This window comes from Talpa europaea (genome assembly GCF_964194135.1).
Source record: "Talpa europaea genome assembly, chromosome: X".
NCBI lineage: Eukaryota > Metazoa > Chordata > Mammalia > Eulipotyphla > Talpidae > Talpa > Talpa europaea.
Window position 1 is genome coordinate 39,543,046 of NC_140081.1, and position 72,089 is coordinate 39,615,134.

Here is a 72,089-nt window from a genome sequence, read left to right on the forward strand (position 1 = left end):
TACATTTTACTGGCTTCCATGGATATCACCATTTCAGTCCTGAGCCACAGACTCTCAAACAGAAATTACCAGGAGAACTTCATCATTCATAAATCACTTTCTTTGGCAAATCCATACTCTCTTTGTCTAACAGTAAGTGTAAATGGATATAGCCTCACCAGGATCCTCTTAACTCTGGAAGATACTGAATACACTAGTGTTAATACAGTAGCTGCTCAAAAACAATAAAGTAGACCTCTGGCAAAATAAGGGGATTGCAATTGTATGGGGAATATAAAAATAAAATTTATTTAAAAAAAGTTTTTCTTTCTAATAGAATAACACTTCATAAATTTATAGCTTGGTAGGGAGGTATTTGTGACAACTTTAGGGAAGTTGAAAATAAGCGATATAAGAAAACTGAACAAACCAGTAGGTATAAGAAAGTTACACCTTCAGTGGGCTCTTTCTTTGATTTATTTTATTCTCATCAGTTTGGGTCTTGGGGACCATGAATCTAAAATTCCAAATATTAAGAATCATTTTATGTCCCTGGTATACTGTATTTTTTCACTCGTTTTACATGAATATTTGGAACTGATAACAACCGCACAAATTATCTTTATTGTAGATCATGTAGACCAAAGTAGTGCAATGACATAAAATTTTTTTAAAGATTTATTTATTTATTTATTTTATTTAAATAATAAATTTTATTTTTATATTCCCCCATACAATTGCAAACCCCCCATTCTGACCCGAATCCCTCCCCTCCCGCGCCCCACCCCCCCAAAAGTGTCTCTGGTCCATAGTTTTTTGTTGATTTTGATTTTCACTTTCTTATATTCATTTTCCTGGTCCCTTATTTAAGTTTTCTAGATTCCTGCTATGAGTGAGACCATCCGGTATTTTTCTTTTTCTTTTTGGCTTATTTCGCTGAGCATGATCCCTTCCAACGCCATCCATGTTGCTGCAAATTGCATGTGTTTATCTTTTTTGAATGCTGAGTAATATTCCATGGTATATATGTACCACATCTTCTTGATCCAGTCATCTATTTTTGGGCATTTGGGCTGTTTCCAAAGCTTAGCTATAGTAAATAGTGCTGCTATAAACATAGGGGTGCAGGTGTTCTTTGGAATTGATGTTTCTGTGTCCTTTGGGTAAATACCTAGGATGGAATTGCTGGATCATATGGAAGCTATATGTTTAGTAGGTCCAGAAATCTCCACACAGCTCTCCACAGTGGTTGGACCACTTTGCACTCCCACCAACAGTGCAGAAGAGTTCCTTTTTCTCCACACCCTCGCCAACATTTGTTGTTGCTAGTTTTTTTAATATGTGCCATTCTCACTGGTTTAAGATGGTATCTCATGGTAGTTTTGATTTGCATTTCCCTGATTACAAGTGATTTTGAACATTTTTTCATATGTCTGTTGGCCATTTGCATTTCCTCTTCAGAGAAGTTCCTCTTCTGCCCATTTTTTGACTGGATTATTTTCTTTGTTGTTGCTGAGTCTCATCAGCTCTTTGCAGATTTTTGTGATCAGTCCTTTATCATTAGTGTTGTGTGCAAAAATGTTCTCGCAGTCGGTGGGGTTTCTCTTTGTTTTTGTTATTGTCTCTTTTGCTGTGCAGAAGCTCTTTAATTTGATGTAGTCCCAGCTGTTTATCTTTGCCTTCACTATCACTGCTTTGGGTGATGTGTCTGTAAAGATATCTTTGATGTGCAAGCCCCGTAGTGATTTGCCTATATTTCCTTCTATGTATTTTATGGTTTCAGGTCTTATGTCTAGTTCTTTAATCCATTTTGAGTTGATTTTTATGTATGGTGTGAGGTAGTGGTCAAACTTCATTCTTTTCCATGTAGTGACCCAGTTTTCCCAGCACCATTTATTGAACAAAATTTCTTTGCTCCAATGCATAGTCTTTGCTCCTTTGTCAAAGATTAGTTGACCATAAATCTGTGGGTTTATTTCTGGATTTTCTATTCGATTCCATTGGTCTGTATGTCTGTTCTTGTTCCAATGTCATGCAGTTTTGATGATTATGGCTTTGTAGTATAGTTTGAAGTCTGGGAGTCTGATGCCTCCATTCCCTTCTTTTTTTTTTTTCAGGAGAGCTTTGGCTATTCGGGGTTTTTTGTGATTCCATATGAATTTCATCAATAATTGTTCTATTTCTTTGAAGAATGACATTGAAATTTTGATTGGAATAGCATTGAATCTGTAGATTGCTTTTGGTAAGATGGCCATTTTAATATTGTTTATTCTTCCAATCCATGAGCAGGGGATGTCTTTCCATTTCTTTGTGTCTTCTTCTATTTCTTTTAACAGTGTTTTATAGTTTTCTTTGTATAGGTCTTTTACCTCTTTTGTTACATTAATTCCCAAATATTTGATTTTTTTTGTTTTGATAATAAAAGGGATGGGTTTTTTTATTTCTTCTTATTCAGATTTATTGTTTGTGTATAGGAAGGCTACTGACTTTTGCGTGTTGATTTTGTATCCTGCCACTTTACTGAATTGATTGATGAGTTGAATTAGTTTTTCTGTGGATTTTTTGGGGTTCTCTATGTATATTATCATATCATCTGCAAATAGTGATAGTTTGACTTCTTCTTTTCCTATTAGGATTCCTTGTATGTCTTTCTCTTGTCTTATTGCTCTGGCTAGGACTTCCAGTATTATATTGAAAAGCAGTGGTGAGAGTGGACATCCTTGTCTTGTTCCAGATCTTAATGGAAATGCTTTCAGCTTTTCACCATTGAGGATGATACTGGCTGTTGGCTTGTCATAGATGGCCTTTATGAGGTTGAGGTATGTTCCTTGTATCCCAAGAATTTCAAGGGATTTTATCATGAATGCGTGTTGCACTTTGTCGAAAGCTTTCTCAGCATCTATTGATATCATCATATGGTTTTTATATTTCTTTTTGTTGATGTGTTGGATAACGTTGATTGATTTTCGGATGTTAAACCATCCTTGTGTCCCTGGAATGCATCCAACTTGGTCGTGGTGAATTATCTTATGGATACATTGTTGGATTCTGATAGCTAAAATTTTATTGAGGATTTTTGCATCAGTGTTCATTAGGGAGATTGGCCTGTAGTTTTCTTTTTTGTGTTGTCCTTATTCGGTTTTGGTATTAGTGTAATGTTGGCTTCATAGAACGTGTTTGGTATTGTCCCTTCCTTCTCAATTTTTTGGAAGAGTTTGTGAAGGATAGGCACTAATTAGTCTCTGAATCTTTGGTAGAATTCATTTGTAAATCCATCAGGTCCTGGGCTTTTGTTTTTGGGGAGGTTTTTGATTACCATTTCAATTTCGCTGCTTGTAATTGGTCTGTTTAGGTGTTCTATTTCTTCTTGATCTAGCTTTGGGTGATTGTAGAGTTGTAGGAATTTGTCCATCTCCTCTAGATTGTTGAACTTGTTTCCATATAACTGTTCATAGTAGTTACTGATTATTCTTTTGATTTCTGCTGTGTCCATTGTGATTTATCCTCTTTCATTTATGATCCTGTTTATTTGTGCTTTCTCCCTTTTTTCCTTTGTGAGCCTGGCTCTGGGTTTCTCTATTTAATTTATGTTTTCAAAGAACCAGTTCTTGGTTTCATTGATCTTTTGGATTGTTTTTTTAGTTTCAATTTCATTTATTATTTCTGCTTTGATTTTTATTATTTCTTATCTTCTACTGGTTTTGGGTTTTTTTTTTTTGTTGTTCTTTTTCTAGATCTTTGAGCTTCGAGATTAGGTTGTTTCTTTGATTTCTATCTTGTTTTTTGATGTGAGCTTCTTTTGCTATATATTTTCCTCTTATTACTGCTTTTGCTGCATCCCATACATTTAGGATATTGGTGTCCTCCTTGTCATTCAATTCAAAGAATTTTTTAATTTCTTCTTTGATCTCCTCGTTAGTCCAGTCGTCTTCCAGTAGTGTGGTTTTTAATCTCCATGAAGTAGGATAGTTCCTTGCCTTCTTTTTATGGTTTATTTCTAGTTTGATGCCTTCCTGGTCAGAAAAGATGGTTGGTATGATTTCAATCTTGGTGTATCTTTTGATGTTTGTCTTGTGCCCCAGTATGTGATCGATCCTGGATAACGATCTGTGTGCACTTGAGAAAAATGTATACTCCGTTTTTTTTGGGGGGGGTTTAGTGTTCTATAGATGTCTGTTAAGCCCAAATGCTCTAGGTCCTTATTTAGAGCTTTAGTTTCTTTACTTATTTTTTGTCTTGTTGATCTATCCATTGTTGATAGTGGTGTGTTGAAGTCTCCCACTACGTATGTGTTTTCTCTGATGTCTGTTTTCAGAGAGGACAACAGTTGTCTGATATATTTTGGTGCTCCTTCGTTTGGTGAGTATATGTTAATGAGTGTTATTTCTTCTTGAAGTATTGTCCCCTTGATCATAATGTAGTGACCTTTGGGGTCTCTTTTTATTTTTTTGAGTTTGAAGTCTGTTTTATCTGATATAAGTATAGCTGTTCCTGCTTTCCTTTTTGGTCCATTTGCTTGTAGGATTGTTTTCCATTCTTTAACTTTGAGCATATTTTTATCTTTGGTAGCTAAATGTGTTTCCTGGAGACAGCAAAAGGTTGGGTTTTGTTTCTTATTCCAGCCTGCAACTCTGTGTCTTTTTATTGAAGAGTTTAGTCCATTTACATTTAGAGTTAATATTGATATGTTAGCATCTGTATTTGCCATTGTGTTTGTCTTTCCTTTGATTTTATTTATTTATTCTTTTAATAACTTTTTTTTGGTCTTCTTTCGTTGTTATTCGTCCCTCTGAGGTTCTGGCTTTAGGATTCCTTGTAGTATTTATTGGAGTGGGGGTTTAGTCGTAATGAAATTCCGGAGTTTCTGTTTGTCTGGGAAGATCCTTATTCTTTCTTCATAGAGGAATGAGAGCTTTGCAGGATAGAGTATTCTTGGTTGGCATCTGTTTTCTTGGAGTCTGTTGACTATGTCCCTCCACTCTCTCCTTGCCCGTAGTGTTTCTTCAGAGAAGTCTGATGTCAGCCTTATTGGTTTTCCTTTGAATGTTATCTGTTTCTTCCCTCTTGTCAGCTTCATTATTTTTTCCTTGTCCTGGATTCTTGGGAACTTTACTATTATGTGTCTTGCTGTATTTTTCCTTTCGTCATGGAAGTTTAGTGTTCTTTTTGCTTCTTGTATATCAATTTTCAGCTCCTTCTTCGCATTTGGGAAGTTCTCTTCAATTATCTCCTGGAATATTTTCTCTGTTCCTACATCTCTCTCCTCTCCTTCTGGTATTCCTATAACTCTTATATTTCCTTTCCTCATGGAGTGAGATAGTTCCCGAAGTCTTTCTTCATTCTTTTTCCTTTGTACTTCTCTTTCCTTTTCAGTTTTGGTTCTTTTTATTTCTGTGTCTTCAAGAGTACTTATTCGTTCTTCCATTTCATCTATTCTGCTTTCATTGCTTTTCCCAGAATTCTTTAGTTCCTCCATTAATTCTTTGATCTCCTGCATTTATTTTACTCCCCTCTTTAGGGACTCAATTTCATTCTTCTGACCATTGTTTTCTCTCTTTAGGGACTCAATTTCCTTCTTCTGATCATTGTTTTCCTTTATGACTTCTATCACTTTTTTAATCATGGCAATTTTAAATTCTCTTTCTGGAAGGCTCAGAAGTTCTTCCAATTTGCTGTCGTTGCAATCTGGGGGCTGGTTTTCTTTTTGTGGTGTGCTTCTTTCCTGAGGAGTTGTTAGGTTGCGTGTGGTTCTTCTGCTCCCTACTGTCTGTTTTCTAATTTGTCGTATCCATTGGGACACTGTGTTGCTCGGACTGGCTGGCATCTTGGGTGAACTTCTCCGCTCCCCTCTGGCTCCCCCAGGAGCCATCTCTGACTTCTGGGGGAGCTTTCTGCTGGTTTTAGGCAGTCTTTACTGAAGAAATGTCCCTGTTCTAAAATGGAGAAGCGGGATGCAGTCCCTGCGCCTCCGGTCTCAGGCACACTCTTCTGCGCGCCCGGTCTGCCCCGGACGTGTGTGCCTGCTCCCTCTGTGGGCTCAGACTGCTGGTCGGAAGGGGCCTGGCGTGGGCTAACTTCCCAGCTGTCCACTGGGTCCTCCAGAAGCCTTCTGCCCTTTTCAAGTCTTTTCTTAAGATGTTTCCCTGTTCTATGGGGTGTTAGTCACTTTTTTTTTCTGGTCGCTAGGTGGCGCCAGAGATCTCTCCTATTGTCCTTGGGGGGCTGTTTTTCGACCCCCCCCCCCGTGGGACAGGGAGCAGAGCGAGAATGGTAGGGTAAAGCTCAACGGCTTTGGGGTGCTGTGTCTGCCTTGTGCCCCACCGTCGTGGAGAACCCACGCCCCGAATTTCGTGCCCCGGGTCTCAGTTCCAAAGCCCTCAGTTCCAGGATGCGGGCTGTAGCCCAGTTCAGTTGCGTGGGATTGTCGCCTTTTGCACCCGCTCCCATGCCTGGGCGCCTGGTTCCTGCTCACTCAGTGAGGGACTTTCACCTCAGCGAGGAGGGCCTCTGCGTGTCTCCCCGCAAGCCTAGGTCGCAGGCGCGGGGGACCTGGGCAGCAGCGATCCCGATCCGCATTTGCTTTACAAGCACGCCAAGTGCGCCGCTTTTCCGTGCAAGCTTACCGGTAGCCCGGGCTGTGTGCGGGTCTCCCGGGGTCTTTGTTCTTCTCTAATGGCGCCCAGAGCCATTCGCTCACCGCCACGGTGAATCCTGCAGGGTTCTCCACAGCTTCCATTCACAGGGTGTGGTGGCTGCAATAGTTCCTTTCCACTCACAGTCCCGCTTGCTGCGTAGTTTGTTCTTGTTGGTCGTTTTGGTTTGTTTTTTTCCTCCTCTCTGCCAGTCGGAGAGTGCCGACTCTGTGGGTGGGGGAGGGGACCAGGGTTCTGTGCTTTCCTCCCTTCTGGTCCTCTTTTATGGCAACTTTCTTCTTCGGGTAGTTTGCTGGAGTCACCCGTTTATCTTTCGTGTCCCAGTTCTCACTGGGACCTGCCGCTTTTCCTCCCTATTAACTTTTTTTTAATGGGAGATCTTACTCGCAGAGTCTCCTCGCCGCCATGTTGCTCCGCCCCCCCGATTTATTTATTTATTTATTTATACAAGCACTGGGTACAGTCACAAGCATGGGAGGGTGAGAAAATTCACCAGAGCTGGAGCAGAGAGCAGAACAGGAAGACTGATGAAGTACACTGCTGAGGAGAGCAGCGGGAGGCAGGAGAGGTCTGCGTGCCATGTGGGATCCTCGCCCGGTGGCCAGGGATCGAACCGGTGCTGTAGAGGCTGCAGGCAGCTTCACAACCCAGCCCTCAACCACTGTGCCACCAGGGAAGCCCTGATTTAAACTTTGACCACAACTTTCAGTAACTTATTGAGAATCTAATCAAAAAGGATGGTTGTTGAAGTCAGATATTAGTATAAGATGTAGTTGCTAATCTAAGTCTATATCACAAGACCAAGATTTAATTGTATTTTCAGGTTTCTCAGAGATGGAATCTTAAAGTATTTAGGAATTGTATGATCAGCATTACTTAGCAATCTACTTGATATCTACCTGTCATCCCATGAAGGCAAATGACCTTGCAATTAAAAAACACATCCGTTTTGTCCCTAGGATAAATCCCACTTGGTCATGGTGCATAATCCTTTTAATACATTGTTCAACTTGGTTTTCTAAAATTTTATTGAGGATTTTTGCATCTGTGTTCATTACGGAGATTTGTCTATAGTTTTCTTTTTTGTGTGTTGTCATTAGTTTTGATATTAATGTAATGTTTGCCTCCTAAAATTTATTTGTAGTATTCCACCTTTCTCAATTTTTTGTAAGAGTTTTGTAGGACAGGCATTATTTCACCTTTGAATGATTGGTAGAACTTGTTTATGAAACCATCTGGTCCTGGGTTTTTTTCTTGGAGGGAGGAGGGTTTTCATTACTGTTTCAGTTGCTCTGTTTAAAATTGGTTTAAGTTTTGTATTTCTTCTTTGTTCAGCTTTGGGTGACTTATAGTTCTAAGAGTTTGCCCTTCTAGAAAAAGAAAAATATTGGATGATATCGCTTATTAGAGGACTATAGGGAAACTGAACAGCTTTGAAGACAATTTCTAAAAAAGATTTATTTATTTATGCATACAAAAACGTGTACAAGCCAGAGGTGTGGGAGATGAAAGGATTCACCAGAGACAGAGTGGGGAACAGAACAGGCAGACTGACTGAAATACACTGCTGAAGGGAGCAGTGGGTGAGACAGGAAAGGTCTCTGGCACCATGAAGGTAGCTCCCTAGCTGGCTGCAGATAGCTTCACAGTGCTGTGTTTAACCTCTTGTGCCACCAGCGAGGCCCTTATCAGGTACTTTTGTCTCCCAGGGCAATTATTATTATCAGTTCTTTTTATGTGACTGTGTCTTTCTGCCATCTATAATTTCTTTGTTGCCATTGATGATTACCCCAACACTGTATCATTTCCCCAAAGAAAACATTTCAAAGCTCCATGAAGGGTAGATTGCCTGGGAGACTGGTAGCTGGTCTATGAGATCTTGCCCGCTTTAATCTTCTTTCCTTGACACTTAAACTTCCCCCTGAACTTACTTCTTTGGCAGAAGACCCACATTTACACAGCTGTTTGGAATGTAAAATTGTGCAACCATTAGGGAAAGCATTGGAAATTTACTAAAAATGGAAATGCCGTATTTTGTGCAACCATTCCAAACTGGGAAGGTTCTCTGCTGATTTGGGCAAATTGAAGAAGAATCTTGGAGCCTTTATTATGTCCAACACACCTTTGATGCTGAAACAGGGAATCATATACACAGGCAGGCAGGCAGAAAGAGAAAGAACAATCTGAACGACTGAAAGGCAGAATAGCAACTGAATTTCCTAGCCCTCTTCTCACTGTTCTGTTCCCATAGTCATGCAATTAATGCATTGTTATGAATGTAAGCCCTATCTGTTTGCTGGCTGTCCAAAAGGTGGAAAACATAACATTTCCATGTTATGGTCTGTTTGTTGTAGAGAAAGTGAAAATAGTCTGATTAACTCATTTTCCTTATGTCATGTTACTGACAATCCCATTCTCTTGCATAGATCTAAAGAATATGAATCACACAAAAATCCATTTGTTCCAGAATATTCATTGCATGATTATTTAAATAGCTATGGAATGGAAACATTAAATATCAATCAACAGCTGATTGGATCAAGAAGACATGGTATATGTACATCATAGAGTATTACACAGCCATAAGGATGAAGTGCAAAAATGTTCAACAAAATGGAGAGAATTTTAGAGAATTACATTTACAAAAATAAGAAAAAAATGATAAAAACAAATCCTTAATATTTGTATAGTGGACATCCATAAACTTCCTACAGGCCTGAAGATTAGGAGTGATTGGGGGAATTAAAAGGACAAGGATATATAAAGGATGGTAGTGGGGAGAAAAATTAAAGTATTAATAAAAGCATGACTAGTGGAATAAAGGTATGAAGAAATGTAAGGAGGGAAAGAGAGAACCCAGGTAAGAACTCATTGTAGTAGCCTATGCATGACCTAACTAGCATGAATCAGGTGAGACAGTGAGATGAAGAGAAATGGCCAGGCATTTTCTAAGAAATAAAAATATATCTGTTCCTTAACAATATCTCCATGTCTTGATGAATAGTTCCACATTCTGTGGTGATGCTAATCTGCGCTAATCTTACCAAAGGTCCTTTAGCTACATATTTAGTTTTCTTATCCGAAAGAGTTTTTGATTCTTCTTAGTATGAATTTACTGGGATTTTTTTTTTTGACTACGTTCTGGTTCCCCTGACATTAAAAATTATATAATTTCTAACTTTGCTGAGAAGATATTTACAAAATATATGTATATATTTGAAGTGTGCAGCATGATGATTAGGCATACATATACACTGTGGGATTATTATCATGATCAAGGTAATTAAAGTACCTATTACTTCCACTGTTAACACTTAAGTGTGTGTATTGAGAATGCTTAAGATCTACTCTCAGCAACTTACATTTTTCCAAAACTTTTTTTTTAAATTTAGTCAATATGTTGTCCAACCGTTCTTAGTCTTATATTTAAAATTTGTATTATTTAATTTAATAGATCCTCCATTCTTAGTCTTATATTTAAAATTTGTATTATTTAATTACATCACTCTATATGGTTCCACTATGAACATGGCCACCACCATTCTAGTCTTTTTCTTTTAATTTTATTTTTTTAAGTTTTATATATTTTTTGCATAATTTTTCATTTTTGCACAATGTATGCTGTTTTTCATCTTGGTTATATTCCCCATAGAATTCCTACCTCTCTTATTTTTACCCTAACCCCTCCTCCCTGACCCCCCAGTGTGTTTCTGGTTTATAGTTGCTTGTTGATTTTGATTTTTACTTTATTATAGTCTTTTTCCTGGTCTCTTATTTAGGTTTTCTAAATTCCTGCTATATTTTTCTATTTATTTCTGACTTATTTTGTGAGCATGATATCTTCCAGCTCCATCCATGTTGCTGCAAATTGCATGAGTTTATCTTTTTGATTGCTGAGTAATATTCCATTGTGTATATGTACCACACCTTCTTGATCCATTCATCTATTTTTGGGCATTTGGGTTGTTTGCATAGATTAGCTATTACAAATAGTGCTGCTATAAACATAGGGGTGCAGGTGCCTTTTTGAATTAATGATTTGTGTCCTCTGGGTAAATACCTAGGAGTGGAATTGCTGGATCATATGGAAGCTCCATCTTTAGCAGGTTGAGGAATCTCCACACAGCTTTCCGTAGTGGTTGGACCAGTTGCACTCCCACCAACAGTGCAGGAGAGTTCCATTTTCTCCACATTCTCACTAACATTTGTTGTGACTAGTTTTTTTTTTTTTTAATATGTGCCATTCTCAATGGTGTAAGATTGTAGTTTTCATTTGCATTTCCCTGATTACAAGTGATGCTGAACACTTTTTCATATGCCTGTTGGCTATTTGAATTTCCTCTTTGGAGAAGTTTCTTTTTAGTTATTCTGCCCATTTTTTGACTGGATTATTTACTTTGTTTTTGTTGAGTCTCTTCAGCTCTTTGTAGATTTTTGTGTTCAGTCCTTTATCATTAGTGTTATGTGCAAAAATTTTCATCCAGTCGGTAGGGTGTCTCTTTGTTTTTGTTACTGTCTCTTTTGTTGTACAGAAGCTCTTTAATTTGATGTTGTCCGAATTGTTTATCTTTGCCTCAACTATCACTGCTTTGGGTGATAAGTCTTTAAAGATGTTGCAGAGGTGTATGTCACGTAGTATTTCACCTGTATTTTCTTCTATATATTTTATGATTTCAGGTCTTATGTCTAGTTCTTTAATCCATTTTGAGTTGGTTTTTGTGCATGGTGTGAGGTAGTAGTGAAGCTTCATTCTTTTGCATGTAGCACCCCAGTTTTCCCAGCACCATTTATTGAACAAACATTCTTTTCTCCATTGCATATTCTTTGCTCCTTTGTCAAAGACTAGTTGACTGTAAATCTGTGGGTGTATTTCTGGATTTTCTGTTTGGTTCCATTAGTCCATGTGCCTGTTCTTGTTCCAATACCATGCAGTTTTAATTATTATGGCTTTATAATATTGTTTGAAATCTGGGCGTGTGATGCCTCCATTTCCTTCTTTTATTTTTTCAGGAGTGCTTCGGCTATTCAGGGTTTTTGATGGCCCCATATGAATTTCATCAATATTTGTTATATTTCTTTGAAGAATGTCATTGAAATTTTTATTGGAATAGCATTGAATCTCTAAACTGCTTTAGGTAGGATGGCCATTTTGATAATGTTAATTCTTCCATTCCAAGAGCAGGGGATGTCTCTCCATTTCTTTGTGTCTTCCTTTATTTCTTTTAACAGTGCTTTATAGTTTTCTTTGTAAAAGTCCTTTACCTCTTTTGCTAGGTTTATTCCCAAGTATTTGATTTTTTTAGTTTCAATAATAAAAGGGGTGGTTTTCTTGATTTCTTCTTCTTCAGATTTATTGTTTGTGTATAGGAAGGCCACTGATTTTGTATCCTGCTATTTTACTAAACTGATTGATTAGTTTAATTAGGTTTTCTGTGGAGTTTTGGGGTTTTCTATGTATATTGCCATATCATCTGTGAATAGTGATTGACTTTTTCCTTCCCTATTTGGATTCCTTGTATGTCTGTTTCTTGTCTTACTGCTCTGGCTAGGACTTCCAGTATTATATTAAAAAACATTGCTGCGACTGGACATCCATGTCTTGTTCCAGATCTTAACAGAAATGCTTTCAGCTATTCACCATTGAGAATAATATTGGCTATGGGCTTGTCATATATGGATGGCCTTTATGATGTTGAGGTATGTTCTTTGTATCCCAAGAATTTCAAGGGCTATTATCACAAATGGGTGTTGTACTTTTTTGAAAGCTTTCTCAGCATCTATTGATATTATCATGTGTTTTTTTATATTTCCTTTTGTTGATGTGTTGGATTACATTGATTGATTTTCGGATATTGAACCATCCTTGTATCCCAGGAATAAATCCTATTTGGTCGTGGTGAAATATCTTATGGATACATTGTATTCTGATAGCTAAGATTTTATGGAGGATTTTTTGCATCAGAGTTCGTTAGAGAGATTGCCCTGTAGTTTTCTTTTCTTGTGTTTTCCTTGTTCAGTTTTGTTGTTAGTGTAATGTTGGCTTCATAGAACATGTTTGGTATTATCCTTTCCTTCTCATTTTTTTGAAAGAGTTTATGAAGGCTAGGCACTGATTTGTTACTGAATGTTTGGTAGTATTCATTTGTAAATCCATCTGTTCCTGGGCTTTTGTTTTTGGGGAGGGTTTTAATTACCATTTCAATTTCACTGCTTGTAATTGGTCTGTTTAGGTGTTCTATTTATTCTTTATGTTTTTCCTTTGGGTGATTGTAGAGTTGTAGGAATTTGTCCATCTCTTCTAAATTGTTAAGTTTGTTTGCATATAACTGTTCATAGTATTTTCTGATTATTCTTTTGTTTTTTGTTGTGTCTGTTGTGATTTCTCTTTCATCTGTGATCCTATTTGTGCTTTCTCCCGTTTTTTTTTTCTTTTTGAGCCTGGCTAGGGGTTTGTCTATTTTATTTATTTTTTTGAAGAACCCACTTTTGAATTCATTGATTTTTTTGCATTTTTTTTTTTTAGTTTCTGTTTCATTTATTTCTGCTTTGATTTTTATTATATCCGTTCTTCTACTGTTTTTGGGGTTTTATTGTTCTTTTTCTAGTTCTTTGAGATGTGTGATTAGGTTGATGCTTTGTGTTCTTTCTTGTTTCTTGATGTGAACCAGTATTGTTATATATTTTGCTCTTTTTATTGCTTTTGTTGCATCCCATACATTTAGGAAATTGTTGCCCTACTTGTCATTCAACTCAAAGTATATTTTAATTTCTTCTTTGATCTCCTGATTATTCCAGTGGTCTTTCAGTATTGCAGGATTCAATCTCCATGTGGTAGGAGTGTTCCTTGCCTTCTTTTTATGGTTTATTTATATTTTGATGCCTTCATGGTTAGAGAAGATGATTGGTAGAATTTCAATCTTGGTGTATCTGTTGATTTGTGTCTTTTGTCCCAGTATGTGAATGATCCATGTGTGCTTGAGAAAATTGTCTATTCATATTTTTTGGGTGTTAGTGTTCTATAGATGTCTGTTAAGCCCATGAGCTTATTTAGAGCTTTAGTGTCCTTACTTATTTTTTGTCTCATTTATCTATCCTTTTTTTAGATTTTTTATTTATTTATACAAGCACTGGGTATAGGCAGAAGCATGGGAGGGTGAGAGAATTCACCAGAGCCAGAGAGGAGATCAGAACAGGCAGATTGACAAAGTACAGCACTGAGGGGAGCAGTGGGCGTGACAGGAGAGGTCTGCGTGCCTTGTGGGACACTTGCTGGTGGCTGGGGATCGAACCGGCACTGCAGAGGCTGTGGGCAGCTTCACAGCCCAGCACTCAACTGCTGCGCCACCGGGGAGGCTCATTGTTGATAGTGGTGTGTTGAAGTCTCCCACTACATATGTGTTTTCACTGATGTCTGTTTTCAGAGATGATAATAGTTGTCTGATATATTTTGGTTCTCCTGCAGTTGGTGAGTATATGGTAATGAGTGTTATGTCTTCTTTACATGTAGTGACTGGGTCTCTTTTTAACTTTTTGAGTTTGAAACCTCTTTTATCTGATATAAGTATAGCTGTTTTTGCCTTCTTTTTGGTCCATTTGCTTGTAGGATTGTTTTCCATCCTTTTACTTTCAGTTTATTTTTATCCTTTGTAGTTAAATGCGTTTCCTTGAGATAGCAAAAGTTTGGGTTTTGTTTCTGTGATTCTGTGTCTTTTTATTGAAGTGTTTAGTCCGTTTATATTTAGAGTTAATATTGATATGTTAGCATCTGTATTTGCCATTTTGTTTGCTTTTCTCTGGTTTTATTTACTTATTTTTAATTAATTCTTTTAGTCTTGTTTTGTTCTTACTCATTCCTCTGTTGGTTCCAGATCTAGGACTCCTGGTAGTATTTTTTTGGAGTGGGGGTTTAGTCGTAATGAAATTCCAGAATTTCTTTTTGTCTGGGAAGGTCCTCATTCTTTCTTCATAGAGGAAGGAAAGCTTTTCGGGATAGAGTATTCTTGGTTGGCATTTGTTGTCTTGGAGTTGGTTGACTATGTCCCTCCACTCTCTCTTTGCCCATAGTGTTTCTTCAGAAAAGTCTGATGTCAGCCTGATTGGTTTTCCTTTGTGTGTTATCTGTTCTTCCCTCTTGTCAGCTTCATTATTTTTTTCCTTGTCTTGGATTCTTGGCAGCTTTACTATTATGTGTCTTGCTGTATTTTTTCCTTTCATCATGGAAGTTGGTGTTCTTCTTGCTTCTTGTATGTCTATTTTCAGCTCCTTCTTCATGCTTGGGAAGTTCCCTTCAATTATTTCCTTGAATATTTTTTCTATTTCTATGTCTCCTTCCTCTCCTTCTGGGAATCCTATAATTCTTATATTTCCTTTCATAGTGGAGTCAGATAGTTCCCAAAGTCTTTCTTCTTTATTTTTCCTTCATACTTCTCTTTCCTTTTCTGTTTTGGTTCTTTTTATTTCTGTGTCTTCCAGAGTGCTTATTTGTTCTTCAAATTCATCTATTCTGCTTTCACTGCTTTCCCCAGAGTTCTTTAGCCCCTCCATTTATCCTTTGATCTCTTGTTTTCTTTCACTTCCCTCTTTAAGGACTCAATTTCATTCTCCTGTTTGTTGATTATTTTTCTCATATCAATTTCAACTTCTTACAGTTTTTTAATCATGGTGATTTAAATTCTCTATCGGGGAGGTTCAGAACTTCTTCTGAGACACTGTTGTTGCAATCTTGTGGGTGATTTTCTTTTTGTGGTTTGTCTTTTCCCTGAGGACTTGCTTGGTTGCTTGTATTTTTTCTTCTCCCTGCTGTTTGTTTTCTGATTTGTTCTATGTGTTGGGGCACTATTTCACTGGTACTGGCCAGCATCTTTTTGGTGTGCTCTTTCTGGAATGTCAGAAATTGGTGGTCCAATCGAGTCAAAAGCTTATGCCAGAAGTCCAGTAGGGCAGTGTTACTATGACTATATTAGTGGTTGCTGTCACAGAAAATCTCCTTCTGTATTTGTTTAATTCCAGAGGTGGGTCTGTGGTCCCACAGACTGCCTTTGTCATGGCTGGATCACCCACTGGGCCCAAATCACTGGATCCCCCTCTAGGCTCTGGCAACCAGAGGGACCTGGCTTGATGGGGCTTTTCATCTCACCTCTGGCTGTGGAGGCAGCCCTTTCCCAATTCCCATTCTGTTTGCTTTTATGAAAAAAGCCCTTTTTTGTTTAGAATTCACATATAAGTTATAGCATGTAATATTTCCCATTTTCTCTCTGACTTCTCTTAGCAAAATTCAAGTGAATTGAGGTCCTTATGACAATATTTCCTTCTTTTTTCAAAGCTGGCTGTCTATTTATATATACATACATATATATGGCCAAGATATGGAACCTATATAAACTTTTTTATGTATTAATTTGACTAAGGATATCTCATTTATTTCCATATCTTGGCTGTTGTGAATAAACCTGCAATGCAAATGCATATGAGAAATAATTGGAGACACTGATTTCATTCCTTTCCAAGAAGGAAATTGCTCTATTATATGGTAATCCAATTTTTAATTTTGAGGAACCATGTACTGTTTCCCATATTGGCTATGCCATTTACATTTCTAAGAACACTGTTTAAGTGTTTCCCTTTCTTCATATCTTATTCAATATTGCCTATTGATTTTATTTTATAATAGTTATCCAATGTGAGATGATGTCACATTGTGGTTTTGATTTGCATTTCCCTGATGATCAGTGATTTTGAGTCTATTTTTATTTATCTTTTGGCCATTTATAGGTCTTCTATGGAGAAAAATATCTAAGTTCTTTCCCCATTATTAATTAAATTATGGGATTTTCTTGGTATTGAGATTTAGGAGTTCTTTGTTTAAATTTATTTATTTATATATTCTACATCATTGTTCATTTTTAAACAATGTTTGCTCCCCCCTCCCCAGGTGTAGTTCCGATAAAATTTCCTTCACCAATTTACCCATGCATCATCACCAAAGTCCCCTCTGCTCCTCCCTCCCTCCCTCTAATCCCTCTCCCTCCTCCTCCCCCACAGAATGTCTCTTTATATGCTTTTGGTATTATCCCCAAATCAGATATATGGTTGGGGACTATTGTCCCCATTATGTAAGTTACTTTTCAATATATTGATTGTTTTTTTCTTCTGTGTATAATTCATTAGTTTGGTGTTATCCCACTTATGCATTTAAGTTTTTGTTGTCTACACTTTCAGTTTCTATTATATTGATATTATAATGATTTTAAGTGATCAAGAAATTTGTGTAATTGAATTGGAGTGACAATTTGAAATAAAACAGATCATTTCTTTATAAGGACATGATAAATAGATACAAGAAGCAAAGGTATATTAAGGTTTAGATATGCCAAGAGACCAAACCTCAAATTAACACGTGGCTCTAAAAATACATCTCTGGATCAATATAAATACAGAAAATGGATTAAGCCAATTTGAGATACTTCATACTCCATGTCTGTGGAGTATATGAAACTTTCTCCAGACTTTGGTATCTGCTGTTGAGCTCTGAGAAAATTCTACATCCCAAACATCATTGCTCTCCCATGGCATCTGAAGTCTTATCTTAATGTTTCATAACCGTCTCCCTTTAACTGACAATTAAATTGTATGTTCAATACAGACCAATGGAATCAAATAGAAAATCCAGAAATAAACCCACAGATTTATGATCAACTAATCTTTGACAAAGGAGCAAAGAAAGTTTGTTCAATAAATGGTGCTGGGAAAACTGGGTCGCTACATGCAAAAGAATGAAGCTTGACCACTACCTCACACCATACATAAAAATCAACTCAAAATGGATTAAAGAACTAGACATAAGACCTGAAACCATAAAATACATAGAAGGAAATATAGGCGAAACACTACGTGATATGCACATCAAAGACATCTTTACAGACACATCACCCAAAGCAGTGATAGTGAAGGCAAAGATAAACAGCTGGGACTACATCAAATTAAAGAGTTTCTGCACAGCAAAAGAGACAATAACAAAAACAAAGAGAAACCCCACCAACTGGGAGAACATTTTTGCACACAACACTAATGATAAAGGACTGATCACAAAAATCTACAAGGAGCTGATGAGATGCAACAAAAACAAAAATAACCCAGTCAAAAAATGGGCAGAAGAGCTAAAAGAAACTTCTCTGAGGAGGAAATGCAAATGGCCAACAGGCATATGAAAAATTGTTCAACATCACTTGTAATCAGTGAAATGCAAATCAAAACTACCATGAGATACCATCTTATACCAGTGAGAATGGCACATATCAAAAAAAACTAGCAACAACAAATGTTGGCGAGGTTGTGGAGAAAAAGGAACTCTCCTGCACTGCTGGTGGGAGTGCAAACTAGTACAACCACTATGGAAAAAGCTGTGTAGAGATATCTTGACCTACTAAACATAGAGCTTCCATATGATCCAGCAATTCCACTCCTAGATATTTACCCATTTACAGAAACAGTAATTTCAAAGGGCACCTGCACCCTTATGATTATACTAGCACTATTTACAATAGCTAAGCTTTGGAAACAACCCAAATGCCCACAAATATATGACTTGATCAAGAAAATGTGGTACATATACACAATGGAATATTACTCAGCAATCAAAAAAGATAAACACATGCAGTTTGTAGCAACATGGATGGAGCTAGAAGGGATCATGCTCAGTGAAATGAGTCAGAAAGAAAAAGAAAATTACCGGATGATAGCACTCATAGCAGGAATTTAGAAAACCTAAATAACAGACCAGGAAAAAGGGCCTCCCCAGTGGCACAGCAGTTGAGCACTGGGTTGCGAAGCTGCCCGCAGCCTCTGCAGTGCCGGTTCGATCCCCTGCTGCTCCCTGGCCACTGGAGGAGGGTCCCACATGGTGCGCAGACCTCTCCCGCTGCTCCCCTCAGCAGTGTACTTTGGTCCATCTGCCTGCTCTGCTTCCCGCTCTGTTTCTGGTGAATTCTCTCACCCTCCTGCTCTTCTGACTGTACCCAGAGCTTGTAAATGAATAAATCTTAAAAAAAAAAGAGACCAGGAAAAAGACTAATCAATACAAAGTACTAATCAAAATCAATAAGCAACTATAAACCAGAGACACACTACGGGGTGGGGATTAGGGAGGGGTGGGGAGAGGAAGAACTAGTGTCAAAATAAGGGGGGGTGCAATTGTATGGGGAATCTAACCAAAATGAAAATGCATACATTGTACAAAGATGAAAAATGATGTATTTTTTGAAATAAAATATTAATAAAACTTATTAAATATTTGACTACTTATAGCTTATAGGTCTAACAGGAAACCCGCCTACATCACTGCCTCCTGAGATGAAATACACCTTTAACTGTACTTACATTACCTATTTTCATTACTAGTCTTGGGACAATACAGACTAAATTTCATACTATTGTCTCTATAATCATAGAATGCCTACTACAATTCTGTTTGAATGTGTTTTATGGGTTCCTTACCTCTGAGTTTTATTTTATTATTTTTTTAAAGATTTATTTTATTTATACAAGAACCAGGGTACAGGCCAGATGTGTGGGAGGCTGAGGATTCACCAGAGACAGAGCAGGGAACAGAACAGGCAGACCGATGAAATAAACTGCTAAAGGGAGCAGTGTGCGAGAATAGAGAGGTCTGCTTGCCATGTGGGTTGCTCCGAGGCCCGCGGGGATCGAACCGGCACTGCAGAGGCTGCAGACAGTTCCACAGCGCTGCACTCAACTGCCTGCGCCACCAGGGAGACCCCCTCTGAGTTTTAGATACCAACTACCCATGTAGTTAAAGTCTTCAACATTGGTTATGATGCCTACACATTGCGGGGCAGACTGTATTGTGAGCTCCCGGAGACTTTTCCTATTTTTGTATTGCAAGTGCCTCCAAGCTTTGTACTGAAATGTATATCAAAAGAGCATTCAATTCAAAGAGGAATAACTCAAATATGTAGCCAGTCACATGACTATACAAAAGCCATGCTGCATGTTCACACTGAGGATCTTTTTTTTTTTTTTAAAGATTTATTTATTTATTCAAAAACTGGGATACAGGACAGATGTGCAGGAGGGTGAGAGGATTCACCAGAGACAGAGCGGGGAGCAGAACAGGCAGACTGACAAAATACACTGCTGAGGGGAGCAGCGGGCGAGACAGGAGAGGTCTGCCATGCCATGTGGTACCCTCGCCGGCCGGCCGGCTTGGATAGAACCGGCATGGCAGAGGCTGCGGACAGCTTCATAGTGTGAGCTCAACCATCTGTGCCACCAGGGGAGGCCCAGGATCCTTTTGTTTTAAAGATCTTGGTTGATTTAGACACCAGGGCTCCTGTTCCTTCCCCTCCCTTCCTCTCTCTTCCTCTTTCTCCCTCTCACTCTTCTTCCACTCCCTCACTGTGGTCCAGCTTGATGCGTAACTTCCAGGTCTTCTAAATCATATGTATTCCTGGTGCTCCTGACACAACATCTTGAATCTTAAGGCTGTGAACAGGACTCCATTTATGCCTGTGCAACTAATCAAGGGGATTGCCATTTACTTAAACTTTTTTACTAACCATCTATCTCGGTGGGTAGTACCATCTGAGAAGGAACACTGCTTATTGGGGGAGGTCTGTTGGGCTGTTATGTGCTCCTCATATTACCTTCTCTGTTGTCTGTGTTATCCAACCCAAAAGTTCACAACCACTAAATAACCCAATAAATTCTCAGAGCAGCTGAGACATCAGCTGGCATCAAAACAACAACAATAAAAATTAGAAAGTGAGATTAAAAACTCTATATATTCTGCAGAGCTTTGGGAAGATGGTGCAGGAAGCTGGAGACATGGAAGATGGGAAGTTTTCCTACTCAGATTTCTACATGGTGGTTGCACCTGGCGACAGGCAGCTGCTGGTGCCAAAAGCACTAGGTAGGTTCTGCGTAATGAGGCCCTTCCAGGGTACTACAGCAACATGTGCTGAAATCACATCATCTGACTGTTAGGAGTGTGGATTCAAGTGCAGAGAGTTTTTCTGATTCAGATGATAGTTGTCTTTGGAAATGAAAGGGACAGAATTGTTTTAATGCTCTTCCCAATCAGAGTTTTTTTCAGTTTGAGCAAAACACCTAGAAACTACATGCTGCTGGAAGAAAAATGGTTAACAACATATGGGGTGCTTTGCTGCAGGAATAAAGTCAAGATGCAGTGGCACAGAACTTGGACTCTTGAGAATGGAGTGCACTATTGATAAAAGACGGTCTGAGACCTATAATTATTTGCTTGCTAAGAAATTTACGAGGGAATGTGAAAAAATACAAATAAATTAGATACAGAACTAGAACTATACATGCTGGCCAAAAAAAAAAGAAAAAAAAAACAGAATCAAATGAAGAAGAAAATGAGCAAAGTCATCTCAAGACAAAACAAAATGATTTGTAAAAGACAGACTAGGAAACAGACTAGAAATAAATTACAAAGATGGTATGAGATCTCAAAGAACGATTCTCAAGAGAAAGTATTTTATGAAATTTCTTTCAGGTTACAGGAAACAAAGAAAGATCTGATAGCCCAAATAGTGGGGACAATTGAAAACAAAAAGGCAATTAAACTTCTGATGGAAACTGCTGACGTTGAACCAAATGGTGTCCTTTTATAATGAATGGTAGTCAAAGAAGAACACCAGGTGGAGTGTTTCTGAATCTCCAGAAAATCACTCCTACTATCTGTGAAGAACACATTAAGCACATTTTCTACATTGAAAATCAAAAGAAATGTGAAAATAAAAAAGCTACTAGGAAGAGAAGAACACAGTATTGGAGTTAAAAAAAAATATTCAAAGTCTAAATTTTCTAGAAGATGATGATTACATCACAAGGAACTTTTGCAAGTGACATAAATGATTTCCTGGCCTCTCTTGATGAATCACAGAAATAACATGTAGAAACAAGGTTAGATGAAGAGGAAGCCATTGAAGCTAATCATTCTCATGATTTGTACATTATTATTCATTTTGAGGAATAAACCTTTCTAAAATAACATTGTAATTAACCCTTTCTACTGAGATGATTTTCTTGTAATTTACACTATTAAACATGAAAATCTGGAGAGAAAGAACTGTCTTCTTGTTTTAAATAAAAATGAATATACTGGGGAAAAACTAAATTTAATTCAAAAATAGTCTAAAGATTTTATGCAGCAGGAGGGAGAGAGGAGGACTGATTAGCTATTGCATGTTAGCTTCTTGACTGGGCTCTGAAATGTTATTGATGGCTACCAATATGTGTCAACTGGCAGGCGTCTCTATAGACTAAAAACCATATCTTTCCTAAATATTCTTCTGAGATATATAGTCATCTTTGAGATACCACAGATCCTGAGTCACTTGGACTTGACTAAAAAGGCATGTCTCAGCAAAATTTTCCTATAGCCAAGGACAAATATCCTTGTTAGTTTTATATCTGTTATTTGGCGTTGTGTACATTCTTCAATTAGGATGATCACAAACAAGTATGAAGGTATAGCCTATCTCCTGATGCCCCAATTTGGCATAATCTAATGAGTTCATTATTTTCATGATCATACTTATAAAATAGTGAAATTTGAATTTTAATCTAATTCATGGTTCTTCCTTATTTTTCTTTAATTTTTGGATGTACATGTGTCAATTCTTTTTTTATTTTTATATTAACCATACAATTGCACCCCCTTTATTTTGACCCCAATCACTCCTTTCCCCACTCCCTATAGGGTGTCTCAGGTTTATAGTTGTTTGTTGATTTTGATTTTTTCTTTCTTATAGTTATTCTTTTTCCTGGTTCCTTATTAGGTTTTCTAGATTCCTGCAATGAGTGAGACCATCTGGTATTTTCCTTGTACTTTCTGGCTTATTTCGCTGAGCATGATCCCTTCCAGTTCCATCAATGTTGCTGCAAACTGTATGAGTTTATCTTTTTTGATTGCTGAGTAATATTCCATTGTGTATATGTACTGCATCTTCTTGATCCAGTCATCTATTTTTCGGCATTTAGGTTGTTTCCAAAGCTTAGCAATTGTAAATAGTGCTGCTATAAACATAGGGGTGCAGCACCCTTTGGAATTAATGTTTCTGTGTCCTTTGGGTAAATACCTAGGAGAGGAATTGCTGGATCATATGGAAGATCTGTCTTTAGTAGATTGAGGAATCTCCATACAGCTTTCCATAGTGATTGGACCAGTTTGCCCTCCCACCAGCAGTGCAGGAGAGTTCTTTTTCTCCACATCCTCGCCAACATTTGTCATTGCTAGTTTTTTTTTAATATGTGCCATTCTCACTGGTGTAAGATGATATCTCTTTGTGGTTTTGATTTGCATTTCCCTGATTACAGGTGATGTTGAACATTTTTTCATATGCTTGTTGGCCATTTGCATTTCCTCTTTGGAGAAGTTTGTTTTCAGCTGTTCCGCCCATTTTTTTACTGGATTATTTTCTTTGTTTTTGTTGAACTCATGAGCTCTTTGTGGATTTTTGTGATCAGTCCTTCATCATTAGTGTTGTGTGCAAAAATGTTCTCCCAGTTGATGGGGTTTCTCTTTGTTTTTGTTATTGTCTCTTTTGCTGTGCAGAAGCTCTTTAATTTGATGTAGTCCCAGCTGTTTATCTTTGCCTTCACTATCACTGCTTTGGGTGATGTGTCTGTAAAGATGTCTTTGAGGTGCATGTCATGTATGTTTCACCTATATTTCCCTCTATTTTTATGGTTTCAGTCTTATGTCTAGTTCTTTAATCCATTTTGAGTTGGTTTTGTGCATGTTGTGAGGTAGTAGTCAAGTTTCATTCTCTTGCATGTAGTGACCAAGTTTTCCCAGCGCCATTTATTGAACCATATTTCTTTGCTCCAGTGCATATTCTTTGCTCTTTTGTCAAATATTAGTTGACCATAAATCTATGGGTTTATTTCTGGGTTTTCTATTTGGTCTCACTGGTCTGTGTGTCTGTTCTTGTTCCAGTACCATGCAGTTTTGATTATTATGGCTTTGTAGTATAGTTTGAAATCTGACAGAGTGATGCCGCCATTCCCTTCTTTTTTATATAATTTTTTTAATTTTTATATTCCCCATACAATTGCGACCCCCTTATTTTGACCCCAATCCCTCCCCTCACTGCCCCCCAGCTCCCTTTGAGTGTCTCTGGTTCATAGTTGTTTGTTGATTTTGATTTTTACTTTCTTATAGTTATCCATTTTCCTGGTCCCTTATTTAAGTTTTCTAGATTCCTGCTATGAGTGAGACCACACGGTATTTTTCTTTTTCTTTCTGGCTTATATTGCTGAGCATGATCCTTTCCAGCTTCAAGCTTCTTGCTGCAAATTGCATGTGTTTATCTTTTTTGAATGCTAAGTAATATTCCATGGTGTATATGTACCACATCTTCTTGATCCAGTCATCTATTTTTGGGCATTTGGGTTGTTTCCAAAGCTTAGCTATTGTAAATAGTGCTGCTATAAACATAGGCGTGCAGGTGCTCTTTGGAATTGATGTTTCTGTGTCCTTTGGATAAATACCTAGGAGTGGAACTGTTGGATCATAGGGCAGCTCTATGTTTAGTAGGTCAAGAAATCTCCACACAGCTCTCCATAGTGGTTGGACCAGTTTGCACTCCCACCAACAGCCAACAGTGCAGGGAGTCCCAAATAGACAAAACACTCCTTTAAAAAAAAAAAAGGAGAAAATGGGCGGAGCAACATGGCTGCGAGGAGATGCTGCAAGTAAGATCTCCCATTAAAAAAAGTTAATAGGGAGGAAAAGCGGCAGGTCCCAGTGAGAACTGGGACAAGGAAGATAAACGGGTGACTCCAGCAAACTGCCCGAAGAAGAAAGTGGCCATAAAAGAGGACTAGAAGGGAGGGAAGCGCAGAACCATGCTCCCCTCCCCCGCCCACAGAGGCGGCACTCTCCGACCAGCAGAGAGGAGGAAAACAACAAACTAAAAGGACCAACAAGAACAAACTACGCAGCAAGCGGGACTGTGAGTGGAAAGGAACTATTTCAGCCACCACACCCCGTGAACGGGAGCGCTCCAGGCGCCATTAAAGAGAGACCCCGCCCCCCAGGAGGAGGCCAGCACCAGCACACAGCCCCAGGCCACCCGGTAAGCTTGCACGGAAAAGCGGCACGCTGGAAAACCAGACGCGGATCAAGATCGGGATTGCGCGGAAAAGCTGCGCAGACCAGAATCGGGATCGCACGGAAAAGCAGTGCGGTTGAAAAGCAAGCGCAGGTCCCCGCGCCTGCGACCTAGGCTTGCGGGGAGACGCGCGGAGGCCCTCAGTGAGTGAGCAGGAACCAGGCGCCCAGGTAAGGGAGCCGGATTCAAAAGGCGCCATTCCCGCGCCACTGAACTGGGCTATAGCCCGCGTCCTGGAACTGAGAGCTTTGGAACTGAGACCCGGGGCACGAAATTAGGGGCGTGGGTTCCCCACGACGGTGGGGCACAAGGCAGACACAGCACCCCAAAGCCATTGAGGTTTACCCTACCATTCCCGCTCTGTTCCCAGTCCCACGGGGTGGAAAATCAGCTCCCCAAGGGCTCTAGGAGAGATCTCTGGCGCCACCTAGCGACTTGAAGCAGCAGAGGCTCCTGGAGGAGCCAGTGGCTGGGGAGTTAGACCACGCCAGGCCCCTTCCGACCAGTAGTCTGAGCCCACAGGGGGAGCGAGCACCCACAGCTGGGGCAGACCAGGCGCGCAGAAGAGTGTGCCTGAGACCGGACGCGCAGGGAGTGTGTCCCACATCACCATTTTAGAACAGGGACATTTCTTCAGTAAAGACTACATTTCTTCAGTAAAGAAGGCTTCCTCAGGAGCCAGAGGTGAGCGGGGGAAGTCCACCCACGCCAGACCCCATCTGGCCTGCAGTCCAAGCCCAGAGGGGGAGCAGGAACCCACCGCCGGGCAGACCAGGCGCACAGGGGAGTGTGTCCTCACATCGGCATTTTAGAACAGGGACCTTTTCCAGTAAAGACTGCTTGAAACTGACATATGGCTCCAGGAGGAACCAGAGGGGAGCAGAGAAGCTCGCCCAAGATGCCGGCCAGTCCCAACAACACACTGTCCCAACGCATACTGCAAATTAGAAAACAGACAGTAGGGAGGAGAAGAACCACACGCAACCTAGCAACTCCCCAGGGAAAAAGCACACCACAAAAAGAAAACCAGCCCCCAGATTGCAACGACAGTAACTTGGAAGAACTTCTGAGCCTTCCAGAAAGAGAATTTAAAATTGCCGTGATTAAAAAACTGACAGAAGTCATAAAGGAAAACAATGATAAGGGAAAAATAATCAACGATCAGAAGAATGCAATCGAGTCCCTAGAGAGGGAAAACAATGGTCAGAAGAATGAAATTGAGTCCCTAAAGAGGGAAGTAAAAGAAATGCAAGAGATCAAAGAATTAATGGAAGAACTAAAGAATTCTGGGAAAAGCAATGAAAGCAGAATAGATGAAATGGAAGAATGAATAAGTAATCTTGAAGACACAGAAATAAAAAGAACCAAAACAGAAAAGGAAAGAGAAGTACAAAGGAAAAAGAATGAAGAAAGACTTTGGGAACTATCTCACTCCATGAGGAAAGGAAATATAAGAGTGATAGGAATACCAGAAGGAGAGGAGAGAGATGTAGGAACAGAGAAAATATTCAAAGAGATAATTGAAGAGAACTTCCCAAATGTGAAGAAGGAGCTGAAAATTGATATACAAGAAGCAAGAAGAACACCAAACTTCCACGAAGAAAGGAAAAATACAGCAAGACACATAATAGTAAAGCTCCCAAGAATCCAGGACAAGGAAAAAATAATGAAGCTGGCAAGAGGGAAGAAACAGATAACATTCAAAGGAAAGCCAATCAGGCTGACATCAGACTTCTCCGAAGAAACACTACGGGCAAGGAGAGAGTGGAGGGACATAGTCAACAGACTCCAAGAAAACAGATGCCAACCAAGAATACTCTATCCCGCAAAGCTCTCCTTCCTCTTTGAAGAAAGAATATGGACCTTCCCAGACAAACAGAAACTCCGGAATTTCATTACAACTAAACCCCCACTCCAAAAAATACTACAAGGAGTCCTAAAGCCAGAACCTCAGAGGGACGAATAACAATGAAAGAAGGCCAAAAAAAAAGTTATTAAAAGAATAAATAAATAAAATCAAAGGAAAGAAAATCACAATGGCAAATACAGATGCTAACATATCAATATTAACTCTAAATGTAAATGGACTAAACTCTTCAATAAAAAGACACAGAGTTGCAGCCTGGATTAAGAAACAAAACCCAACCTTTTGCTGTCTCCAGGAAACACATTTAGCTACAAAAGATAAAAATAGGCTTAAAGTTAAAGGATGGAAAACAATCCTACAAGCAAATGGACCAAAAAAGAAAGCAGGAACAGCTATACTTATATCAGATAAAATAGACTTCAAACTCAAAAAAATAAAAAGAGACCCCAGTGGTCACTACATTATGATCAAGGGGACAATACTTCAAGAAGAAATAACACTCATTAACATATACTCACCAAACGAAGGAGCACCAAAATATATCAGACAACTGTTGTCCTCTCTGAAAACAGACATCAGAGAAAACACATACGTAGTGGGAGACTTCAACACACCACTATCAACAATGGATAGATCAACAAGACAAAAAATAAGTAAAGAAACTAAAGCTCTAAATAAGGACCTAGAGCATTTGGGCTTAACAGACATCTATAGAACACTAAACCCAAAAAAAACGGAGTACACATTTTTCTCAAGCGCACATGGATCATTCTCCAGGATCGATCACATACTGGGGCACAAGACAAAAATCAACAGATACACCAAGATTGAAATCATACCAACCATTTTTTCTGACCATGAAGGCATCAAATTAGAAATAAACCATAAAAAGAAGGCAAGGAACTATTCTACCTCATGGAGATTAAAAACCAAACTACTGGAAGACCACTGGACTAATGAGGAGATCAAAGAAGAAATTAAAAAATTCTTTGAATTGAATGACAAGGAGGACACTAATATCATAAATGTATGGGATGCAGCAAAAGCAGCAATAAGAGGAAAATATATAGGAATAGAAGCTCACATCAAAAAACAAGAAAGAACTCAAAGAAACAACCTAATCTCGAAGCTCAGAGATCTAGAAAAAGAACAACAAAAAACCCCAAAACCAGTAGAAGAAAAGAAATAATAAAAACCAAAGCAGAAATAAATGAAATTGAAACTAAAAAAACAATCCAAAAGATCAATGAAACCAAGAGCTGGTTCTTTGAAAAAATCAATAAAATAGACAAACCCCTAGCCAGGCTCACAAAGGAAAAAAGGGAGAAAGCACAAATAAACAGGATCATAAATGAAAGAGGAGAAATCACAACGGACACAGCAGAAATCAAAAGAATAATCAGTAACTACTATGAACAGTTATATGGAAACAAGTTCAACAATCTAGAGGAGATGGACAAATTCCTGCAACTCTACAATCACCCAAAGCTAGATCAAGAAGAAATAGAACACCTAAACAGACCAATTACAAGCAGCAAAATTGAAATGGTAATCAAAAACCTTCCCAAAAACAAAAGCCCAGGACCTGATGGATTTACAAATGAATTCTACCAAAGATTCAGAGACTAATTAGTGCCTATCCTTCACAAACTCTTCCAAAAAATTGAGAAGGAAGGGACAATACCAAACACGTTCTATGAAGCCAACATTACACTAATACCAAAACCGAATAAGGACAACACAAAAAAGGAAAACTACAGGCCAATCTCCCTAATGAACACTGATGCAAAAATCCTCAATAAAATTTTAGCTATCAGAATCCAACAATGTATCCATAAGATAATTCACCACGACCAAGTAGGATTCATTCCAGGGACACAAGGATGGTTTAACATCAGAAAATCAATCAACGTTATCCAACACATCAACAAAAAGAAATATAAAAACCATATGATAATATCAATAGATGCTGAGAAAGCTTTCGACAAAGTGCAACACCCATTCATGATAAAAGCCCTTGGAATTCTTGGGATACAAGGAACATACCTCAACATCATAAAGGCCATCTATGACAAGCCAACAGCCAATATCATCCTCAATGGTGAAAAGCTGAAAGCAATTCCATTTAGATCTGGAACAAGACAAGGATGTCCACTCTCACCACTGCTTTTCAATATAATACTGGAAGTCCTAGCCAGAGCAATAAGACAAGAGAAAGACATCCAAGGAATTCAAATAGGAAAAGAAGAAGTCAAACTATCACTATTTGCAGATGATATGATAATATACATAGAGAACCCCAAAAACTCCACAGAAAAACTAATTCAACTTATCAATCAATTCAGTAAAGTGGCAGGATACAAAATCAACACGCAAAAGTCAGTAGCCTTCCTATACACAAACAATAAATCTGAAGAAGAAGAAATAAAAAAAAAAGCATCCCTTTTATTATCGAAACAAAAAAATCAAATATTTGGGAATAAATCTAACAAAAGAGGTAAAGGACCTATACAAAGAAAATTATAAAACACTGTTAAAAGAAATAGAAGAAGACACAAAGAAATGGAAAGACATCCCCTGCTCATGGATTGGAAGAATAAACATTAAAATGGCCATCCTACCAAAAGCAATATACCGATTTAATGCTATTCCAATCAAAATTTCAATGTCATTCTTCAAAGAAATAGAACAATTATTGATGAAATTCATATGGAATCACCAAAAACCCCGAATAGCCAAAGCTCTCCTGAAAAAAAAAAGAAGGAAATGGAGGCATCACACTCCCAGACTTCAAACTATACTACAAAGCCATAATCATCAAAACTGCATGGTATTGGAACAAGAACAGACACACAGACCAATGGAATCAAATAGAAAATCCAGAAATAAACCCACAGATTTATGGTCAACTAATCTTTGACAAAGGAGCAAAGACTATGCATTGGAGCAAAGAAAGTTTGTTCAATAAATGGTGCTGGGAAAACTGGGTCGCTACATGCAAAAGAATGAAGCTTGACCACTACCTCACACCATACAGAAAAATCAACTCAAAATGGATTAAAGAACTTGACATAAGACCTGAAACCATAAAATATATAGAAGGAAATATAGGCGAAACACTACGTGATTTGCACATCAAAGACATCTTTACAGACACATCACCCAAAGCAGTGATAGTGAAGGCAAAGATAAACAGCTGGGACTACATCAAATTAAAGAGCTTCTGCACAGCAAAAGAGACAATAACAAAAACAAAGAGAAACCCCACCGACTGCGAGAACATTTTTGCACACAACACTAATGATAAAGGTCTGATCACAAAAATCTGCAAAGAGCTGATGAGACTCAACAACAACAAAGAAAATTATCCAGTCAAAAAATGGGCAGAATAGCTAAAAAGAAACTTCTCTGAAGAGGAAATGCAAATGGCCAACAGGCATATGAAAAAATGTTCAACATCACTTGTCATCAGGGAAATGCAAATCAAAACTACCATGAGATACCATCTTAAACCAGTGAGAATGGCACATATTAAAAAAAAAGTAGCAACAACAAATGTTGGCGAGGGTGTGGAGAAAAAGGAACTCTTCTGCACTGTTGGTGGGAGTGCAAACTGGTCCAACCACTGTGGAGAGCTGTGTGGAGATTTCTGGACCTACTAAACATAGAGCTTCCATATGATCCAGCAATTCCACTCCTAGGTATTTACCCAAAGGACACAGAAACATCAATTCCTAAGAACACCTGCACCCCTATGTTTATAGCAGCACTGTTTACAATAGCTAAGCTTTGGAAACAACCCAAATGCCCAAAAATAGATGACTGGATCAAGAAGATGTGGTACATATATACCATGGAATATTACTCAGCATTCAAAAAAGATAAACACATGCAATTTGCAGCAACATGGATGGCGCTGGAAGGGATCATGCTCAGCGAAATAAGCCAGAAAGAAAAAGAAAAACACCGGATGGTCTCACTCATAGCAGGAATCTAGAAAACTTAAATAAGGGACCAGGAAAATGAATAACTATAAGAAATTGAAAATCAAAATCAACAAAAAAATATGAACCAGAGACACTTTTAGGGGGGCTGGGGCGGGAGGGGAGGGATTGGGGTCAGAATGGGGGGGCTGCAATTGTATGGGGAATATAAAAATAAAATTTATTATTTATAAAAAAAAATAAATAAAACCCAGATCATCTGCTCCAGAAAAAAAAAAAAATGGGAACGATCTTTTTTTTTTTTTTTTTAAAGGAGTGTTTTGGCTATTTGTGGTTTTTGGTGGCTCCATATGAATATCATCAATATTTTTTCTATTTCTTTGAAGAATGACATTGAAATTTTCATTGGAATAGCATTGAATCTGTAGATTGCTTTTGGTAGGATGGCCATTTTGATAATGATAATTCTTCTGATCCATGAGCAGGGGATGTCTTTCCATTTCTTTGTGTCTATTTCTATTTCTTTTAACAGTGTTTTGTAGTTTCCTGTGTATAGGTCCTTTACTTCTTTTGTTAGGTTTATTCCCCGGTATTTGATTTATTTTTTGTTTCAATAATGAAAGAGATGGTTTTCTTGATTTCTCATCTTCAGATTTATTGTTTGTGTATAGGAAAGCTACTGATTTTTGTGTGTTGATTTTTTATCCTGCCACTTTACTAAACTGATTGATTAGTTGAATTAGTTTTTCTATGAAGTTTTTGGGGTTTTCTATGTATATTATCATATTGTCCACAAATAGTGATAGTTTGACTTCTTCCTTGCATATTTGGATTCCTTGTATGTCTTTCTCTTGTCTTATTGCTCTGGCTAGGAATTCCAGTATTATGTTGACAAGCAGTAGTGAGAGTGGACATCCTTGTCTTGTTCCAGATCTTAATGGGAATGCCTTAAACTTTTCACCATTGAGAATGATGTTGGCTGTGGGCTTGTCATATATGGCCTTTATCATGTTGAGGTATGTTCCTTGTATCCTGAGAATTTCAAGGGCCTTTATCATAAATGGGTGTTATAATTTGTCAAATGCTTTCTCAGCATCTATGGATATTATTATATGGTTTTAATAATTTTTTTGTTGTTGATGTGTTAGATTACATTGATTTTGAACCAACCTTGTGTCCCTGGAATAAATCCTACTTGGTCATGGTGACTTATCTTATGGATGCATTGTTGTATTCTGTTGGCAAGGATTTTGTTGAGGATTTTTGCATGAGTATTCATTAGGGAGATTGGCCTGTAATTTTCTTTTTTTGTGCTGTCTTTGTTGGCCTTTGGTATTAGTGTAATGTTGGCTTTATAGAATGTATTTGTTAGTATTCGTTTTTTTTCAATTTTTTGAAACAATTTGTTAGGATAGGCACTAATTCACTGCTGAATGTTTGGTGGAATTCATTTGTGAAGCCGTCTGGGCCTGGGTTTTGTTTTTGGGGAGTGCTTTGATTAGTGCTTCAATTTCACTGCTTGTAATTGGTCTTTTTAGTTGTTCTATTTCTTCTTTGTCCAACTTTGGATGATTATTTCATTCTAGGAATTTGTCCATCTCTTGTATGTTGTTGAATTTGTTTGCGTATAAGTGTTCATAGTAATCTCTGATTATTCTTTTGATTTCTACTGAGTCTGTTGTGATTTCTCCTATTTCATTCATAATCCTATTTATATGTGTTTTCTCCCATTTTTTTTTCTTTGCGAGCCTTGCTAGAGGTTTGTCTATTTTGTTTATTTTTTCAAAGAACCAACTTTTGGTTTCACTGATCTTTTGGGTTCTTTTGTTAATTTCTAGTTCATTTATTTCTGCTTTGATTTTTATTATTTCCTTTATTCTGCATGCTTTAGGGATTTTTTGTTCTTTGTCTAGTTATTTGAGATGTGAGATTAGGTTGTTTCTTTGAGTCCTTTTTTGTTTGTTGATGTGAACCTATATTGCTATATATATTTCCTCCTATTACTGCTCTTGCTGCATCCCATACATTCTGGAAAGTGTTGTCCTCCTTGTCATTTAACTCAAAGTATTTTTATTTTTTTAAATAATAAATTTTATTTTTATATTCCCCATACAATTGCACCCCCCCATTCTGACTCTAATCCCTCCCCTCCGGCCCCCCATGCCCCAAAAAGTGTCTCTGTTTCATAGTTTTTTGTTGATTTTGATTTTCACTTTCTTATAGTTATTCATTTTCCTGGTCCCTTATTTAAGTTTTCTAGATTCCTGCTATGAGTGAGACCATCCAGTATTTTTCTTTTTCTTTCTGGCTTATAAGTATGGCAGTTCCTGCCTTCTTTTTTGGTCCAATTTCTTGTAGGATTGTTTTACAACCTTTTATTTTCAGTCTATGTTCATCTTTTGTGGTTAAATGTGTTTCCTGGAGACATCAGATGGTTGGATATTGTTTTTTAATCCAGCCTGATACTCTGTGTCTTTTCATTGATGAGCTTAATTTGTTTACAGTTAGAGTTAATATTGATATGTTGGCATCTGTGTTTGCCATTTTGTCTTTTTTTGTGATTTTATTCCTTGCTTTAGTCTGTTCTTCTTGTTCATTCCTCTATTGATTTTGGCTTTAGGACTTCTTGTAGGATGTTTTGGTGTGGGGATTTAGTTGTAATGAATTTCTGAAGTTTCTGTTTGTCTGAGAAGGTCCATATTTTTTTTTAGAAGAAGGAGAACTTTGCAGGGTAAATTATTCTTGGTTGGCATTTGCTGTCTTGAAGTTTGCTGAATATGTTATTCCATTCTCTTGGTGCCCATAATGTTTCTTCGGAGAATTCAGAAGTTAACCTGATTGCTTTTCCCTTATAAGTTATCTGTTTCTTCCCCTTGCCAATTTCTTTATTTTTTTCCTTGTCTTGGACTCTTGCATGTTTTACTATTAGGTGTCTTGCAGAAATTTTCTTTTCATTGTGGTAACTGGGATTTATTCTCGCTTCTGGTATATCTATATTCATCTCCTTTTTCATTCTTGGGAAGTTTTCCTCAATTATCTCCTTGAATAATTTCTCAGTTCCTTTGTCTCTCTCCTCACCTTCTGGAATGCCTATAACTCTTACATTTCCTCTCTTCATGGAGTCTGATGGTTATCTAAGAGTCTCCTCATACTGCTTCATTTGCACTTCTCTCTCCTTTTCTCTTTGGCTCTTTTTATTTCTGTATCTTTGATAGTACTGATCCGTTCTTCCATTTCATTGATTCTGTTTTCATTGCTTCATTTCTTTTCTTTCCTTTCTTAAGGTCTCAATTTCATTCCTCAGTTCAGTGATTATTTGTCTCAAATCGTTTTTTTTTTCCTTTTTGCTTTCTTTCTGCTTTTTAATCATGATGATTATTAATTATCTATCTTACAGGCCAAGAAATTCTTCCATGTCATCATTGAGCTCTGGTTACTGTATTTTTTTTTGTGTTGTGTCCTCCTGCAGGCTTGCTTGGTTATTCATATTTTTTCTGCTCCCTGTTGTTTGCTTTCTAATTAGTTCTATGCTTTGGGATGTTGTGCCACTGGTATTGGCGGGCCTCTCTTTGGAGTGCTCCTTTAAGGGTGTCAGAAACTGTTTACCAGACTGAGACCAGCATTGTTATGCAAAAATTCCACCAGGGTGTTGATGCTGTGTTGCTGGGCACCATCCCTTACAGTTCCCCCCCCCCCCCTGCATTTTCTCCGTTCCAACAGGGAATCAGCTAGTTGGTGATTTAGTTCTGGTCACGAGGTGGCGCCAGTGACCCGTACTTGTTGACCCTGGCTTTTCCCAGTGGTTCTCTGAGAAAGCTGGGGGGGGGGGTTAAAGGGAGCACCTCAACACAGGGGCTCTTATTCAAGTTGGGTGCTGTGTCTGCCCCGTGTTCACGCTGTGCTGTGCTGTGCCCACAGTTGTATGAATCCCATGCCCTGAATTCTGCACTCTAGGTCTCAGTTCCAGGGCTCTCAGATCCCAAACTCTGGCTGTCACCCTGTGCAGTGCCCCTGCCCCCTGCTTTGGCGTGTCCTATGCCCCATATCCTGTGCCTGGTTCTCAGTTCCAGGATGGGGTCTTGCTCCACGCCTTATTTCCCTCCTTACTCCTGTTTGCGTTGCCCAACCTCTCTCAGAATATCAGGGTTTTTTGGGATCCTTGGTTTCCAACTATAGGGTGTTGGTGATTTTTTTTCCATTTGCTAGGTGGCGCCAGAGATCTTTCCAGAACTGTATTTTTTTTTCCCCTTGCATCAGGGGGAACAGAGTGGGAGTGGCGTGGAGCGCCTGAATGGTGTGGGGGTGCTGTGCCTGCCCTGTGCCCCACCATCGTGGGGATCCCACACCCTGAATTTCGTGCCCCGGGTCTCAGTTCCAAAGCCCTCAGATCCAGGACATGGGCTGCAGTCCAGTTCAGTGTCTGCAGAAATGGCGCCTTTTGCACCCTGCTCCCATGTCTGGGCGCCTGGTTTCAGATTACTCAGCGAGGGACATTCACCTCAATGAGGGCTCTGGGGCATCTCCCTGCAAGCCTAGTTCTCAGGCGCGGGGACCTGGACAGCCGTGATCTGAGTATATTTTTTAAGCATGCTGCTTTACTCCACAAGCTTACTGGCTGGCCTTGGGCTATTTGTAGGTCTCCTTGGAGTCTTTGTTTTTCTCTAATGGCACCTGGAGCCATTTGTTCACCTCTGTGGCGATTCCTGCACGGTTCTCCACAGTTCCATTTCATGGGTGTTGTGCCTGAAATAGTTCCTTTCCACTCACAGTTCCGCTTGATGTGTAGTTTGTTTTTGTTGGTTGTTTTAGGTTTTGTTTTTTTTCCCTCCTTTCTGTTGGTCGGAGAGTGCTGACTTTGTGGGTGGGGGAGGGTAGCAGGGTTCTCCATGATTCTTCTTTAAGTGGAACACATATTCCCTATATCTTTCCATATGTTAATCTCTATGGATATATTTTGTTTTATGTTTTGTGTTTCTCTGATAGGTATTGTCAAAATTGATTTATAAAAGCGCTTCTTTTAGATTAATTAAGTATTCCTGAAACTCAGTAATATAGAACACCCAAATGTTTTACAATCTCATATGAGCTGTTATTTCTAAGAGTTCTAATTAAAGGATGTGATTAAACACACTAAAAGAGTGGATACAACAAAATGGTATGTAAGAAAAATACAATGTTGAATTGTGTAAGCTTTTTGTAGATCTTTGCTATCCGTCCCTTATCAGTTGTATGGTGTGAAAATATATTCTCCCATTCAATAGGGTATCACTCTGTTTTGGCTATAGAATATATGTAGTTTGATGTAGTCCCAGCTGTTTGTTTTTTCTCTCATTTTCTTTGCTTCTGGGAATGTGTCTTCAAAGATGTTTCTGAGGTTTATGTCATGAAGTGTTTTGCCTATGTTTTCTTCTATATATTTTATAATTTCAAATTTTTATATATATTATTTTTTATTTTATCATTATCATTTAAAAAAAAAATTTAACAATATTTTCCCCCTATCCCCTCAGATTGAATCCCCATAGAATTTCCTTCCCCAAGTCACCCATGCACCATCACCACAGTCCCCTGTGCTCTGCCCTTCCTCCCTCTGATCCCTCTCCATCGTCTTCCCCTGCAGTATGTCTCTCTGGTTTATAATAGTCTGTTTTTGCTTTGTTGTGTTTTGTTCTGTTATTATTATTTTTTTACACTGATGTCTTATTTGGTTCCTCTATATTCCTGTTATTAGTGAAACCATCCAATATTTTTCTTTTTCCTTCTGGCTTATTTCACTGAGCATTATTCCCTCTAGCTCCTCCCCTGCTCATGGATTGGAAGAATCAACATTATTAAAATGGCCATCCTCCCCAAAACAATATACAGATTCAATGCTATTATAAAAATCCCAATGACATTCTTCAAAGAAATAGAACAAATACTGTTGAAATTCATATCAAATCTCAAGTCTTATATTCAAGTTTTTTATTTATTTTGAGTTTGTTTTTATGTATGATGTGGTATAGTAGTCTAGTTTCATTCTTTTGCATGTAGTAGTCCAGTTTTCCCAGAACCATTTATTGAAGAGACTACCTTTGTTCCAGTGAATATTCTTCCATCTTTTGTCGTACATTATTTGATCATATATGTGTCATTTTATTTCTGGGTTTTCAATTTTTTTAGGATTTCTGAAATTTTTTATTTAATTTTTAAATAAGTGTTCACTTTTAAACAATATTTTCTCCCCCCTCCCCATGTAGTCCCCATACAATTTCCTTCACCAATGCACTATGCCTCAAACCTAAGTCCCCTGTGCTCTGATCTCCCTCCCTCTGATCCCGCTCCTTCCTCCTCACCAGCAGGATGTCTCTGATTTATAATTGTCTGCTTTCATTTTGCTGTGTTTTATATTGCTATTATTTTTACATTGATATTATATATAGTTCCCCAATATTCCTCTTATAAGTGAAACCATCCAATATTTTTCTTTTTCCTTCTAACTTATTTCACTGAGCATAATTCCTTCTAGCTCCATCCATGTTGCTGCAAATGGCATGAGTTTATTTTTTTATTGTGGTGTAATATCCCATTGTGTATATATACCACATCTTCTTGATCTAGTCATTTATTTTTGGGCATTTGGTTTGTTTCTAGGTTTTATCTATTATAAATAGTGCTGCAATAACTTAGGGGTACAGGTGTTCTTTTGAATCAATGTTTTTGTGTCCTTTGCGTAGATACCTAGGAGTGGAATTGTTGGGTCATATGGTAGCTCCATATTTAGTAGACTGAGGAAACTCCAGACAGATTTACAAAGTGGTTGGGCTAGTTTGCACTCCGAACAGTAATGTAGGTGTGTTCCTTTTACACCACATCCTCACCAACAATTGTTGTTGCTAGTTTTTTTAATATGTGCCATTCTAACTGGTGTAAGGTAGTATCTTGAAGTGGTTTTGATATGAATTTCATGATTATAAGGGATATTGAACATTTTTCCGTATGCCTGTTGGCAATTTGCATTTCCTCTTTGGAGAAGTGTCTTTTAAGTTCTGCTCATTCCTTGACTGGATTGTTTTCTTTGCTTTTGTTGAGTAGTGTGAGTTCTTTGTAAATCTTTGTGGTCAGTCCCTTATCAGTTGTATGCAGTACAATTTTTTTTTTCCCAATCAGTGGGGTATCTCTTTGTTTTTGTTAGTGTCTCTTTTGCTGTACAGAACTTTTGGTTTGAGGTAATCCCAGGTGTTTATTTTCCCCTTGACTTTCTTTGCTTTGGGTGAAGAGTCTTTAAAGATGTTACTGAGATGTATGTTTTCAGATGTATGGTTTCATGTCATGTCCAGTTCTTTCATCCATTTTGAGTTGATTTTTGTACATGGTATATGGTAGTAGTTAAACTTCATTCTTTTGCATGTAGCAACCCAGTTTTCCCAGCACCATTTATTGAACAAACTTTCTTTGCTCTATTGCATAGTCTTTGCTCCTTTGTCAAAGATTAGTTGACTGTAAATCTGTGGGTTTATTTCTGGATTTTCTATTCAGTTCCATTGGTCCATGTGTCTGTTCTTGTTACAATGCCATGCAGTTTTGATTATCATTGCTTTGTAGTTTAGTTTGAAACCTGGGATTTTGATACCTCCATTCCCTTCTTTTTTTTTTTTCAGGAGAGCTTTGGCTATTCAAGGTTTTTGGTGGCTCCATATGAATTTCCTCAATATTTTTTTCTATTTTTTTGAAGAATGTCACTGAAATTGTCATTGGAATAGCATTGAATCTGTAAGTTGCTTTCAGTAGGATGGCCATTTTAATAATGTTAATTCTTCCAATCCATGAGCAGGGGATGTCTCTCCATTTCTTTGTGTTTTCTATTTCTTTAAACAGTATTTTATAGTTTTATTTGTAGAGGTCCTTTACCTCTTTTGTTAGGTTTATCCCCAAGTATTTGATTTTTTTTTGCTTCAATTATAAAAGGGATGGTTTTCTTGATTTCTTCTTCTTCAGATTGATTGTGTATAGAAAGGTTACTGATTTTTGTGTGTTGATTTTATATCCTGCTACTTTACTAAACTGGTTGATTATACTGAGTAATTTTTTCTGTGGTGTTTTTAGGGTTCTCTATGTAGAGTATCATATTGTTGGCAAATCATGATTATTTTACTTCTTCTTTCCCTATTTGGATTCCTTGTATGTCTTTCTCTTGTCTTATTGCTCTGACTAGGACCTCCAGTATTATATTGAAGAGCAGTGGTGAGAGAGGACATCTCTGTCTTGTTCCTGATCTTAAAGGAAAGGCCTTGAGCTTTTCACCACTGAGAATAATATTGGCTGTGGATATGTCATATATGGCTTTTATCACGTTAAGGTATGTTTCTTCTATACCAAGAATTTCAAGGGCCTTCATAATAAAGGGGTGTTGGACTTTGTCGTATGCTTTCTCAGCATCTATTGATATGATCATATGGTTTTTATTTTTCTTTTTGGTAATTTGTTGGATTTCACTGATCGATTTTCATATTTTCATATGTTGAACTATCCTTGTACCCCTAGAATAAATCCTACTTGATTGTGGTGTATTATCCCTTTGATATATTGTTGGATTCTGTTGGCAATTATTTTGTTGAGGACTTTTGCATCAGTGCTCATTAGGGAGATTGGCATATAATTTTCTTTTTTTTGCGTTGTGTTTGGTTTTGCTATTAGTGTAATGTTGGCTTCAAAGAACATACTCGGTAGTTTTCCTTTTTCAATTTTTTGAAAGAGTTTGTGTAAGACAGTTTAGTGCCAGGAAGGCACAGAGCTGGTTCTCTATGATCAAAGCAGAGCAGGGTAAAGGAGAGTCCTGGAGCCCTTGGTGGATTTCTCAGGCTTTTATTGAGCTTTTACTTGTAGTGCAGCAACCAGGTAGAAGGCAGGCAGGTTTGCCAGGGGGACAGGATGCAAATCTTCTCTCTTTGCTGGGCTCTCTGGCCTTCTCTCTCCAGTTCTCTCTCCACTTCTGCCTCTGTTTCTCTTGTCAAATATGTCAATACTGCAGTCATGGCCCACAGAAGTAAACAATACAACTGAATATAACAGTGTAACAAAATGCAGATGGCACCATCAGGCGGGGCAATCCTAACTGTGGGAGGGCAGAAAAACCTGAAAATCATTTACACTACAGATAGGCATTAATTCATTGCTGAATGTTTGTTAAAATTCATTTGTGAAGCAGTCTGGGCCTAGGCTTTTATTTTTGGGCAGTGTTTAGATTACTGCCTCAACTTCACTGCTTGTAATTGGTCTGCTCAGGTGTCCTATTTCTTCTTTATCTAGCTTTGGATGATTATACCATTCTATGAATTTGTCCATCTCTTCTAGATTGTTGAGTTTGCTATAGATGTTATAGTAATCTCTAATTATTCTGTTGATTTCTACTGAGTCTGTTGTGATTCTTCTTTCATTTATAATCTTATTTATATGGATTTTCTCCCATTTTTTCTCTGAAAGCCTGGCTAGAAGTTTGTCTATTTTAATTCTTCAAGGAACCAATTTTTGGTTTCATTGATCTTTTGCGTTTTTTTTTTAATTTCTATTTCATTTATTTCTGCTTTGAATTCTATTAATACTTTTCTTGTACTGGTTTTAGGTTTTTTGTTGTTGTTGTTCTTCTTCTTCTATCTTTGAGATGTGAGATTAAGTTGTTTCTTTGAGTTCTTTCTTGTTTCTTGATGTGAGTCTCTTGTGCTACACAGTTTCCTATTATTACTGCTTTTGCTGTATCCCATACATTCTGGAAATTGGTGTCATCATTGTTGTTAAACTCAATGTGTTTTTTAATTTCTTCTTTGATCTCCTCATTAGTGCAATGGGCTTCCAGAAGTGTGGATTTCAATCTCCATGAAGTGGAAGGGTTCCTTGTTTTCACTTAATGATTTATTTCCAGTTGGTGCCCTTATGATCAGAGAAGATAGTTGGAAAGATTTTGATCTTAATGTATCTGTTGATGTTTGTTTTGTAGCCCAGTAAGTGATCAATTCTGGAGAAAGATCTGTGTGCACTTGATAAAAATGTGTACTCAGATTTTTTGGTGCAGTGTCCTAGAGATGTCTGTTAAGTACATGAGTTCTGTCTCTATTTATGGCTCTACTGTTTTTGCTATTTTTGTCTCATTGATCTGTCCATTGGTGAGAGTGGGATGTTGAAATCTTTCACTATATTTGTATTTTCTTTAATGTCTGTTTTCAGAGCTGAAAATAATTGTCTAATATATTTTGGCACTCCTTCATTTGATGAGTATATGTTGATGAATGTTATATCTTCTTGATGTATTGTCCCCTTGATCATAATGTAGTGTCCATCCATGTCTCTTTCTGACTTTTTAATTTGAAGTCTATTTCATCTGATATAAGGATAGTTGTTCCTGTTTTCTTTTTGGTCCGTTTGTTTCTAGGATTGTTTTCCAACCTTTTACTTTCAGTCTCTGTTTATCTTTTGTAGTTAAATGTGTTTCCTGGAAACAGCAGTAGGTTGGAATTTTTTTTTTTTGATCTAGCCTGTTACTCTGCGTCTTTTTATTGATAAGTTTAGTTCATTTACATTTAGAGTTAATATTGATATGTTGGCATCTGTGTTTGCCATTTCGATTGTCTTTTTCTGTGATTTATTCCTTGCTTCATTCTGTTCTTCTTTAATTTTTTTTTTATTTTACATAATTCTTACATCATTTTTCATTTTTGCACAATGTATGCATTTTCATTTTGGTTAGATTCCCCATACAATTGCACCATGCCTTATTTTGACTCTACTCCCCTCCTCTCCACCCGTAGTATGTCTCTGGTTTATAGTTGCCTGTTGATTTTGATTTTTACTTTGTATTAATTAGTCTTTTTCATGGTCCCTTGTTTAGGCTTTTTAAATTCCTGCTATGAGTGAGACCATCTGGTATTTTTCCTTTTCTTTCTGACTTATTTCTCTGAGAATGATCCCTTCTAGCTCCATCCATGTTGCTGCAAACTGCATGTGTTTATCTTTTTTGATTGCTGAGTAATATTCTGTTGTGTATATGTACCACATCTTCTTGATCCAGTCATCTATTTTGGGGCATTTGGGTTGTTTCCATAGCTTAGCTATTGTAAACAGTGTTGTTATAAACATAGGGTTGCGGGTGCCCTTTGGAATTAATGTTTCTGTGTCCTTTGGGTAAATACCTAGGATGGAATTGCTGGGTCATATGGAAGCTCTATGTTTAGTAGGTCAAGAAATCTCCACACAGCTTTTCATAGTGGTTGGACCAGTTTGCACTCCCACCAGCAATGCAAGAGTTCCTTTTTCTACACAACTTCGCCAACATTTGTTGTTGTTAGTTTTTTTTAATATGTGCCATTCTCACTGGTGTAAGATGGTATCTCATTGTAGTTTTGATTTCTATTTCCCTGATTACAAGTGATGTTGAACATTTTTTCATATGCCTGTTGGCCATTTGCATTTCCTCTTCAGAGAAATTTCTTTTTTTGGCTTTTTTCCCCATTTAAAATAAAAGATTTATTTGTTTATTTATACAAGCACTGGGTACAGTTAGAAGCGTGGGAGGGTGAGAAAATTCACCAGAGCCAGAGCAGGGAACATAACAGGCAGACAGATGAAATACACTGCTGAGCAGAGCAGCGGGCATGGCAGGAGAGGTCTGCTGCGCCATGTGGGACCTTTGCTGGTGGCCAGGGATCAAACAGCAGCTGCAGAGATTGTGGGCAGCTTTGCAGCCCAGAACTCAACCGCTGCACCACCAGGGGAGGCCCTCTGCCCATTTTTTGACTGGATTATTTTCTTTGTTTTTGTTGAGTCTCATCAGCTCTTTGTAGATTTTTGTGATCAGTCCTTTATTAGTGTGGTGTGGAAAAATTTTCTCCCAGTCAGTGGGGTTTCTCTTTGTTTTGGTTATTGTCTCTTTTGCTGCGCAGAAGCTCTTTAATTTGATGTAGTCCCAGTTGTTTTTCTTTGCCTTCACTATCACTTTGCCTTCACTATCACTGAGGTGCATTCCGTGTACTGTTTTGCCTATATCTCCTTCTATGTATTTCATGGTTTCAGGTCTTATGTCTAGTTCTTTAATCCATTTTGAGTTGGTTTTTCTGCATGGTGTGAGGTAGTAGTCAAGCTTCATTATTTTGCATGTGGCAACCCAGTTTTCCCAGCACCATTTCCACTTGACTATCTTAATTTGTTTCAGTAATGTGCTGATTTTAATATCATGGCTTTGTATTTGTTTGAGATCTGGGAGTGTAATACTTGCAGTCTTCCTCCTTTTAGTTAAGAGAGTTTTGGCGATTTGAGGTTTTTTGTGATTCTATACAAATTTCAGCAATAGTTGTTCTATTTTTTTTTGAAGAATTCAGTTGAGGTCTTTATTGAAATTGCATTGAATCTATAAATGTATTTTGGTAGAATGGTTCTTTAATGATGTTAATTCTTCTGTTCTATGAGCAGGGAATATCTTTCCAATTCTTTGAATCATCATCTGTTTCTTTTCACAATGTTTTGTAATTTTCTTTGTATAGTTCTTTCACCTTCTTTGTTAGGTTTACACCCAGGTATTTGATTTTTTGGTACTATTGTAAATGGGATTGTTTTCTTAATTTCTTCCTCTTTAAACTGGCTGTTTGCATATAGGAAGGCAATTGATTTTTGTGTGTTGTTTTTGTAACCTACTATTAAACTGGTTTATTGGTTCTAATTAGTTTTTCTGTGGAGTTTTTGGGGTTCTCTCTATATTTTCTAATATTATCTAAATACTAATATTATTATCTAAATACTACAATTGATCTTAGCCAAAAGGCTGAGAATAAATGATAGTATTTCTCCTTTTCCTATTTGGATTCCTTTAATGGCTTTCTCTTGCCTAATTGCTCTAGCTTGGACTTCTAAACTTGGACACTAGCTTGGACACTCTAAACACTGCTTCTTGAAAAGCAGTGTTTAGAGTGGTCACCTTTGTTTTATTCTAGATCTTAATGTAAAGGCTTTCAGGTTTTCACCATTAGGAATGATGTTAGCTGTGGGTTTGTCATATATGGCTTTTATTCTGTTAAGAAATGTTCATTATATCCCAAATATTTCGAGGTTATTTATCATAAATTGATATTGAAGAACCCAGTCAAAAAGTGGGCAGGAGAGCTAAAGAGTTACATCTCAAAAGAAGAAATGCAGGGCCTCTCTGGTGGTGTAAGTGGTTGCGTGCAGCACTGGGAAGCTCTCTGCAGCCACTTCAGTGCCTGTTCAATCCCTGCTGGCCACAGAGCAATCCACATGGCAGGGCAGACCTCTCCTGACTCACCTGCTGCTACCCTCAGCAGTGTACTGTGGTCATTCTGCCTGTTCTGTTCCCTTTTCTGGTGAATCCTCTCACCATCCTGTGCATCTGCCCTGTACCCCGGTTCTTGTATAAATAAATAAATCAATCTTTAAAAAAAAATAAATAAATCTTTAAAAAGATATGGGGAACATGGATAGCCAAATGCAAAAAACAAAGTGAGACATTTTTATCACCATACCTGAAAATTAACCCAAAATCAATGAAAATTTATATATAAGAACTCAACCATGAACTGCTTGAAAAAAAACATAAGGGCCACATTACAGGACATCTACCACAAAAAATGTATTTGGGAGTAAAATCCTAACAGCAATGGAAACAAAAGTAAAAATAAACAAGTGAGACTACATCAACATTAAAAGCATCTATACCTCAAAAGAAACCATCACAAAAATAAAAAGGCAACCTACAGAATAGGAATAAATATTTTCATACCGTGCATCTGACAAGGGTTAATTACCAAAATTTACAAAGTACTTACACAATCCAACAGCAAAGAAACAAGCAACACATTTAAAAATGGGCAACATGTCTTAGAAGATACTTCTTTAAATAAGACATTCCTATGGCCCATAGACATATGAAAAAATGTTAAGTGTCCCTTATTATAAGAGAAATGCAGATCAAAACCACACTGAGATATCACCTTACCCATATGGCTATCCATGTTCCGCAGCCCATATAAAAAAGAATGAAATTAAGCAATGTTGGCAAGGTTTTGGTGAAAAAGGAACTCATCCACGTTGGTAGGAATACAAGCTGTTATAGCCTCTGTGGAGGCTATAAGAAGAAAATAATGGAAATTTTGTTTGACCCAGCATTACCACTATTAGTTATTTATCCAAGTAACATGGACAATCTAATATGAAAAAAATATATATGTACACCTGTATACATAGCGACACTATTTACAATTACCAAATCATGGAACCAACCCAAATGCCTTTCATTATATGAGTGGATAGAGAAACTGTGGAGCATAAATTTGATGACATATTACACAGCTGTGAAGAAGGATGACACAGTGGTATTTGGGACAAAATAGATGGATTATTGATTATATTGAGTAAAATTGGTCAGAAAGTGAAAGATATTTTATATGGTTTCATTTCATGCAAACATTAGAAGAAATAAAAATTTGAACTCAGCAAAAAAGAATATAAGGGTTACCATAAGGAACAGGGGAAAAGGTGGAAGGGATGGAGTATATCAGATGATGTATGGGCACCTGTGGTTTGGTGGAGGGGGAAAAAAAGGATAATGGGAAAATGAGAGAAAGAAAAAGAAAATATTTGCCTAATCCCCTCCAGTTCTATTCTTTTCACAAATGGTAAGAATTTAACTTTTTATTGCTGAGTAGTATCCCATAGTATACATAAATTGCATATTAAATCTACTCTGTAATTAGGTGCTCAGGTAGATACCAAAGAGTGGGATTTCTAGGTCATAATTTGTCTAGTTTTAATATTTTCAGGACCCTCCATGCTCTTTTGCCCAAGGGTTGGACCTGCATACATTCATACAACAGTGTAAGAGGGTTGCTTTTTTTCCTACTGCCTAACCAACTTTTGTTGTTTACGGGATTTTTTTATATAGGCCCCAGAAATATGACAGCATTATTGAGGTTACTAGAGAGGGAGGGAGGCTGGGAATGGGAACAAATGGGAGGAGGCCGTAGGAGGAGGCTTTATGTTTTATGGCAAAGAAATATGGATGCTTTGTGGTGGGTGTGGTGTGGTGACATACATCAGAGTAGGAGTGAACCCATTCCCATAAATCATATAGAGTGCTATAAAGCAATGTTACCTTAATTGATTAATATAAAAAGAGAAATGAGTAAAATATTTGACAATGAAAACATATGTTGGTGAGGATGTGGACAAAAAGGAACTCTCCTGCACTGCTGGTGGGAGTGCAAACTGGTCCAACCACTATGGAAAGCTGTGTGGAGATTCCTCAACCTACTAAAGATGGAGCTTCCATATGATCCAGCATTCCACTCCTAGGTATTTACCCAAATGACACAGAATCATTAATTCCAAAGGGGCACCTGCACCCCTATGTTTATAGCAGTGCTATTTACAATAGCTAAGCTATGGAAACAACCCAAAAGCCCAAAAAATAGATGACTGGATCAAGAAGATGTGGTACAGATACACAATAGAATATTACTCAGCAATCAAAAAAGGTAAACTCATGCAATTTGCAGCAACATGGATGGAGCTGAAAGGGATTATGCTCAGCGAAATAAGCCAGAAAGAAAAAGAAATTTACAGATGGTCTCACTCATAGCAGGAATTTAGAAAACCTAAATAAGGGACCAGGAAAAAGACTATTTCTTTATTTAAATATTATATTTTATATAATTCTTACATCTTTTTCCATCTTTGCACAATGTATGCATTTTCATTTTGGTTATATTCCCCATACAATTGCAACCCCCTTATTTTGACTCTAGTCCTTCCTTTCTCCGCTCCTCCCTCCCCCACCATAGTGTGTCTCTGGTTTGTAGTTGCTTGTTGATTTTGATTTTTACTATGTTTTGATTAGTCTGAAAAAGACTAATTATAATAAAATCAAAATCAAAATCAATAAGCAACTATAAACCACAGACACTCTATGGGTGGGGCAAAGGAGAGAAGGAGGGATTAGGGTCAAAATAGGGGGGTGGGTGGGAATTGTATGGGAAATATAACCAAGATGAAAATGCATACATTGTACAAAAATGAAAAATGATGTAAAATATATAAAATAAAATAAAGAACTAGAAAAAAATTCCTATTGTCCGTAAGTAAATAAATAATCATGTCACCAAAGGAAAAGACAAGCAACCCAAATAAAAAAATGGGTAAAACTGTTGAACAGACAATTAAAGGATATACAAATGGTGAATAAGTGCACAAAGATGACCCAGCATTGTTTTGTTATTAGGGAAATGAAAAGTAAAGCCACAATGGCATACCGCTTCATATAACAAACATTAGATTAAATAATTTCCAGAGGTGAACTATCATTGACTTTCTTTCCTGGATGCATTTGCCAATTCTGGGTTTATATCATTTTTGCAACTTTAGGGCAGGAGCCTAAAGAAACAAAATTGATACCACAGAAGAGAAGAATTAAATATTCCACTTTTGAGAACTGAAGAAAAAGACAAGTACATGTTTTTCAATAAAATGGACAGAAAAAAAGAAAGGCATTTAAAAGTACCATGTATCCTTGACAAATGACTGAAAAATCACAAATGAATGGTGAGTATACAATATTTCTGGATTGGAACACACAATCATTCATAATGTCAGCTTTTAAATTACTTTTCAAGTATAAAGTAATAATAAAATTTCAACATGATTTTTAATGAGTTTTGTGTATTTATTTTAGAAATGAAAATGTCGTGCTCTGGATTAAAAAAAAGCACATTAACAGAATATTATGCCATTGTACCTGAGTCAACTCAGGTACATACAATTATTTAGACCAGGAAAATATCAATTTGAATTCAGGAAGAAAATGATAGAGTACTATTCAGGTATGCAATGGGCATGGGCAGATTACTCTGTGCATTGCATTTGAAAAATTAGGTCTCAAAAGACTAAAAATGGATCTCCCATATTACTCAGCAATTTAATTCTTAGGTATCTACCCATAGAACACAGAAACAAAAAACTTGAAAAGAAACCCACCCTTCTATATTTATTACAGCACTGTTTACAGTAGCCAATATATGGAAACAAAATAAATGGCCAAAAACAGATGAGTGGATCAAGAAAATGTGGTTTATATACACAATGGAATACTACTCAGCCATCAGAAAGGGTAAACTCATGCCATTAGTGGCAACATGGATGGAGTTGAAAGGGATTATGTTAAGAGAAATAAGCCTAAAGAAGATAAATGTCTGATAGTGTCACTTACATGTGGAATATGAAGAAATCAGATGAAGTGTCAAAGTTTAAAACCATCCCTTGAAAGATGACCAAAGATATGAGGCATGGAGGAGAGAGAGGGAGGGCTAGGAGAGGAGTAGGGGTGATGATGGGAAGGGGGAGAAAAACACAATGGCATATACTGAAGAACTATGGGTACTTTAGTGGTGGGAGAACTATGATGACCCCACCTGAGGGGAGAAATGCTATACTGTCAAAATGCCAACCAAGAATACTGTATCCCACAAAGCTTTCCTTCCTCTGTGAAGAAAGAACAAGGACCTTCGCAGACAAAAAGAAACTACGGAATTTCATTACGACTAAAGCCCCACTCCGAAAAATACTACAAGGAATCCTAAAGGCAGAACCAACAGAGGGATGAAAAAGAACGAAAAAATAAATAAATAAATAATAAAACCAGAGAAAAGAAAAACAAAATGTCAAATACAAACACTAACATATCAACATTACCTCTAAATGTGAACAGACTAAACCCTTCAATAAAAGCACACAGAGTTGCAGGCTGGATTAAGAAACAAAACCCAAACTTTTGCTGTCTCCAGGAAACACATTTAATTACAAAAGATAAAAATAGACTGAAAGTAAAAGGATGGAAAACAATCCTACAAGCAAACGGACCAAAAAAGAAGGCAGGGACAGCTATACTTATATCAGATAGAACAGATTTCAAACTCAAAAAGGTAAAAAGAGACCCAGACAGTCACTACATCATGATCAAGGGGACAATAGTTCAAGAAGAAATCACACTCATTAACATATACTCACCAAATGAAGGAACACCAAAATATATCAGACAACTATTATCATCTCTGAAAACAGACATCAGAGAAAACACATATGTAGTAGGAGACTTCAACACATCACTATCAACAATGGATAGAGCAATGAGTCAAAAAAAAGGAAGGACACTAAAGCTCTAAATAAGAATCTAGAGCTCATGGGCTTAACAGACATCTATAGAACACTAACCCCCTCCCCCCAAAAAATCTGAGTACATATTTTTCTCAAGTGCACACAGATCATTCTCCAGAATGGATCACATACTGGGACACAAGACACACATCAACAGATACACCAAGATTGAAATCATACCAACCATTGTCTCTGACCGTGAAGGCATCAAACTAGAAATAAACGATAAAAAGAGGGCAAGGAACCCCCCCGAACTCATGGAGATTGAATCCCACACTACTGGAATACCACAGGGCTAATGAGGCTATCAAAGAAGAAATTAAAAAGTACTTTAAGTTGAACGACAAGGAGGGCACCAATTTCCTGTATATATGGGATGCAGCAAAATCAGTAATAAGAGGAAAATATACAGCAATGCAGGTTCACATCAGGAAACAAGAAAGAACCCAAAGAAACAACCTAATCTCACATCTCAAAGAACTAGAAAAAGAACAACAAAAACAAAAACAAAAAAAAACCTAAAACCAGTACAAGGAAAGAAATCATTAAAATCAAAGCAGAAATAAATGAAATAGAAACTAAAATAACAATCCAAAAGATCAATGAAACCAAAAGTTGCTTGTTCAAAAAAAAATAAATAAAATAAGACAAAACCCTAGCCGGGCTCACAATGGAAAAAAACAGGAGAAAGCACAAATAAATTTGATCACAAACGAAGGAGGAGAAATCACAACAGACACAGCAGAAATCAAAAGCATAATCAGAAACTATTATGGACAGTTATATGCAAACAAACTCAACAATCTAGAAGAGATGGACAAATTCCTACAACTCTACAATCACCCACAGCTAGATAAAGAAGAACATAGAACACCTAAACAGACCAATTACAAGCAGTGAAATTGAAATGGTAATCAAAACCCTAAAAAATCAAAAGCCCAGGACCAGATGGATTTACAAATGAATTCTACCAAACATTCAGAAATGAATTAGTGCCTATCCTTCATAAACTCTTTCAAAAATTTGAGAAGGAAGGGATAATACCAAACACGTTCTATGAAGCCAACATTACACTAATACCAAAACCGAACAAAGACAGCACAAAAAAAGAAAATTACAGGCAGATCTCTCAAATGAACACTGATGCAAAATTCCTCAATAGAATTTTAGCTAACAGAATGCAACAACGTATCCATAAGATTATTCACCACTACCAAGTAGGATTTATTCCTGGGACACAAGGATGGTTCAATATCCAAAAATCAATCAACGTCATCCAACACATCAACAAAAAGAAGTATAAAAAACATATGATAATATCAATAGATACTGAGAAAGCTTTTGACAAAGTACAATACCCATTTATGATAAAGGCCCTTGAAATCCTCGGGATACAAGGAACATACCTCAACGTCATAAAGGCCATCTATGACAAGCCCACAGCCAATATCATTGTCAATGGTGAAAAGCTGAAAGCATTTGCATTAAGGTCTGGAACAAGACAAGGATGTCCATGCTCACCACCACATTTTCAATATAATACTGGAAGTCCTAGCCAGAGCAATAAAACAAGAGAAAGACATACAAGGAATCCAAATAAGCAAGGAAGAAGTCAAACTATCACTATCCGTAGATAATATGGTAATATACATAGAGAACCCCAACAACCCCACAGAAAAACTAATCAAACTAATCATTCAGTTTAGTAAAGTAGCAGGATACAAAATCAGCACGCAAAAATCAGTAGCCTTCCTGTACACAAACAATATATCTGAAGAAGAAGAAATCAAGAAAACCATCCCTTTTATTATTGAAACAAAAAAAAATCAAATACTTGGGAATAAACCTAACAAAAGCGGTAAAGGACCTGTACAAAGAAAACTATAAAACACTATTAACAGAAATAGAGGAAGACATAAAGAAATGGAAAGACATCCCCTGCTCATGGGTTGGAAGAATTAACATTATCAAGATGGCCATCCTACCAAAAGCAATCTACAGATTAAATGTTATTTCAATAAATATTTCAATGACATTCTTCAAAGAAATAGAAAAAAAATTGAGGAAATTCATATGGAGCTCCAAATACCGGAATAGCTAAAAGCTTTCCTGAAAAAGAAGAAGGGAATGAAGGCATCACAATCCCAGATTTCAAACTATACTACAAAGCGATAATAAACAAAACTGCATGGTATTGGAACAAGAACAGGCACACGGACCAATGGAACTGAATAGAAAATTCAGAAATAAACCCACAGATTTACAATCAACTAATTTTTAACAAAGGAGCAAGAATATGCAATGGAGCAAAGAAAGATTGTTCAATAAATGGTGCTGGGAAAACTGGGTTGCTATATGCAAAAGAATGAAGCTTGACTACCACCTCACACCATGCGCAAAAACCAACTCAAAATGGATCAAAGAACTGGACACAAGACCTGAAACCATAAAATACATAGAAGGAAATATAGGCGAAACACTACATGACATACACCTCATCAACATCTTTAAAGATTCATCACCCAAAGCAGTGATAGCAAAGGCAAAGATAAATATCTGGAACTACATCAAATTAAAGAGCTTCTGTACAGAAAAAGAGACAGTAACCAAAGCAAAGAGACACCCTACCTACTGGGAGAAAATTTTTGCACATAACACTAATGATAAAGGACTGATCACAAAAATCTACAAAGAGCTGATGAGACTCAACAAAAACAAATAATCCAGTCCAAAAATGGGCAGAAGAGCTTAAAAGGAACTTCTCCAAAGAAGAAACACAAATGGCCAACAGGCATATGGGAAAATGTTCAGCATCAGGTGTAATCAGGGAAATGCAAATCAAAACTACAATGAGATACCATCTTACACTAGTGAGAATGACACATATTTAAAAAACTAGCTATAACAAATGTTGGCGAGGATGTGGAGAGAAAGGAACTCTCCTGCACTGCTGGTGGGAGTGCAAATTGGTCCACCACCAATATGGAAAGCTGTGTGGAGATTCTTCTTCCTGCTGAAGTTGGAGCTTCCATATGATCAAGCAATTCCACTCCTCAGTATTTACCCAAAGGACACAGAAACATTAATTAAAAAGGGCACCTGCACCCCTATGGTTATAGCAGCACTATTTACAATAGCTAAGCTATGGAAACAACCCAAATGCCCAAAATTAGATGACTGGATCAAGAAGATGTGGTACAGATACACAATGGAATATTACTCAGCAATCAAAAAATATAAACTCATGCAATTTGCAGCAACATGGATGGAACTGGAAGGGATCATGCTCAGTGAAATAAGCCAGAAAGAAACAGAAAAATACCGGATGGTCTCATTCACAGCAGGAATTTAGAAAATCCAAATAAGGGACTAGGAAAAAGACTAATTATAATAAAGTAAAAATAAAAATCAACAAGCAACTATAAACAGAGACCTACTATAGGGCAATGGAGTGGAGAAGGGATTAGGGTCAAAATAAGGGGGGTGTGGGCTTCCCCGGGTGCAGCGGTTGAACGCTGGGTTGCGAAGCTGCCCGCAGCCTCTGCATCACCGGTTCGATCCCCGCCCACCGGGTGGGGGTTCCACATGGCGCGCAGACCTCTCTTGCTGCCCGCTACTCCCCTCAGCAGTGTACTTCCTCACTCTACCTGTTCTACTCTCCGCTCTGGCTCTGGTGAATTCTCTCGCCATCCCGTGCTTATGACTGTACCCAGTGCTTGTATGAATAAATAAATAAATCTTTAAAAAAAATAAGGGGGGTGGGAACAGTATGGGGAATATAACCAAGATGAAAATGCATACATTGTGCAAAAATGAAAATTGGCCAGTTTGTACCCCCACCACTACTGCAGGAGAGTTCCTTTTTCTTCACATCCTTGCTAGTTTTTGTGTATGATGGTATCTCATTGTAGTTTTGATTTGCATTTCCCTGATTACAAGTGATGCTGAATATTTTTTCATATGCCTGTTGACCATTGCATTTCCTCTTTGGCTGTGTGGAGATTCCTCAAACTACTAAAGATAGAGCTTCCGTATGATCCAGCGACTCCACTCCTAGATATTTACCCAAAGGACACAGAAACATTAATTCCAAAGGGCATCTGCACCCCTATGTTTATTGCAGCAGTATTTACAATAGCTAAGCTACGGAAACAACACAAATGCCCAAAAATAGATGACTGGATCAAGACGATGTGGTATATATACACAATGGAATATTACTCAGCAATCAAAAAAGATAAATTCATGCAATTTGCAGCAACTTGGATGGAGCTGGAAGGGCTCATTCTCAGCAAAATAAGCCAGAAAGAAAAAGAAAAATACCGGATGGTCTCATATTTAGCACATATTTAGCACATATTTAGAAAACCCAAATAAGGGACTAGGAAAAAGACTAATTTTAATAAAGAAAAAATCAAAATCAACAAGCAACTGTAAACCAGAGACACACTACGGGGGGGAAGGGGATAGAAGAGGAGGGATTAGGGTCCAAATAAGGGGGGTGCAATTGTATGGGGAAAGTAACCAAAATGAAAATGTCTACATTGTGCAAAAATTAAAACTGATGTAAGAATTATATATGATAAAATATATTAAACATAAAAATGATAAATGATAAAAAAGCATATAAAATATAAAATAAAATAAAATTCAAAAGAAAAACAAATTACAATTGCTTGGGAAAAAAAAAACTAAACAGAACTAGGTGCCTTGGAATCAGCCTAACAACAGTAGTAAAAGACCTATACAATGAGAACTATAAGATGTTGTTAGAGGACTTAGCAAACCAAATAAGGAGAAGAAAGTCTACCTCATGCTCATAGATGGGGAGAATCAATATAATCAAAAGGACTATCCTGCCTAAAATGATACACATATTTAATGCAATCGTCTTCAATACAATGGCAGTATTGCTCAACAAAACCAAACTAAAAACATTGAAATTTATATGGACCCACAAAAGATCTTGAATCACAAAATAACCCTGAGAAAATAGTAGAGAAATGGAGGTATCACATTACCTGACTTCGAAATTTGCTGTAAAGCAACGGGATCAAAAACAATATGGTGTTGGCACAAAGCGAGGTACAGAAATCAGTGGAACAGAATAGGAAACCCAGAACTAAAACAAATTACATAGCAGCATAAAATGTGGGAAAGACAGTTGGTGCTGAGAAAATTGGAAAACCACACATAAAAGAATGCAGTAGGATTACGCACTAACCCCATACACAAACATAAGCTGCAAATGGATTAAAGATGTAGATATATGACAGCAATGATAAAATATATAAAAGCAATGTTTTCATTGCTGACACATTCCATGATATCAACAATAAAGATATATTTGGTTGAATCAACCCCTGTAGCAAGGGAATTTAAAAATAAATAAATAAACGACTTGGATTACCTCAAGTTACAAAGCATCTATACAGTGAATGAAAATATAAGATGATTAAATAGACACCTACTGAAAGTAGGAAATGTTTAAATGTTTATTACTAGTCAAGATATATATATATATATATATATATATATACACACACACACACACATATAAAGAAAGCTCATCCAATTATTATCCAAGGTACAGTAAAGAAACAAATAACCCAATTAATAAATAGGCACAGGTAAGAACAGATAATTCACCAAAGAGGATATTTTCCAGAAAAAAAAAATGTTTATCATCACTTCTGATAACAGAGATGCAGATTAAAACTATGAGAGCAGTAGCCACTGCTCTTCCTCTTCCCACAAGTGACATTAGGCAATCTCTGAAAATTGTTCGCTCCTCACTTGACCCAGAAAACCCTATGAGGTTATGCAAATCAAGAGGCTCCAATCTTTGTGTTCATTTCAAAAATCCGCGTGAAACTGCCCAGACCATGAAGGGTATGCATATCCTACAAGCCACCAAGTATCTGAAGGATGCCACTCTACAGAAGCAGTGCGTGCCATTCCATTGTTCCAGTGGTGGAGTCGGTAGGTGTGCCCAGGCCAAACAGTGGGGCTGGATGCAGCATTGATGGCCAAGAAAAGAGTGCTGGATTTTTACTGCACATGCTTAAAAATGCAGAGAGTAATGCCAAACTTAAGGGTTTAAATGTAGATTCTCTGGTCATTGAACACATCCAAGTGAACAAAACTCCTAAGACTCATGGTAGGGTTTACTGAGCTCATGGTCGGATTTACCCATACATGAGCTCTCTCTGCCATATTGAGATGATCCTTACTGAAAACAAGCAGATTGTTCCTAAACAATCTGAGGAGGTTGCACAGAAGAAAAAATACCCCAGAAGGAACTGAAGAAACAAAAACGTACAGCCTGGGAATGAGTTCGACATAAAATACATGGAGACAAAAATGGGGAAAAAAATTAAAAATGCTGCGTGAGATACCATGTCACACCTGTGAGAATGGCACATATTAAAAAAGACCTCCAACAACAAGTGTTGGAGAAGATGCAGAGAAAAAGGAACTGTATTTCACTATTGGTGGGGATGTGAACTGCTGCTACCAGAATGAAAAGCAATCTGCGTTTACCTTTAAAAACTAAAAATGAAAATGCCATATGACTCAGCATTCCCACTCTTTGGCATATAGCCACAGAATATGAATCCATCATCAACCACAGCAAAAACATGTGTTCCACCATGTTCATAGCAACATTATGTAAAATAGCTAGGAGATGGAGACAAACTAAATGTCCATCGATGGATGAAAGGCTCAAGAAGATGTGGTATATCCACACCATGGTTATTTTTTATTTTTATTTTTTTAAAGATTTATTTATTTATCTATCTATTTATTTATTTATTTATTTATACAAACACCGGGTATAATCAGAAGCACGGGAGGGTAAGAGGACTCACCAGAGGAGCAGAAGAGGTCTGCAGGAGACGGGCGGCAGGAGAGGTCTGCGAGGCATGTGGGGCCCCAGCCCGAAACCGGTGCTGCAGAGGCTGCGGGCAGCCTCGCAACCCAGCGCTCAACCGCTGCGCCATCGGGGAGGCTATCCACACCATGGTTATTTTATAGCCATAAGGAAGGATGAAATGCAGACATTTTCAACAAAATGGAGTGAATTTACGAGAATTATGTGCAGCAAAGTAAGTCAGAATGATTAAAATAAATACTGGGCATTTACATAGCAGTAAGTTCAATAACAGAAAACACTTTCAAAAGCCAGTAGACACTGATAAACACCCTGAGGGTTCTGAGGTTATGGGGTGGGGGAGATGAAAAGGGAAAGAAAGATACAAGGGATGGTGGAGGGGAACATAAGAAAAAGAAACATTTTAATTAAAAAAAAAATTATGTCCAAAAACAAACAAATTCTCTTGTAAATTGCTTCATAATGAACTTTCACCAGATCCTCACTCTTGAAAAAATGAAATAGAATCTGTCTACTGTGGCCAATCTCCCTAATGAATACAGATGCAAAAATCCTTAATAAAATTTTAGCTATCCGAATCCAACAATATATCCATAAGATAATTCACCACGACCAAGTAGGATTCATTCCAGGGACACAAAGAAGGTATAACATCTGAAATTCAATCAACGTTATCCAACACATCAACAAAAAGAAATATAAAAACCATATGATAATATCAATAGATGCTGAGAAAGCTTTCAACAAAGTGCAACACCCATTCATGATAAAAGCCCTTGAAAATCTTGGGATACAAGGAACATAACTCAACATCATAAAGGCCATCTATGACAAGCCAACAGCCAGTATCATTCTCAATGGTGAAAAGCTGAAAGCATTTCCATTAAGATTTGGAACAAGACAAGGATGTCCACTCTCACCACTGCTTTTCAATATAATACTGGAAGTCCTAGCCAGAGCAATAAAACAAGAGAAAGACATCCAAGGAATCCAAATAGGAAAAGAAGAAGTCAAACTATCACTAATTGCAGATGATATGATACTATACATAGAGAACCCCAAAAACTCCACAGAAAAACTAATTCAACTCATCAATCAGTTCATCAAAGTGGCAGGATACAAAATCAACACGCAAAAGTCAGTAGCCTTACTATACACAAACAATAAATCTGAAGAAGAAGAAATCAAAAAAAACATCCCTTTTATTATCGAAACAAAAAAAAAATCAAATATTTGGGAATAAATCTAACAAAAGAGGTAAAGGACCTATACAAAGAAAACTATAAAACACTGTTAAAAGAAATAGAAGAAGACAAAAAGAAATGGAAAGACACCCCATGCTTATGGAATGGAAGAATAAACATTATTAAAATGGCCATCCTACCAAAACAATATACAGATTCAATGCTATTCCAATCAAAATTTCAACGTCATTCTTCAAAGAAATAGAACAATTATTGATGAAATTCATATGGAATCACAAAAAAACCTGACTAGCCAAAGCTCTCCTGAAAAAAAAAAGAAGGGAATGGAGGCATCACACTCCCAGACTTCAAACTATACTACAAAGCCATAATCATCAAAACAGCCTGGTACTGGAACAAGAACAGACACACTGACCAATGGAATGGAATAGAAAATCCAGAAATAAACCCACAGATTTATGGTCAACTAATCTTTGACAAAGGAGCAAAGAATATGCACTGGAGCAAAGAAAGTTTGTTCAATAAATGGTGCTGGGAAAACTGGGTCGCTACATGCAAAAGAATGAAGGTCGAATACTACCTAACACCATGCACAAAAACCAACTCAAAATGGATTAAAGAACTAGACATAAGACCTGAAACCATAAAATACATAAAAGGAAATATAGGCGAAACTCTACATGACATACACCTCAAAGACATCTTTACAGACACATCACCCAAAGCAGTGATAGTGAAGGCAAAGATAAACAGCTGGGACTATATCAAATTAAAGAGCTTCTGCACAGCAAAAGAGACAATAACAAAAACTAAGAGAAACCCCACCGACTGGGAGAACATTTTTGCACACAACACTAATGATAAAGGTCTGATCACAAAAATCTGCAAAGAGCTGATGAGACTCAGCAACAACAAAGAAAATAATCCTGTCAAAAAATGGGCAGAAGAGCTAAAAAGAAACTTCTCTGAAGAGGAAATGCAAATGGCCAACAGGCATATGAAAAAATGTTCAACATCACTTGTCATCAGGGAAATGCAAATCAAAACTTCCATGAGATACCATCTTACACCAGTGAGAATGGCACATATTAAAAAAACTAGCAACAACAAATGTTGGCGAGGGTGTGGAGAAAAAGGAACTCTTCTGCACTTTTGGTGGGAATGCAAACTGGTCCAACCACTATGGAGAGCTGTGTGGAGATTTCTGGACCTACTAAACATAGAGCTTCCATATGATCCAGCAATTCCACTCCTAGGTATTTACCCAAAGGACACAGAAACATCAATTCCAAAGAGCACCTGCACCCCTGTGTTTATAGCAGCACTATTTACAATAGCTAAGCTTTGGAAACAGCCCAAATGCCCAAAAATAGATGACCGGATCAAGAAGATGTGGTACATATATACCCTGGAATATTACTCAGCATTCAAAAAAGATAAACACATGCAATTTGCAGCAACATGGATGGCGCTGGAAGGGATCATGCTCAGCGAAAAAACCCAGAAAGAAAAAGAAAAATACCGGGTGGTCTCACTCATAGCAGGAATCTAGAAAACTTAAATAAGGGACCAGAAAAATGAATACCTATAAGAAAGTGAGAATCAAAATCAACAAAAAACTATGAACCAGAGATACTTTTTGGGGGGTTGGGGGCGGGAGGGGAGGGAATGGGGTCAGAATGGGGGGGTTGCAATTGTATGGGGAATATAAAAATAAAATATATATATATAAATAAAAAATAAAATGTTAAAAAAAATAAAAATAGAATCTTTCTCCTGTGTATGCTGCTCTTTAAAACCAAAGCCTACCAGAAAAAAATATACAGTAAAATTCCCTGTGCGTGCCTTGGCAGGCACAGTATATGCAGTCATTCTGATATTTGACTTGTTGCCAAGGCTAAAGCTACAAGAAGATTCCATTGGACTTAAGTTAATAAAGAGTGTAAAACAAACAATCAAATTAACAGACAACAAAATCCAGCCTATTGCCTGCTTTTGTAAATTAAAAAATATATATATTGAAATGCAGCCATGCTCACTTGTTTATGGATTATTTTTGACTACTCTCACTACAGCAACAGAGTTGATTGGTTGCAGCAGAGACAATATGGCCTACCAGGCCAAAAAGTATTTATTATCTGGCCCTTTCACAGAATATGTTTGCTTAACCCCAATTTAAGGTGTGATCTTTGCTCTTGGAAATATCTATGTCAAATGGAAGAGACACTACAACAATTGAAATATAATGTAAAAGCCTTCCTATTACACATGGGTACCTTAGGCTATCTTAGTCTGGTTCCCAGGAAATCAAAACCTGAGGCAGTTTGTGTGTTGATACTATTTTAGCAAGTGAAATCCCAGGCAAGGAAGAAAAAAAAAAAGATAGGGAGATTTTCCTGGATTATCTGGGTAGGCCCATGAGCTCTTAAAAATATATGACAGAGGCAGAAGTATGAGTAACAATGCATCACCCAATTCCAACATGTGGGCTTTTTCCTCACACCAAGAAGTTCTCAGACATCAGCTAGGTACCCTACCATTCAACTCAATTCTGACACTCTCTACCTGGAAAGAAATAGCATCAGATTTCACAGGTTAAGGGCTCAGTCCTAAAAGACTGCTTCCTCAACACACACACACACACACACACACACACACACTTCAAATGCCAATCACAAAGCTGGGCTACTGGCTGAACCGGTAGAGGCTTTAAAGACTCCCCTCCTAATTATAATAAAGTAAAAATCAAAATCAACAAACAACTATAAACTAGAGAAACACTATGGGGTGTGGAGGGCGACGGGGGTGGGGTGGGGAGTAGGATCAAAACAAGGGGGGTGGAAATTGTATGGGGACTATAATCAAGATGAAAATGCACACATTGTGGTGCTGGGAAAACTGGGTCGCTACATGCAAAAGAATGAAGCTTGACCACCACCTCACACCATACACAAAAATCAACTCAAAATGGATTAAAGAACTAGACATAAGACCTGAAACCATAAAATATATAGAAGGAAATATAGGCGAAACACTACGTGATTTGCACATCAAAGACATCTTTACAGACACATCACCCAAAGCAGTGATAGTGAAGGCAAAGATAAACAGCTGGGACTATATCAAATTAAAGAGCTTTTGCACAGCAAAAGAGACAATAACAAAAACAAAGAGAAACCCCACCAACTGGGAGAACATTTTTGCACCCAACACTAATGATAAAGGACTGATCACAAAAATCTGCAAAGAGCTGATGAGACTCAACAACAACAAAGAAAATAATCCAGTCAAAAAATGGGCAGAAGAGCTTAAAAGAAACTTCTCTGAAGAGGAAATGCAAATGGCCAACAGGCATATGAAAAAATGTTCAACATCACTTGTCATCAGGGAAATGCAAATCAAAACTACCATGAGATACCATCTTACACCAGTGAGAATGGCACATATTAAAAAAACTAGCAACAACAAATGTTGGCGAGGGTGTGGAGAAAAAGGAACTCTTCTGCACTGTTGGTGGGAGTGCAAACTGGTCCAACCACTGTGGAAAGCTGTGTGGAGATTTCTGGACCTACTAAACATAGAGCTTCCATATGACCCAGCAATTCCACTCCTAGGTATTTACCCAAAGGACACAGAAACATCAATTCCAAAGAACACCTGCACCCCTATGTTTATAGCAGCACTGTTTACAATAGCTAAGCTTTGGAAACAACCCAAATGCCCAAAAATAGATGACTGGATCAAGAAGATGTGGTACATATATACCATGGAATATTACTCAGCATTCAAAAAAGATAAACACATGCAATTTGCTGCAACATGGATGGCGCTGGAAGGGATCATGCTCAGCGAAATAAGCCAAAAAGAAAAAGAAAAATACCGGATGGTCTCACTCATAGCAGGAATCTAGAAAACTTAAATAAGGGACCAGGAAAATGAATAACTATAAGAAAGTGAAAATCAAAATCAACAAAAAACTATGAACCAGAGACACTTTTAGGGGGGCGGGGGCGGGAGGGGAGGGATTGGGGTCAGAATGGGGGGCTGCAATTGTATGGGGAATATAACAATAAAATTTATAAAAAAAAAAAAAAAATAAAACGCATAGTTACCAAAGTCAAAAAAAAAAAAAAAAAAAAGAAAATGCACACATTGTGCAAAAATGAAAAATGTTGTAAAAAATATATAAAATAAAATAAATCAAATTAAAAACATTCATTATTCATTAAAAAAAAGACCCCCCCCTCCTTTGGTTTGATATATTTTCTAGAGTGGCTCACCTGGATTCAGTCAAGCAGTTTAGTTATTACATTTTCATTTTATTATTAAAGGATGTAACTCAGGAGCAGCCAGATGGATGAGCTACACAGGGCAAAGTATGTGGAAAGGGTCACACCACTCTCCCTGCACCTGCACTAGTTCACTAGTACAGATGCACTCTGCAGCCCATGCTTTTGGAGTCATATGGAGGCTTCATTGCACAGGCATAATTGATGAAATAATTAGCATTGGTGATGGATTCAAACTTCCACATCTCCCAGGCCTACCTCCCAAGGCAGTGTGGGTGGGACTGAAAGCTCCAAGACTCTAGTTACTTGGTTAGTTCACCTGACAACCAGCCCCTATACTTATGTGCTTTCCAAAAATCCACAATACCATAACCTACACCATATTTATCACTGATCACAGGAAATTCCAAAGGTTTTAGGAGCCCTGCGCCAGGCATGGGGACAGGGACTAGCTATTCCTTTTTTAAGTGACAATATAACAATGGGTTTGAGAGATATGTTGTGAGAAGGACATGGCCCACCGATACTGGCTTTGAAGTTGGAAAAAGGGAACAACAAGCTAAGGAATGTGCCAGCCTTTAGAAGTTAGGAGGCCTTCAACTTGTGGCCAGCAGAGCAGGGGAAAAAAGGAACCTCAGTCTCATCACTGTAAGAAACTAAATTCTGCCAACAACCCAAATAAGCAGGTAATGGATTCTTCCAAGGGCATTCAGAAAGGAACACAGCCTGGAAACACTTGACACTTTGAATTTAGTCCCAGGGACCCACACCAGACTCCTGAACTACAAAACTAGATGATAAGCATGTGCCATTTTAAGCCATTAAATTTGTTACAGCAGCAATAAGAAATAAATACATCCTCCCAGGTACAATGAGCCCTCCAGACCACATGCAAGGTGCATTAAACAACTGAGGCACCTACCTCTGCCAGGATGTCAACACAGGCCTAGTGGGGATCCTGGATTTCTACCCCTGCCTGATGGTAATGATAAAGGGACCCTCCTTTGCCTGCTGGTATGGAGTCAGATGAGGTCTGCCTAAAGAGAAGAATTACATAATTACACAGATAATACTCACCCAAAATGTCCATGTTACAACTGAAAAATGATTTCTCATTATGCCATGGAACAGAAAAATCTCAACTTGAACGAGAAAGGCAATCAACAGATGCCAATACCAAGATGACACACATGTTAGACTTTTCTGATAAGGATTTTAAAGCACTCATCATTAAAATGTTTCAATGAACAGTTACAAACACTTGAAACAAATGAAAAGAAAATAGAAAGTTTCAGAAAATTCCAAATTCCAGTGGACATCAGGGACTGGAAAAAATAAGATAGTCTAAATAAATAAATGAAAAAGGGGACAATGATATGGTAAAGGATAGATCTGGATTTTTAGCAGTGATTTTCAACAATGAACACCTGAAACATATAATCTTGCGATACAATATCGCTTCAATGAAAAATTTAAAACAATCTCAATGATGGTAATGTTAGGGGAGATACCATTTTCCCTGCGCCCCTCCTCCCACTTATATGCAGCCATCTTGGAGTAGCTTCTAGAAACTTAGGGAGCATGAGAACCAGAGAGAGAGAGAGAGAGAGAGAGAGAGAGAGAGAGAGAGAGAGAGAGAGAGAGAGAGAAACTGGCCAATACTGGCCAAATAAATACCATCTGTCCTGCTAACAAGCAGTACCAGGGTGCAAGTCTGGTGCAGAAGCAAGATGGATCGAGTCCACATTTATTCAATTATATATCAAATTTGGCTGCTTGACTCCAACCCCAGTTCCCTTGCTCAGGAAGTCCCATTCATGGCATCCTGAGATTCATAGTCCAAGCTGCCCCCACTGAGAGAGCAAAATTATGGGTAAAGAGGAAGGAATCAGTGGACGTAAAGATAGAACAGTAGGTATTACCCAGTCTGACCTGACCATGGAAAGAAAATTAAATGGATTCAAACATGAACAAAAATTCAGAGATACATAAGACAATAACCAAAGATCTCACATTTGTGTCACTGGCATCCTACTGGATTTCTCATCAGAAAATATGGAGGCCAAAGGGAGGTGATGTAACATTTCTCAAGTGCTGACCAAAATGAACTCTCATCCCAGAACCTTGTAAGTGGTGGAAATATATTTCAAGAATGAAAGGGAAATAAACACAATCTCTGATGAAGGTAAACTAAGAGAATTCGTCACTGGCAGACCTACCTGAAAAATGGCTAAAGGACATTCATGAAACAGAAATTAAATGATAAAGATGGAATCTTGGAACATCAGGAAGGAAAAAAGGACAGAAAGAGTAAAAACATGTGTAAATCCAATAGACTTTTCCTCTCCTCTTGAGCTTCTAAATTCTGTTTGATGGATGAAGCAAAAATGAAGCACAACATTGTCTTGTGATTCTCAATGTAGAAAAATGATAAGGGGCCTCCCCGGTGGCGCAGAGGTTGAGTGCTGGGTTGCGAAACTGCGCGCGGCCTCTGCGGCGCCGGTTCGATCCCCGGCTGCTCCCCGGCCACCAGAGGAGGGTCCCACATGGCGTGCAGACCTCTCCTGCCGCCCGCTGCTCCCCTCAGCAGTGTACTTCGGTCCTTCTGCCTGCTCTGCTCCCCGCTCTGGCTCTGGTGAATTCTCTCACCCTCCCGTGCTTCTGACTGTACCCAGTGCATATATGAACAAAACAAACAAACAAACCAGCAAACAAATAAATAAAGCATGCCTCTATAAAAAAAAAAAAGAAAGAAAAATGATAAGAAGATGCCATGTTCTCGTGAAATATCTTTGATAAACACAATGAATATATTCTCAGTGAACTGAATGATTACTGAGTATCAGGAATATGTTCTGTTGTCTCTAATTTTCTTTGCCTTCTAAGAAGGTAGAAATAACCCTACCTTGAAGATGTGAAACACCTAAGATCCTGTGCTGTGTGTATGCATGCATGTGTGTGCTTGTGCATGGATGTGTGAGTGTGTGTGTGTGGTGTGGGAGGTGGTTTGCTAAGTAAGGGTGTTCATTAAAAGACTGAATGAGATATGGAAATGATCCCTGAATGGGACAGTCTTAATTAAATGACTTAAGGTGTGCTTTTGGGAAGAAGGTGCAGCATAACCTAGGAAATAAATCTTTGTGATATTCAAGAAACTTAGCACACTATTACTGCACAAACTTCTTATGTCTGTACATGCAGAGATCACTGGAGAACATCCCTCTGTCTCTCTAAGAAAGCATGAATTCCACAGGTATTTGGTGAGAGTAGTGAACCAAGTGATGGCGCATAACCCATGAAAGATGTAAAACAGCTTTTCTGCAAAAATCTATGGAGGATGGATCATCTGCACTTATGTGGCAGTGGCAGTTTTGAGACCAAAAAAAAAAAAAAGTTGAATTTTGAGACAAGCACATTGTTTTGTTTGTTTATTGTTTCTGTTTTGTTTTTGTGTGTTTGGGTTTCTCTTGCTAAAGAACATGACCCAGACCTTGTAAGTTTAACTCTTTAATGGAAAAGGCCACATGTGGCTATGATTTCCATATCTACCATTGAAGACAGTGTGGAAGAGCATAAATCCCCTGAAATTTATCATCAAAAGACCTAGTTTATATTCTCAATACAGAAATTGCTGTCTATGTCATAAGGGAAAGGTCACTTAACCTCTCTGATTTTCATTCTTCCCATTTCAAACGAAGATATAAAAATGTAAACCTGGTATAGTGTTTGCAAGGGACAGAAGAAAAATAAAGCATATAAAGTGCTCAGAATAGTAAAGCTATTCAGTAGATGTTCGATTCCAGCTCTACCACAACCCTTTCACCTCCAAGCCAAAACAACTGAGTTGAAATCTTTACAGTGATATCCATGAAATGGCATTGAGATCTTAAACTTTGCCCTAAGGAGCAAAAGGTTAAGGTAAAATGATTTTGGAGAACATGTTAAAATGTCAAGGGTGCACTGCACAAATAGAGATAAAATATATTCCTTCCAAACCACTAGAGGGAATAGAGTGTTAAAGGCCACTCAGTCCATCCAACAGAAATTTGATCAATCCATCAGGAAACAGGAAAAAATTGAGAACAATACTGGGTGGGAGGGGGGAAGAATCATAATAAATAGCAAGCAGAAGGAACATGGCAGAGACAGCTAAAAGAAGAGTATCTAAATCATAGGGACATCAAAGGGTTAAAAGTAAATAGGTGTGAGAAAAGCTAATTCAACTCATCAATCAGTTCAGTAAAGTGGCAGGATACAAAATCAACACGCAAAAGTCAGTAGCCTTCCTATACACAAACAATAAATCTGAAGAAGAAGAAATCAAAAAGACCATCCCTTTTGTTATTGAAACAAAAAAAATCAAATATTTGGGAATAAATCTAACAAAAGAGGTAAAGGACCTATACAAAGAAAACTATAAAACACTGTTAAAAGAAATAGAAGAAGACACAAAGAAATGGAGAGACATCCCCTGCTCATGGATTGGAAGAATAAACATTATTAAAATGGCCATCCTTCCAAAAGCAATATACAGATTCAATGCTATTCCAATCAAAATTTCAACGTCATTCTTCAAAGAAATAGAACAATTATTGATGAAATTCATATGGAATCACAAAAAACCCCGAATAGCCAAAGCTCTCCTGAAAAAAAAAGAAGGGAATGGAGGCATCAGACTCCCAGACTTCAAACTATACTACAAAGCCATAATCATCAAAACTGCATGGCATTGGAACAAGAACAGACATACAGACCAATGGAATCGAATAGAAAATCCAGAAATAAACCCACAGATTTATGGTCAACTAATCTTTGACAAAGGAGCAAAGAATATGCATTGGAGCAAAGAAAGTTTGTTCAATAAATGGTGCTGGGAAAACTGGGTTGCTACATGCAAAAGAATGAAGCTTGACCACCACCTCACACCATACACAAAAATCAACTCAAAATGGATTAAAGAACTAGACATAAGACCTGAAACCATAAAATATATAGAAGGAAATATAGGCGAAACACTACGTGATTTGCACATCAAAGACATCTTTACAGACACATCACCCAAAGCAGTGATAGTGAAGGCAAAGATAAACAGCTGGGACTACATCAAATTAAAGAGCTTTTGCACAGCAAAAGAGACAATAACAAAAACAAAGAGAAACCCCACCAACTGGGAGAACATTTTTGCACCCAACACTAATGATAAAGGACTGATCACAAAAATCTGCAAAGAGCTGATGAGACTCAACAACAACAAAGAAAATAATCCAGTCAAAAAATGGGCAGAAGAGCTTAAAAGAAACTTCTCTGAAGAGGAAATGCAAATGGCCAACAGGCATATGAAAAAATGTTCAACATCACTTGTCATCAGGGAAATGCAAATCAAAACTACCATGAGATACCATCTTACACCAGTGAGAATGGCACATATTAAAAAAACTAGCAACAACAAATGTTGGCGAGGGTGTGGAGAAAAAGGAACTCTTCTGCACTGTTGGTGGGAGTGCAAACTGGTCCAACCACTGTGGAGAGCTGTGTGGAGATTTCTGGACCTACTAAACATAGAGCTTCCATATGATCCAGCAATTCCACTCCTAGGTATTTACCCAAAGGACACAGAAACATCAATTCCAAAGAACACCTGCACCCCTATGTTTATAGCAGCACTGTTTACAATAGTTAAGCTTTGGAAACAACCCAAATGCCCAAAAATAGATGACTGGATCAAGAAGATGTGGTACATATATACCATGGAATATTACTCAGCATTCAAAAAAGATAAACACATGCAATTTGCAGCAACATGGATGGCGCTGGAAGGGATCATGCTCAGCGAAATAAGCCAAAAAGAAAAAGAAAAATACCGGATGGTCTCACTCATAGCAGGAATCTAGAAAACTTAAATAAGGGACCAGGAAAACGAATAACTATAAGAAAGTGAAAATCAAAATCAACAAAAAAACTATGAACCAGAGACACTTTTAGGGGGGCGGGGGTGGGAGGGGAGGGATTGGGGTCAGAATGGGGGGGCTGCAATTGTATGGGGAATATAACAATAAAATTTATTTAAAAAAAAAAAGTAAATAGGTGTGAACATGTTTTTAATGATTTCAGTCATTAAATGTTTAAAAAGAGGGGTTGAGGGTGCATAAAGAGCATTTCCAATCATTGTGTGTGTAATCCTGAAGTCTCAAGATATTCCTATGCCAACTATTTGCTGAAATTGGCAAATTGGTAACTGATTGAGTAACAATAGCCATAACTATTAGCAAGGATAAGGAAGATTTAAGGAACTCTATTAAAATCTTGATCTATACATGGCTATGTATAGGACACTAGGTCCAACAGTTAGAGAATATATCTTCTTTTGGAAACACAAATGGAACATTTAGAAAAAACTGATCATCCACTAGGCCACAAATATATGTCAGCTCTTGCCAAACAAACCATTCTCTCTGAACACAATAAAATTTAGTTAAAAAGTAACCCAGGGAAAAAAGAAACAAGCCTTTTATGGTGGGAACATTTAAAAATATGACCTGACTCAAGTAATAAAGATGTCCAGCAAGTGATCAACTCCAATTATTAGTCATAATGGAAATTAGGAAAGATTGCAACCAAATGATAATGAAAATAGTACCTATAAAATCTTGCACAAAACACCAAAGTTGTAGTTTGAGGGACATTTATAACACCAAATGCTTATATTACAAGAGAAGGCAGGCCTCAAGTTAATAAACTAAGCAACCAAAGCATGAAACTAGAATGAGAATAACAGAACAAGTGCAACAAAGTGCAAGGAATGAATATTCACCAGAGTTAAATAAAATAAAGAGAAAACAAAATCCATAAAGAAGCTTGAGAAAACCAAAGGCTTGTGGTTGCTTGTATGTGTGTGTGGTGAGGGGAGGGGGGAAGGCAGAAGGGAAGAAGGGGGTGCACACAAAAGGTATTAGGAATGAGAAAAAAGAATATAGAGACACGAAACAAAGGAAATAAAAAACTGAACCAAAACAAAGTCTAGAAATGACTGGAAAATTGACGCTGCTAGAGGGGGACAGTGGCAGAGGAAACAAAGTGGGGAGGGGTACACAATGCCATTGTATGCAGTGGAGTAAACCAATGTCACCTCAAAAAATAAATACATAAACAATAAAAGTGGCAATTATCACAGGCATCCTAGTTACTCTGTAAGTAGCATCCCTCATAATTTGAATTATTTAAATTTAAAACTTAAATGAGGTAACTTTATATACCTTCCAAAATTAAATCAAATAGAAAGAGCCTAACCATTTCTACAATAAAAATTGAATCCATCATAAATATGAAATTCTAAAACTAATATTAGTAAAGCTGTTGAAAACTTTTCCACAGCCTTAGTAATTACCATTAAGTTTACAGGCTTTCAACGGGCTGATATGATTAATGACTTCATAGGATAACTCCAAAATTTATTTTGCAGCCACGTGTTGCCCTTCCAAAACACTCAACCTAAGGAGCCTTTACGTGATCTGCAACCTGGAGAGTTGGTATTCTGAAATGAGCATCAGAAAAATCTGCCCTTCAGCCTACTAGATTAAAAACAAAAACAAAAACAAAAATAAAAACAAAAACAAAAACAGATCCTATCAGGTACCATTAACAACTAACATCAGTAAAACTCCTTGAATTAGTGTTTCTCATCACCTCCCCTCCATCTGAACACCTTCAACTGAGGATTCATAGCGATTTTCCAGGTGACACTGACCAGAAGTGGACAGATTCCTAGAGAGATGGCAAGAATAAGATTAATTTTCTGATTCTCTGACATCTCTTTTGCCACCTTTACTCTACTATTAATACATGTGTTACTACATTGTGAGGTTTTCTAGAGTGTTACCATGACCTTTCCTAATCTTTGTCCTATCATTTTTTTTAACTCCTGTAATCTCCTTCTGCCACTTAAGGAAAAAGCATTTGACATTTCCCACCTGACCCTGCTGACAAAACTAAAAAACAAAAATTAGTCAAACAAACAAAACAAATAGTGTTCTTTTGAATATTCCCAAAGGCAGATTTCTTTTTTGAAGACCCCTTCTGACACCTCAGTTTCCCTTACATTTATTCTAAATGTGAGGCTTACAAAATCTAGATCTTGATCTCATGTTAATAAAATGTTGCTGCTGAGATCATTGCAATCCTATCAGCAAGGCCTACTCATTAAGGAGTAGGGACCAGTGTTGGAGCCATACTGGCCCTGACAGTCACTTTGATCATGGTATTCAGTTTGTTCGGGATAGTCAGCCTGCTTTGTGAAACTGATTAACTCTGCTAAACACGTGTTCCATATTGAGAAACACAAAATTGGCTTTGTCTTGTTGTGACACATGATACTTGTACTCCCATTTCAATTCAGTCTGTGTCACACGGGGGTACAACTTCTTATCTAACATCTCATATAAACACCCATATGACACATGCTAACTTATCCTGTGTGTTCAGGATAATTGTTAGGGACATTCAGATGTTTAAAAGCAAATGTTCTGGTGTATCTTGTTTGCTGGAGGAAAAGATCCAGGATCATTCAAGTCAATTTCTTTTTAAAAAAAACAAAAAACAAAAAACAAACCTCCCAGGGTATATAGCATGTGACCTGCAATTCCTACCTAGGTGATAATAACTGTGAAAGGTTGCCCAGCACTTGTCTTTGACTCCAACAAAAAGTGTGTGGCTCTCAAAAGGAGACACACTGGATTAATTGCCTGGGTTTTAAAATCTAGGCCTTAGACTTCGAGACATTTTTTCAAGGACTGACAAAATTGTGTTTCTTATGATTACTTGGGGGATTACTTATGTTTTACAGTTGGGCAGGGCGTCCCGCCCAGTCTTAAATGCTATTTGCACAGCAGCTATCACATCAGGAGATTCAACAATGGATCCTACAACAAAAGGAGCAGGAGATCCTGACCTATGTACAACTACAGACTATATTCTCTAAAAAATATCTCCTAGGGCCTCCCTGGTGGCGCAAGGGGTTAAGCACCGCACTATGAAGCAGTCCGCAGCCTCTGCAGCATGAGTTTGATCCCTGGCCAGGGAGAAACCCAGATGGCGCAGCAGACCTCTCCTGACTCGCCCGCTGCTCCCCTCAGCAATGTACTTCTGTCCGGCTGCCTGTTCTGTTCCCCACTCTGTCTCTGGTGAATCCTCTCACCTCCCGCATCTCTGGCCTGTAGCCCAGATCTTGTATGCATACATAAATAAATCTTTAAAAATAAATAAAATAATTAATTAATTAAAAATACCTCCTAATCAACCAGATCAGAACAATGGTGAAAATCTAGATAACATGATTTAGCAGCTTGTGGCCCAATGTCTTCTGTCCTTATCTGGCAAAACAAACAAACAAACAAACAAACAAATGAAAAACACAAACTCTGACATCCAGACCAAGGCATGTTATTCTCCCATTAGGCATAAAACAAACAAAACACCTCTGCCAACTTGTCTGCCAACTTCAGACAATGTCACTCTTTATCTCAAAATAAAGTAAGGCAAAGCAAAGGCCACTTCATAATTGTTTTTTAAGCATATATAAAAGCAAGACCATTGTACAGACCACTTTTTTTTTATTCCTCTCCTAGCTAATATAAGTGATTTCTAGTTCTTATTTCCTTGTTTCATTTGTTTTTACCAATGAAAACTTTAACCTCACTCTAATCTATCATCTCTATACAAGAGATTTATTAAGCTATTCAATCACTGAAACATCCAATCCAAATCAAAACTCTGCTTCCTTAAAACCTCACCCAAGTCACCTAACACAAGCCCAAGTTATTTAATTGTGTTTTCTCTATCACCTTCTTACTTATGTGGTCCATGTTTACCCATTGAGTGCATTCTCCCTCAGGGCAACACCTAAATAAACCCAACTTGCTCAACTACAAATGTGTTCCTGCTGATCTTTATTTGGAAAGCACTGACAAATTGTGTCACATTAAATTTGATGACAAAACAAACTGAAAAATAAAATATGATTACTACATAATCCCATATGACAATATTCCTAAAGTGATTTTCAGCCTACAAAGACATTAATGTAATTTCTTTTCAAATGAGAAGTCCTAGGCCTCAGCACTGATAAGAGGGATGGCATAGTGGTGGAGGTATTGATAATAAGAGCAGTAATAAATCAAACAGAAAATGTATTTAAAATGGATTTACATGCCAGTGGAATGGGAGAATAAAAGCAGAGTTGAGTTTTGGATAATGAGCTCCAGGTGATGATCTGGCCACCAGGTAATGCTCTCTGGGCCACAGACGGCAAGAGCCAAATTCCTCAAGTTCCAGAGCACAGGGTTTCAGAGCAACGCATCCCAGTCAATCTTCCCCATGCCCTGTTGCCAGCTTCCATAACTTCTCAAAAAAAGCGTAATGACACAATTGAGACTCCATGAATCTAAATGCATGCAACCACTTTGTATTTCCATTTTTCTAACTCCTCTCCAACCCCACAAACATCACCAGCCCACTCAAAGAAAGTAAAATTGTCAATGATTATCTAGAAAACCTGTATGTTCAGAAGTAGAAGGAATGATAAATTGGGACCATTGATTACGTAACAGAACTCTCTGCACTGATGGAAAATGTATTTATCTGTGTTGTACATAGTGCAGTGGTCATTATTCACAAGTGGCTATTCAGCACTTAAATGTGGCTAGTGATACTACAGACTATCATATTGGAGGATGCATCTCTAGAGGAAGTTTCCTCTCTTGCTGGTGGGCTATACTCAACCATTTGCCTCCAGCCCAAAACATGCTCGTTGGAAAATTTTAATCCACGTAGAGCCACCGTTCTTCATAAAATTCCTCGTATTGCAAACATACTGATCAAAAACATCAGTTGTTTATAGCTTCCTATTTTTACCATTGCCT

At 37.7% G+C, this 72,089-nt stretch overlaps 2 pseudogenes across 2 annotated transcripts; both read left to right on the forward strand.

Moving 5' to 3' along the window:
• The first annotated feature begins 20,453 nt into the window (after window positions 1-20,453).
• Window positions 20,454-21,651, forward strand: LOC311187540 (phosphorylated adapter RNA export protein-like; annotated as a pseudogene). The gene has a single exon. The product of its transcript is annotated as a phosphorylated adapter RNA export protein-like (transcript).
• A 33,030-nt stretch (window positions 21,652-54,681) lies between these two features.
• On the forward strand, window positions 54,682-55,122 carry LOC311186899 (large ribosomal subunit protein uL22-like; annotated as a pseudogene). The gene has a single exon. The product of its transcript is annotated as a large ribosomal subunit protein uL22-like (transcript).
• The last annotated feature ends 16,967 nt before the right edge of the window (window positions 55,123-72,089 follow it).